This window comes from Corvus kubaryi, unplaced genomic scaffold (genome assembly GCF_017639235.1).
Source record: "Corvus kubaryi isolate FWS band 111438036 unplaced genomic scaffold, C.kubaryi_AGA036_p1.0 66, whole genome shotgun sequence".
Taxonomy (NCBI): Eukaryota; Metazoa; Chordata; class Aves; order Passeriformes; family Corvidae; genus Corvus; species Corvus kubaryi.
The window spans coordinates 21701138-21773226 of NW_024582054.1; the positions used below are offsets into that span (position 1 = coordinate 21701138).

Sequence of the window (72089 nt, forward strand, 5' to 3'; positions counted from 1 at the left end):
TGACAAAACTTTGTGAAAACTTTCATGTACATCATGTATGCGAGTCTCAGTCAGGTCATCAAAGCCCAGTCCTTCAAAAATCTGAGACAGAGTGGTTGACTTAGCACCAACAGCCAGCATGGCAAAGGCAGTGGAGATGCTCATGGGAGAAAAGAAAACATTTTTATCAGCTTCTTTTGATGTAGCCTGCCTGTAAAATCTAAATACAAAATCGGCATAGTTAGAGCTTTTCTTGTCACAGCTATATGCTAATAAATTTTCTCTTCCATCACGCAGATTAGTATTGTTGACTTCATGGCAAATATCTTCAGGGCAGCAATGGGTTACAGCACAAAGAACAGCAAGGAGTAAACACAGGCACAGGAGACACTTCATCTTCTTTTCAAATTATTCTGTCACAAAATAAACAGTCATTAAATGAGCAGATGGTAATGATGTGCTTGGTAGTAAGAAATAATTAATAGTTTTTTAGCATAAGTGTTACATAGTTCAACTATAAATATCTAATGTACTTAGGATGCTTAAAGTTCTCATGGGCACAATGTCAAATTTATTTAACAAATTCAACCAAATTATAGATTAAAATATCAGGCATAATAAGACCATAATATTTCATGGTAACTGCTCTGAAAAGACAATACTTTTTTCCATTGGCAATGAAAATATAAAGCTACAGTCCATAATAATCTTTATTAACAATGACATTATCTTCCCAAAACACTGTCTCTTATAGGGTACATCTAAACAAACAAATTATTGCAAGGCAAGACAGGGTGTGGGTTTCAAAGACAAATACTCCACAGCATCTGCCCAAACACAATTTGCTAAATGTAAGGAAATATGAGGCAGCTCATTATTCAGTGGAACTGGGGTAAATTCCCTCACTTTCCTCAGGGAAGCAGCTCATGGACAGACAGCTATCATGGATTATCCAGTTCTTGTTAAATTCACATCCCTGTCTGCTTTGTGGTTACTTACTCACATGGCCAGTTACTGGCCACAGCTGCTAAGTGATGGAAGAAGGTCATCTATATGAACTTCAAGGCAAAATTCAAGGCAAAAGCCTGGAGCGTCCTGTGTCATGACAGCAGTGCACACAAAGGTGGGCACAATGACATGTGGCAAGCAGCAGGTTTGCATCAGATAATGAGGTGCATGTTTGGAATGAAGGAATCCTCCTTTTGGGGGAGCTGCAACAAGTGCTTGTAACTTCTTAAATGGTGGTTTGCCCCTCACTGTGGGTTAACCTGCATGGGATGTGGGAAGGACCTGGGTCAAAGAGAAAGAGGAGCAGTGATCCCATTTGGAAATCAAAGGACACAGATTAATTCCCTTGGAGATGACAAGTTTCTTCATTATGCTTGTTCTCTTAAAGCTGACATGATATATTTCACACGAGCCCCCTGCTCTCCATAGGAGCTGGGACAAGTCTCTGGTTTACTGAATTCGGTTCCCTGCAGTTCTGGGGAGACATCTCATATAAACCCTCTTCAGAACTGTAACAAGCAATCAATGAAAATAAGCTTTTTGCTCTGGCAGCTTCTGTGTGAAAACATTTCTAGAACTTTTCTACTATCATGGCTCCTCTTCTGGTTTCCAGCCGATACAACCTGTTTGTATTCTTTTCTTTCAGGAATGTATTTTCCCTTGTCCTGCCACAGTAAAATTCTCTTGGTCCTATATTCATTCCTAGATGTGAAAGATGACTGTACATACTATCTAAAGATTTAGAGTTTCTGAGGGCAGCCCAAGTTCAAGGATTCTTAGTGATTAACCAGTTGTTTTGTTTTTGTGTTGATGGTCTTGTTTCCATAACAAACGTATAGATAGCTGTGTGTTCTCATATTTGCTAGGATCTGAGTATGCTGAGTCTGCCTGAGATCAGCCAGGGCCCACTGCAGTGACCCGCAGTAACAAGTGATAACACTAAATTTGAATTTCCTTAAACCAAAAGATGGAGTATGGCCCTAGATAGGCATAAGAGTCAACTATTTGCATCTCTTTTGAGCAGAACTCTGCCTCTTCTTCAGAGACAAAAAAAAAAAAAAAAAGGAAAACCCAAACAACACATATGTACTTTGGAAAAAGAGAAGAAATTATATAGTACAAAAGGTATCTCAAAAGTATTTGATGTTTAATATGTCATAGTCTGTTTTGTTTTAGTTGTTTGAGATATTGGAAACTTAAGTGAAAAACAAAAAAATAATTTTTTCTATCCATGATTACTTCCTATGTCCCTACAGAGCTTAGTGTAAATTTTAAAGAATTTCTGAAGTAAAGAGTATGGTTTGGAGTTTTTTTCTGCAGCAAGTTTATATTAGGCATGGCTCTGTTTTTAACTTCTGCTGTAACAGATCAGTTAAAAAATTTCTCCTGGTATCATAGCTCTCTACAGAAATCTAAATTAAGTACTTCCATCAAAAACACTGAATATTGTCATCAGGCTTTCCTCACATAATCTTCCCTTTAGAGATGAAAATCACAGTAATTTCCACATTTTGAGATTAGAAAATTTCTGACACCAATATTTTTATTAACATTTCAAAGCTGAAAAAATTGGAAGGGCTTTGTTAAATCTGGAAGTACTTTTTATGCAAAATGGAAGTTCAGAAAATAATTCTCTTCCAGACCACATATTAGTTTGTCTATGGGAATAAAAGGGGCGATTAAATTTAAATTGTGACCTTCCACCCACCCCCTACACTCACCCCAGTCCTAATTAGAGAACCTGGCCTTAGCAATTCAATTGTTGCTTTATAAATTAAGTCACCAGAAGAGTTTTTAAATTGGACCTGGTTGTTCAGTCACTAGTGGGATTATTGTAATTTTAAAATTTTAAGTCACTGTGAAGGCTGTTTCCAACCTGAAAGGTGGTTACATCAGTATTCTCTTTTAACAAGTACTTAATAAGTCCCCATGACTTCAAAGGGTTTTTTAGTTTGATTTCAGTCTAAGCATATTCCCCCAGAACAGCAGGTCCCACTGGTCCCTTGAACGTCTGCTTGGTTAATATTTCATTGCAACATCCAGAACCAAATCACAAGCAGACAAATGAAATTAACCTAATATTAAAATTCCACTGACTGCAGAAAGCATTATTTGCAAGTCTGTAAGAAAAATGCATGTGTAGTACTTACAAAACCAGAAGCCCTGTTGCATTCAGCTGACCATGGTGTTCCCCACGCTGTTACTTATACTGCTACATCATCTTCTGCTTAAGTAGAGATGTTAAACATTACACAGACCTGATAAAAATTAGAGCCAACCAGAAAAAAGGAGGAAACAAAGCAAATATTGATGAAACAGGGTTCACAAGCATCATCTCTGTTACTCAGCCAAAGAAGCTGATGATCTTCAGCCATTTTGATAGCAGCTGTGACATCCTCTCTGTTGCCTCTGCCCGTGCGGAGGAGCTTAAGTGCAAACGTTGTGTGATTAGGACCCTACTGGAAACCGGGAGGTTGTGCCTGGAATCACTGGAAACAGATGCTAACTCTCAATGCCAGAAGTCAGGCTTTCTGTGCCGTGAAGCACACATGGAGCTCACAGCCACGTATCACATCAGCTTGGTGCTCTTCCAAAATCTATCCAGAGACAAATCTGCATGATCCTCAGCCTGTATATGGATGACAAAGTAATTGCCTGTACCTTCTCACTCTGTAGCTTAATACCACTGAGAGGGTATATGATGGATACGTTTCCATGATGGGTTTTCCACCCTGGCTGATGTGGTCCCTTCATCTATCTCAGTTCTGTGTGCATCTCAGTTACTGCCTCGGGCAGGTGGCGGGAATACAAGTAGCAGGCTGTTTACTCCCACGTGTTTGCATACTGCATGTGTGCACCCACTTCTCATTCTCCTTGCCCTCTCACACACTTTTAAATTGTTCAAAGGAAAACAAGAGCTGCTTCTGTCTTAACTTTTCCCAATAGGAATGAAATGCTGATGGATCAAGATGACTGAATTTTTCCATTTAACAACAAAGACCGTGATTGAGTGGTGACATGAAAGACATTTCCCCATTAGTGATGACTCTTTTCTTTGTACTTGTTTACTCACATGTGTAATTTTGTTGTTATAAACATAGATAAACATGGAGACAGAACATAGATAAATGTTGTCTGGACACTCCCCTTCTTTGTTTTCCTCTATATTTCTCCCCCTTTCCCCCTTCCCCCCTTCCCTTTTTACTTGTTCCATCTAACTTCGGCTGTAAACGTCACAAACACAGAGATTATTTTACTAATCAAAGCCCAGGTGAATAACAGGTCATTGTGGTCAAGGGCAAACTGTGTTACAAAATGGTTATAAGCCTCTTGTTTTCTCTTTCATTTGTGTGCCTTGTAATTACTGTTTTGTTTTTAATAATGTTAAGCTAACCTTTAACAAGGCATTTCCTTATTATTTCACTATAGCAGCAGAAATAAGGTGCTACAGCAGCTTGAAACTAAACTGAGGAGCAGACAGACACACGCATGCCCGGTTTTTCCACACACTGCCATGAGCCATTACAGTCCCACCTCCCTACTGACCACAGTTTCAACTCTAAGTCATGAAACCATGTCAACCAGCTTCATACTAATCATTTATCTACAGAGCTAGATCTTTTCCTATCCTATTTATTTTTTATAGGAATAAAAGTACAGAATATGGAAATAACCAAACGAATGTGGTTTTTTCCTTCTGATAAAATCACTACGAAGTCTACATTGCCCGAGTCCATGTTACTGTTGTATAGTTCATGCAGATCAGTTTCTATACCACACCCCAGATCACATTTTGACATCTTTAGAAGAAATAGAGCCATATATATATTTCAATTTCATGTATTTGCTAACATCTTGCAAACATCTTATTGACAGTTTGTTTTGTTTTGAGTAGAACATTCCAAAGCAGGTTTAAAGAGTTCTTAATTAACCAGTAGCTGGTATATTCAATGACAAGAGAACCACTCAACTTTCTTGTTATCCTTCTTGTTCTTGTTATCCTTCTACACCTTAGGTAAGGAAATTAGAGTTTTTGTGTCAATTTAGCAACAATAAAAGCTCTTCTGGGATTATGGCTCATAGACACACAAGTTACTTCAAATATCAAAAAAATTTTATACCTATAAACCTATTATGTCATATCTTACACAAAGACTTTTTAGTGTAAAGAATATAGACCACAAGTATATTGACAGAGCAGCAATAAGAAGGAAATGGAGTATGGAATTAGGAAGGAAATGGACATTGCCTTCCCCTCCATTTCCTTGCTGATAGTCTTATGTAATAGTCATTGGGAAGGATCAGGCATTCAGAGTGCAGGGAAAATTGCTAAGATTGGGGATGTATGCATGTCTGGTGAACTATGTTTTTTCTAGTAGGATGAGCTATATAATGAAGAATAAAGGCACAATCTGCTCACGGGGTCATGCCATGCTTTCAATACTTCTTGAAGAATCTCCTCCACTGTCTTGTCAGAAAGACAAAATTCAGTAGTTTGGAAAGGGACTGTGAAATTAGGATGAAATACAGTGTATATATAGTGAGGAAAACATGCACAAGGAGGAGTAAGTTCTGCTCACAATATGTTTTTTCATTTGAATTAACATCATTCATATGAACTAAGTAGATAACAAGGACGAGAATTTTAAAAAAATTACCAACGGCAATGACCAATAGTGAACACTCATCATAATTCTTCAGCTGGAAAACCAATTCCAGTTGCAAATTATACACTAAATGTAGCAGGTGTGTTACATGTATGGTGCACCAATAACAACTGAACAACTGAACCCCCTATTGCTGCTTCAGTGTGTGCAGGTTGGTGGGTATGACACAGGAACCACAGCCTCCTATAAAAGGGGCAGGAGAGTAGGCAGGTTGCTCCTTAATAACATTAGAAACCTTTATTTAGGCTCCAGAATCTTTCAAAAGAAAGCCTATTTTTCATTATTTCTGCATGTAACAGCTTTACCATGGATTTTCTTTTCAGAATACTTATGTAAGACTAATATTAATAATGAAAGAGCTACCAAGGTTTTAATATCTGGATGATTTCTATCTGGGATATTGTGAAAAAATAGTATGCATTCTACTTTCTTTTCCTTCTAACCACCAAGATAGACGACAAAATAATCTTATTGACCATAAAGATCTCCAATAATATCTTTCACTGGCCAAGTACTGCTCAGGATACTGGACTGATTTCAGGTTGGGATGGACCGCCTAATGAGGGAACTGCTGGACTGAAAATTCGGGATAGATGGCTATTTCTGTTGAGCAGCTTAGTTTTAACCTTGGGAATATCACTAACACTAATAGGCTTCAGTTTTCTCATCTGTAAGATAAAAAAGGCACATCTAACTTCCTCACTGAGATTAGATGGTGTGAAAATAGAAAATTACTTTTAAAGGTCTTAAGCATTGTTTTAGTTCTTTATTGAGTTTAATGAAGACAGGATACCTGCCTTGGTAACAGTGATACACAATTTGAAAATCTGTGGTCTGTAGAATGCAGCTTTATACAACTTCAAAGTGAAGTTTGAAAGTTTCCTCAATTGCAAGCTTCCATAAAAAGTCCTCTGGACTTTACAGAAAGTGTCTTCTTTCCTGGTATGCTTAGCACTTGTATTCAAGGGGTGGTAGTTACTGAGGTGCATTAAAGCATGGGGACAGGTGATTAAGCACACCCAAGTATTGCAAGTATTACTAACCAGTACGCACCACATGACACTGCACATGCCAATCCTTATACCAGACATTTTTCTTTCATGTCTAGAAAATGCAAATATCTGTTGCCAGCACCTACAGCATAAGAATCTTATACAGGAAAATAGAGAAGGATAAGACCACTGTGCTCGCTGAAATTTTTTTCACCTTTCAGTTTGACCTAAGCATCATGCCAGCAGGGATTGTTTCACCTGAACCTCTTAATCTATTACCCATCCAGTATTGTGCTTTTAAAATCATATCGCTTACCTATGGTAAGGCACCTAACTCCTGCTCTGACTATGTGAGCTAAGAGAGGAAGGATGGTCAGTCCTAGTGGGTAGCTGTAAGCAGCCCAGAAGATAGGTTTCTGCAATGTGAACCTCTGACTGAGTTGGGAAGGGAAGCAGAAACTCCCAAGTCCCAACCCAATGCTTTGTAACTACTGGTCTGTCCTTCTTTCCTAATAATGTTCTTGCGTTAAAGAAAGAAAGGAATTAATCAATTAATTATGGGTTTCCAACAGCAATATAGTACTTAAAATTTTAATAAATGTGTGTCTATACAACATGAAAATATAGTTAACAAGAACCATCCCAATGAGTAATTCAAGACTTAAGCAACTAACATTATTCTGAAAGCCTTCATTAAAAAGTTCTTCTTCACCTTCCCATTTGGTCCATTGACCCTGCTATCTGGGACCATCTCATTTGAATTCTCTACCTCTTGTGTACTCCTGAGTGATACTGAATCAAATTTCTACCTTTAATAATGCAGCTGATCAAGTAAGGCTGATCAAAGTGGATTGAAGTAAACACTAATGACATTATTGTGTGACTCAGAAGCTCAGCTGTCCAAGCACACCGTATGGATTTTGGCTAACACTCAAAAAAAGGATGCAGAAAGTGGTCTTGCAAGCCACAGAGTCAATTTGTCTTGTTTATTACACCTTGTCAGTCTCCCTACTCATACAGAACAGCTCTGCTGAAAATGAGGGTACAAACACAGGAATTCACCAGGGAACAAGTGCAGAAGGGAGGCGGGTCTCAATTTTATTTTGAATTGATATCGAGTAGATTAAATTTTTCTGTGGCCACTGCTTTTAACCATGTTGGGAGAAGATTTACACCAACTCCAAGTAGCTTTTAAAAATCATACTCTAGATCAATATGCAGACAAATTGAACAAAGCCATTTTTCTATGTAATCAACCACAAGCATCTCAAATCTGTTACTTTTAACAGCAAAACTGATGGAAATGTGACAAAACTTCCCTAATCCAAACCTGACAATACCCTGTCTAGTGTTGTCTCCTACATACTAATATCTCCTCTGACATTCTTTTCCTGCCTTTCCTCATATCACCCACAGGGTCACCTGCAGAGCACTCTCATCTTGGCACACCATTCCTCTACCCCTGCTTCCTCCATTAGCTTGGAGAGAAATGGCAAATAGACCCTGTTGAAGAATTATAGAGAAAGGCATTCCCAAAGGAGACACAGCAAGACCCTTCATTGAAACTCGGCCTTTGGGGACCAGGGAAAGCCCAGACCGATTTTCACAGAATACCCAGGCGTCTTCTTGCATAGAGCAGCAGAGCATTATGACACTCCTAGGGATGGGGTCAGCAAGAATGGGGCTCAGCTGTAGAGAGCAAAAAGGTTAATCAGGTCACAAGAGCTTCTAGGTGATGATGTCCTGCTCTTAGGTTCATTGATCATCCAGTGAGAGTATTTTTTTTCCTTGATGTTGCAATGTTTTTAAATTAATGCCTTTGGTAGAACTTAGGTGGGTGGGGATTATGAAAACCAGTTTGAACCGGTCTCTGGCCTTTGTGACTGCTCCGACTCTCCAACTAATGATGATTGAATTAATCTCTTAACAAACACGTTTGTTTTTCTAATTCGCCTCCACACACATAATTAATATAGCTCCAAACCCAACACCCAAATATTACAGCAGAGATGGCACTTAGTCTTCCCTGATCTCCGGAAATCTCTGAACTATTGGGATCCTTCCTGAAGTAACTTCTGAAGCACAGTGAATAGGGTCTTCTCACCAGAAACAGAATCCTGGAAGCCAAGACTATGTCTAAGAGGATTCACTGTCTACAAAGGAGGAAATTATCTACCAGCATTCTCTAAACATTTCCGTTCACAGTTTAGTGTAAAAGTAATTATTTTTATTACTGCTCTGTAGGCATTCAGTGGCCAGCCAAAGCTAAGAAGTCCCTAAATCCTTTGGGCTGGAGGTCCCTATTTATCTTTGATGGTAGTAGGGTTATATACAAGCTATAATTTCAGTGTTCTGCTTGCTCGTTCTACTACTTACAACCTGCTTCACAAATGCACAATGCTTTCCACACCTGAGAAACTTTCCTAGATTGCACAAGTACCCAGATTCTTCCTGTAACTGTTAATGTTCCACTTAAAAATCCTTTCTCGGAAAAACTTCTTGGAAGTTTTCTGAGAGAGTAATTTCCATGTGAGAAAGCAAAGTCAGAGAAACCTTAACATTTTCATGGATATTTGACTTTGTCAATGTTTTGAAAGAGAAATGATGAAAATTTTCCGTGCTAATTTTTATTTTATAAGATAATATGAAGTGATCGTTTTTTCTGTTATTTAACAATAAAATGGAAAACAAAATTCAAAACAATTTTTAGTCAATTTACTGAGAATTTAAATTTTTATCACAACTTGTGGAAAATTCAATGTATTGAAATTTCTCTTGGGAGAGAAAGGCGATTTATTTTATGTGAAGATAATACAAATAAGGGACTATGGACATTATTTAAAGTCAACTGTAGAAAAGTTTGACTGGAAAGAAAACAATTGTTTACAAGAAAGTTTCGATCGTGCACTCAGTTCTTCAAGTCAGGATGGAAAATCCTCTGCATCAGTTGTAGAGGACCCGAGGAATGAGGATATTATTATTTTGCCACTCATAGTTTTATTCTTATTTGCCTTTTATTGTGAACTAAAAACAGATTTATCATATACTCTAAGGTAATAGATGTCAAGGAAAAACAGTTTAGAACCGGTATACTGAGAGCTAATTCACATTAAAAAGTAAATTTTATTCAAGTTTGCTATGAATCTTACGGGAAAAACCAACAACCAATGAGATTTCCTGTTTAAAAAAATATACATACATTTGATGGAGAAATAAAAGAACAAAACACAGAAACATTAAATAAGGGATATAATAGATCTGGTTAGAATCTTTGTGAAGGTTCACTGGTAAATAGCAAGACATTCATGTGGTTGTAAGAAGTATAATTAATGGTTGTAAAAAGACCAAAACTGCAAATATGAAGGCAAATGTAAATTCACCTACTTCAACCAATCAAAGTGATGAAAAGACCCTTTAAAACTCTCAAAAAAACCCACACTTCTTTTTTTTATATAATGAATGCTCCTAAACTACTGAATCATATAAGTTGACTTAGATTTTTAGTAATTTCCTACTGAACCGTTGAGCTGAGACAAGTGTTGCTGTTAACTGAGGAAATAAAAATGCCCTAAAAGGTCTTGGACTCGCTCGGGCAAAGTAAAAGGAAAAAAACCCACTTAGGCTTTGGCTGTAAGTAGAGCCTATAGATGCACAGCAGAATACATATATAGTGTATATATACACATAACCCATCCTATAAGCCACATAAAATGGGTACCTTCAGCTTAGACTAAAGATTCATGTAGTTCAGTATCCAGCATGCCTTGTGGGCATATCATGGAACAGGGGCACATGGAGGTTTCCTTTCTCTCTCTCACTTTCTCTGCATCTCCCACTGTTTGGTTTCCTTTTTCCTTGTCACTGAGCACAGGAAAGACATATTCAGGGGCCTATCCAGCATCACTGCAAAATCGCTGTCCTGAGTGGCATCATGCCAAGTATAAACCAAGGGCTTTTTTCCTTGTGTTCTTTGTCTCGTATTTAGTGACAGTGATTCTCCTCTGATCAGCCAGCCACTGCGTACTGTGGGAGCCTTCCCAATGAACAAGGTGAAACCATGAGCAAAATGTGTCATGTCACAATTTATTAAAGTCCCACATCATCTCTGACTTCTCTGAATAATGCACACCTGAACTCATTGCTTATAAAGGTTATTCCCTCCCTGCTAGTGTACGATTGTTTTTAGCTCCTGTCCTGAGGAACCTTATAAGTTTTCGGAAGTATGTAACATATACCAACCCAACCATTGTAATACGTGGACATATCAACTCTTTCAAAGAATTCTTTGGCAAAGGATTCTGGCTACTGCTGTAAAAGACAATAAAATGTTTCTATAAATACATTAGCAATAAGCAGCTAAAGAGAATCTCCATCCTTTATTGGATGCAAGAGGGAAGATTGTGACAATGGATGAAGAAAAGGCTGAGATTCTGAGTGCCTTCTTTGCCCCAGTTGTTAATATTCATACCAGTTGTTCGCAGGGTACCCAGACCCCTGAGCTGCAAGGCAGGCACAGGGGAAGAATGAAGCCCCTATAATCCAAGAGTCAGCAACCTCTTGCACCACTTAGACACACACAAGGGTACTGAGGGAGCTGGTGGAAGAGCTCACCAAACCACTTTCAATCATTTCAGCAGTTCTGGCTCTCAAGGGAGGTCCCAGACAAATGGAGGTTGGCAAATGTGCTGCCCATCTACAGAAAGGGCCAGAAGGAGGATCTGGGGCATTACAGGACAGTCAGCCTGACCTCATTGCCAGGGAAGGTTATGGAGCAGATCCTCCTGAGTGCCATGACATGGAGAGGACAACTGGGTGATCAGGCCTGGCCAGCACAGGTTTATGAAAGGCAGGTCCTGCTTGACTGACCTGACCTCCTTCTCTGACAAGGTGACCAGCTGAGTGAATGAGGAATGGCTACGGATGTTGTGTACCTGGAATTTAGTAAAGCCTTTGAAACTGTGTCCCAAAGCATCAAGTCAAAACAACCACCTGCAAAGCTACAGGCTGGGGGCAGAGTGGCTGGAAAGCTGCCTGGTGGAAAAGCAGCTGGGGATGCCATTTGATAGCAGTTGAACATGAGCCAGCTGTGCCCAGGTGGCCAAGAAGGCCAGTGGCATCCTGGCATTCTGTGTCAGCAATAGTATGGCCACCAGGCCCCGGGAAGTGATTGTCCCCCTGTGCTTGGCACTGGTGAGGCCGCACCTTGAATCTTGTGTTCAGTTCTGGGCCCCTCATGACAAGAAAGACATTGAGGGGCTGGAGCATGTCCAGAGAAGGGCAAAGGAGCCAGTGAAGGGTCTAGAGAGTCATATGGGGAGTGGCTGAGGGGGCTGGGGTGTTTAGCTTGGAGAAAAGAAGGCTGAGGGGGGACCTTATCACTCTCTGCAACTCTAAAAGGAGGAAGGAAGGTGTAGCCAGGTGGGGTCAGTTTCTTATCCTAAGTTACAAGCGATAGGACAAGAGAAATGGCCTCAAGTTGCTCTGGTGGGGGGGTTTAAATTGAGTATTAGGAAAAAATTCTTCATGGAAAGGGTTGTCAAACATGGGAAAAGGCTACCCAGGGAAGCGATTGAGTCACGACCCCTGGTAGTATTTTGAAGATGTGTGGATGTGTCACTTAGTGACAGAGTTGGACTTGACAGTCCTAGATTAAGGGCTAGAGTTGATCTTAAGGGTCTTTTCCAAACTAGAAGATTCTATGTTTCTATGACAGTCATGTTTGTTATTCAATATTTTGTCATACTTATTCATAGAACTACAAATTCAGCAGTTTCACAAAAACTGAATTTGAACTAACTGTTCTGCACTTCAGATGCTCACCTGCATACTTTTGAAAAAATTGAACATTGAACTTGTCGCTTCCTATTACTGTGGTATGGAGACAATTTAACTGTTGCATCAGTGTGGAAAGCTTAACATTTTCCTTGAGACAGATAAGTGCTCTTGCACACATACTAAACAATCAGAGTAATATGTTGTTACTTGTTCTTTGACTACATTTTTTTCCCCCTGAATACTCTTCTATTGTTAGTTCAACTTGGAATAGGGGTTTAAGCCCAACCACTGCAAAGGAAGGACACGTGCAACGGATTGAACTTTTCTGTTTTGCCAGTGGCCCCCTTGAACATTTCTTTTACACTTCGAACATCTACTGGCCCCTCAGGCTCTTTGAAATAATCTTTCTGAAAAAGAGTATATTATTTTGTGGCATGACTTCTTCAAGTTTCTTTCCCTCAAAGTTGTCCTTGTCCTTTCTAATTACAGTTTTAAATTTAATGCTCTGGGATTGTTCTTTTTGGCAAGGGGCATTCCCTGATCTGATAATGACTTCTATTTCTGAAATGTTTCTTTTTAATTCTAGTTTAGTTTTCTGTGTGAATGTGCTTTTTTTCCCCCCCTTTTCAAGTTAGGGTTTCTTGGATTTACTTCCAAATGCATTGCTGTACATTTTTACAGGAAAGCGAGCTGCAAGATCTGGTTATGTCAGAAAACTATCTGTGACCTAGGAAAATCTGCAGTGCCTTTAGATTGGTGTGGATTACAAATATCTGTAAGAAACTGTAGAAAAGTACCCTGTCTTGGTTTGCTGTGGATCCAGTGATATAGGCAAATTTAGTACATCTCATTTTCAGTTTGGAAAATACAAAATTTATTATTGCCTTATTTGAATGCCATAGAGATGAGTTTTTTTTCACTGGGATTTTAACTTGGAAGTGGGTTCCTCCTCAGAAAGCTGACAGCTTCTAAGCACTTTTCTTGTTTCCCTGCTGTAATCTATTAAAACCCAAAAAGGTACGATACAGATGGCCTGTAGTTTTTTATGGAATAACAGAAACTACAACTCAAAACACATGCCAAGACTGATAAAGTAGCTATTAGAGGGAGTCAAGAGAGAGCTTTTTAGAAGAGAGCTGAGAAGAAGCTACACACAAGCTACACACCTGATCAAGTAGAAGCAGCACACTTTCTAAAGGCTTTGAAATAAACATCTTTGCATGAAATGAATGCCCAGCCTTCCCAAAAGGTTCTCTGCCTAGCAGAGATAACTTACTGTTTATTGCTCAGGCTAAAGGCAGAGGACTTTCTGAAACTCCTTACTGGCATTACTGCGCCAATCTAATGTATATGAGCAGTAAATTAATCATTATTTGTTGACACACTAAAAAAAAAGGTGTTTGAACCATACTTAAGTCTTAACTCTGAATTATAGAAGTAACATAGCAAAATTAGAAACTTTTTAATGTCATGTTTATTCATTGTTGTTGTTCTACCATAGTATATTTGTCTGCATATTTCAAGGCTGTACAAAGACTGGTGTAAGTGCTTAATATCTATTAACAGACTAACCCACTTTAGTCAATAATTTACCCCTCCTGCAACCAGAGATCAGATATATACCAGGAACGTGAGCAAAGAAATAAAATAATGATAGATATTGTAAAAACCAGAAGAAAAAAAATAGATAAGAAAGTGAACAAAGAAATAAAATAAGCATGTTCATTATGAGTGTGACTGATTATAGTGTCTCTTAATAGTGAAAACAGCTCTTTATAATATTGTGGCTATACTAACCATGAAGCGGATGAGAAAAGGAGTACCAATGTTGTATTACTGGACAGTCTGGACACAGAAGGGGTTATATCAAGAGACATGGCAAGTGCCACTGATGGGATATGGGTGTTATTGGTAGGGTGCTTGATCCTACAAACAATACTGGAATGGCGCTTACTAACATGGGTAATCTCCCAGGTACAGAGAGTAATGGTGCAGACACTGGCACCAGGGGGAGATTGCTTGTGCTTCCTGCTGCCTGGGAACTTCTAGAAGCTACTTTAGGTGCAGGCATAAGCTAGAAGCAGTCTTCTAGCTTCTCTGAGCTATATTGATTCACAATGGTTGGCTCCAGGGTACCAAACTGCAGAGATCAGATCTACCTCTTCTTTTCTTAGATCAAATTCTTAGAACCTTTAAAGTTTGCCATGGAATGAGTCTACACTGTAGATTTCACAGAAATGGTAGGCAGGGGAGTATATATCTGCAGGGGAAAAACACACCTTCTTTGAGACCCCTTTGCAGCAGCCAAGTTGGGACAACAGCTGGCAGGCAAGGGTGTAAGAGACTCACGGGACAACAATGGTACTATGCAAGGTAATAAGCATTATGCATGTTAAGGTCTATGCTAGTTATGAACTTCATGTTGGTAGGAGAATGGACACAAATAGTAAAGTGACGTAACTTATACCTATTTGTCAGTCAACATGAAAAAAATAGGAGAGAAGGCAGCCATGAGGGAAGAAGCAGACATACACAACCCTCTCCACCCACATGCTCCTCATCTTCCCTGCTAGAGGATGTATCAATGCTGTCAGTATCACACAGGCCTATTTTGTCCCAGAGCGAATGACAGTTCTGCATGAATGCAACCTTCTTAAAAAAAAAAAAAAAAAAAAAAAAAAAAAAAAAAAAAGCAGCAAGGCCTAACCAAACATGCAACTATGACAACTTAAATTGGTGAAGAATCTCATCTACAAAAAACAGTGAATAACATCAGTTAAGAGGTGGAGAGCCTCTCTGTAGCCATGCCATACTCATCAGGTCTAATACTTGATTTAAGAGTGGTCATCACCACATAGCTAACTTGTACATTAACTTAATCTTTTTTCAGAGGATTCACAATTTTTCCCATGAAGAGCATAGTGTTTTCCATAGTTATGGCCATTAGGAAGGGCCTGTCGAATCTAACCATAACTGGAACGGACATAGGCACTATTTCCATGCCTGTTGCAGCTGCTGCTTCGGTGCCAGTCTCATCCACCTTTACCACAGCCTTATGAATAGCCTGTGAAGAAACAGACATTTTACAAATCAAGGGAGTACAAAACTAGTCATCTAAATAAGAATGAGAGTTAAAAGTGCCTGAAGAAGTTACTGGTAATGATACCATGATGATTTTTTGCCTTTTCTTTTATACCCCTTTTAGATACCTCTTTATAGCTTTTGTATTCTTAGTGTTTTTTGGCCTGCATTCTTAGACTTCTTTTGTGAAGCTAGGAGACTAAACACTTTAGAAGCTTCGTAGTTAGGGATCAGTGTGCCCCAGACCCCAAGGTCCTCTCCAGAACACATTCTGTAAACTGAGAGAGAACCATCCAGGGGAAGGTTCCTTGGGGAGGGGGGCTCATTCAAGCCTCTGAGTGGGGAATTTTTGATAGATATGCTAATTAGTAAGACCTATAATGTTATACCAGATCTTCTGGGGGTGGGCATTGTGGTGTGCATTTCAACGCATTCCACCTGGACGTGGTGCACCTAAGGATCCTTAAAATATATACACTGGTAAAATCCCTTTTTCCCTTCTAACCATGTTTGATTCTTGATTTTAAGACCAGGAAAAGGCATCAGTAAGAAATAAGCATCAGATGGACAGGTGTGAGTCCACTGCTTAAAGACAGCAAAGTTAGGGGGGAAAAAAAATTTAGCAAGCTACATGCAGCACAGTTTTCTATCCCCAGAGAGGAAACCTTGCACTCCAGTGGAGGGGCACGTCCCTGCCAGTGAAAATATTTGCTTTGTTTCTTTTCTTATTCCTTGCATCCAACTCATGGAGATCTGTACAACTAGACCAAATGTTAACAGAGTAAGATCATATTTAACTGTGTATTTGAAGTTCATATTAGTTGAAGAAATAGCATGCAGATTAGCCCATTGAATAGAAATTTGAAATTATGTTTCCTATGTTTCTTCATGTTTTGGGAAAAATGGGGGCAAAGATGAAGGGCCAGAAATGGAGGGTTAAAGCAGAGAAACACAAAAGTTTTACCTTTCAATATCAAGACACTGACAGATCCTGAATCACTAATGTCCACTTGAGGTCATGAGGGCAGTTGTTTTCTTCATTAGACAATTAAGTTTGCACTGATGGTCAGCTTTAAACTCTAGGTTTATTGAAGCATGACCTATCTGTAGCTTTTGCCTAGACCTGGCAGTTATTGTTCATATGCTTGAAGCCAAATGTTTGCAATAACTGCATTTTCCTTTCCCCCAAACAGTTTAAAAGCAAGCAGTGTTTTTCCTGTTCCCTTACCTCCATAAAATACAAGCAGTGATACACCCTACAGCTCTCTACTTGCACACAAGCAGGCTAAAGAAGTCAGACACAAACAGAGGCGGCCATGCAGTGACTGTAACAACACCCTGCAGGAGGGTACCAAGGTGTGGATAGATGATGATTTGGTCATATCTATTTTATAAGGTTGCCCCATGCAGGTCAAAATAACCTAGATTGAAAATTACAGACTTGTAAATTGCTCCAACCCGATTGCACACACAGGGCAAGTAACGTGGACAAAATACTCTGTATGCCAACAACTGCCTTTTCATGTGAAGCAAAGCCTCTTTATATGAGTTTTGCACCATGAATAGCTGTACAGAAGTGATGCAAGTATCTGTAACCATGACCCCATAAAACTAAAAGCAGTATGACTTACCTGGGAAATTCTGTGCTGGGGCTGCCCAGTGATCCCAGAGAGGTCAGCCTTATCAGTGAATAGATCCATAATGCCCATTTTATATAAGGTATCTTTTAGGTCATATGTCCCATAAAGCGTGAATTTCGGAAGATATAAATTTACTGAGCTGCCAGAAAAGAAGTGCAAGAATATGGTGAAACATTTGGCCAGTTATCACAGAATAACATAGACTCACAAGAGACAAATTGATTTTGCTTTCTCCCTGAAGACATTTTGCCTGCAGGCCCTCTCTTGCCTACATAGGAGATGTACATTTTCAGAAGTTAGTGATCTTTTGTGCAATCTGCTGGAAGCACCTTAGTCATGAGCCGTTACTGAGGATGCAGAGGATTCACCTTGTGAACAAGAGAGTCCTTTAGGTGTCTCAAGCTGAGCACAAAAAAACTGAACACATTCAAGTTAACTGGTTACTTTTGGGGAAGAATATTGGCCTTGTGTATTTATCATATAAAACAGGACAGAGAATACAAAACTATATCCACTGAAGAAGCAGGACAATTGTAAGCAGTGATAGAAGGCACGGCAAAATAAAATACAAAAGCACATTTACAGGATGTAGTTAGTCAATAGATAATTATTTTTCTGTGTCAAGCCCAGTGTCTGACTTACTCAATTTTAAGTGACTAGATTGCTGCTTTCCATAAATTAACCAAAGCTCTATGCTTCTGACTCATTTCTTCCTTGTTTTTCCCATAAGTGTCTAGCAATTACTTTTCAGAAGTAAAGCCCAAGATTTACAGCTAGAAGCAGCATAATGAGACACAGGTTAGTGATAGTGCTGACATTAGGTTCTATTTTCTGGTGAGAAACCAGGGCAACTCTCCAGGGCTCTAGGTCAGGGAGATGTGGAGCACTTAATGAAGCTAGCCAAAGTGAAAGTCATCCAGTGGGCAGGTGGGAAGGAAAAGGCCCATACCTCCAGCATTGCACCTGCATCTAATGCAACTGTGGCTGTATCCAGAAACAAGAGTGCTGGTGGATTGATAACAGGTTGCTGATCTCTTACTTCTCTCTGATTTCTGTCTGTGCTGATTGCTGTCCTGAATGAGGATGCAGCTATCACTGAATCATCTGCCTTCCTATTTCCTAAAGACACTCCTTCAGAAGCCCCCACTTGCTTCCAATGTAGCGGAAAGGGAAAGCCACAGACAGACAGTAGCAATGCAACCAGCTAAGGGAAGCAAGCAGCGGGATACACTTTCCAGAAGTGAAAGTGATGTTTTCCCTACAGTTCAGCCATTTAAAAGATCTCAGCTGTCTGTACTGGTGACACTTCAGCACTATCCTTTTTGTCAGCCAACAGTAATGAAAGATGTCCTTCACAATACTTCTGCCACTAATAACAACATCAGTTTGCAGGCAAAGAAGTGACAAACATAGGTAGTCCACAGCCTTTAAATTATTCCATAGAATACTTTCCTTTATTAAGACCTCCCAGAGACTCCAAATAATAGCAGATGCAATTAATTACTTTAAAAACTAGAGGGGAAAGGAGGAGTTTGTGTCATTATTTTGTAGGAGACTTATTATGGTGAAAAACAGGAAGGAGCATGAAACAAACTTGTCTTTGACAGTGATTCTTTTTCATATTGTAAGATGGAGAGAAGGAATACAAATCCCTCCAGTTGTATTTAGTATTCATCTTGATGATTGTAAAGGCAATTCTTTGGCAAAAATTATTCATAAGGATCTTGATTCATCATCTTATTTGTCCTGTAGTCACAAACCACATAGCTACTCCCAGAAGTTTCAAAACTGTAAAGGTGCACAGAGAATGACACAGTTCTTCCTGGTTTTGTTGTTGTTGTTTTTTACCCCCATATGAAAAAGAAGTTAGATTCCTTTAAAAATATTTAACAGTGAATCAGAGTTTTGGGTTCCTGCATTCAGACGTAATTTTTGTCTTGAGAAGGGACCATCTAAAACATGATTTTCAAATGTCTATGTGTGAAGGTCACTAATGTGACACATCAAATTCATGAATGAATACAAGGGCTTGATACTGTAAAGGTGTTGTACCTATGCTTGTACACATATTTTAAGAAAGACTATTGCCATACACAACACTGAATGTAAGGACTCAAATTTTTGAAAGCATATACACTTTCTGCCTTCTAGTCTCAAAGCTACCTTGAATTGAGTGTAGCTTACTGCAATTTTGCCTTCCTAAGTCCACAGAGAGCCTGGATAAATGGCTCTGCTCTATACCCTTATCATTGATCTTTGCCCTCACAACTGCAGAATGGAAGTTGTTATTTCAGCATTAACTGTACAATTACTGTTAATTTTAATAGGCAGAAATTAAGAAAGAGACAAGAAAAAAGGCTGGAGGGGTAGGCATTTACTTGTAAATAGGAGAAGGCAGAAGACCTCCCCACAAAAAAGTGAGATGAGGTCTAAGTCCAAAAACTTGGGCCTATTGAGGGTTGAAGATGGAAAAAAAATGCAGAAATAGCAAAAGTCTTAATCTGTGAAGGTTTTCAGTGTGTGCAGTACCGAATGTGAAAACACAGTAAAGAGCCAGATTCAACTTTGGTCAGGGGATTTCTTCTGTAGATTAAAGCAGAACTAAAAATGACATACTGACCCTGTGTTATACCCCAGCTCCTTTGTTTCCTTGCCTACCATCTGAACCAAGAACTGCAGAATTTTACCTTTTTGTGACTAATGTCCTCCACCTCAACATACGTTCGCAAGACAATCTTTTCTCCAGCTTACTCATTCTTCCTCTATCAGGCAGAATAAAAAATGCTGAAGCACCTCCTTTGTAATCCATTTGCACCACAGTGGAAGACAGCTGCTCATCATAGCCATGCTTGAACAGGCCCATTCCAAACATCATCGGGACTTCAACAGCCTTGTTTCCATCCACAAAAAATTTGCTCATTTTAGTGTATTTTGGATCAAAAGGTTTTTCCCATTCAGCTTGAAATATAAGAGAAAAAGTTACAGGATATTTTGAGGACATGAAATCATAGGACATACTAACACAGGACACATTCTTAGATGACAGAAACTGGTACAGTTGGATCAGCTTCAAAGACAAACCGATTTGCAATGATCACAATCTTACTAAATACTCAGAATAATTCAATAGCAACACACAGTAGGTAGAATGTGAAGTAAAAACACTCCCTCGGATCTTACAGCAGGCTGCAAAATCCTTCATTTAGATGAGTTATCAAGGGTTCTACCTTGCACTTTTCCTCCATGATAACAGGGTTTTTTTATATGTAAAGCCCTCATATAATGCAGCCTTTATCTAAGCTCAAAAGAAGATTCTCTCACTTTCTTAGGAACCAAAGACAGGCTTGTAAAGGGTGGCACGAGGGATGAATTCCCCAGAGAAATTAAGGGATTTGAGTTACTTGCAGAGAAGTGTTGATACCTCACATTAGCTGATGATGTATAGAGTCATAAAGAACTTAATTTTACCAGACTGCTGAGTTAAAAAACAAAACAGCAACAGCAGAAACCTTTTCCGCTGTCATCTTCACCATATTAAACTTTCAAAGGTTTCTCACTTAGTCATGGTCAAACAAACTGTCTACATTGAAACTCTGAAAGATTCTTGTCCCTAGTAGAGAGGAATTTCTAAGCCAAATTTCAGGTATTCACATCATACGTTTAAGAGGCTGAGCAAATTTTTTAAAAGGGGGAAAATTGTGGAGTTTTGGAAGGGTTTCTTTGTTTTTATTTTAATTTTTAAGAAATCTTGCTCTTCTGTAGTAAATTTTGCCTTCTAGAGCAAAACCAATGTATTATCAAATGTAGTGGGCAAAAGTAGAGCAGCAATGCTAAGTAAGATAAGTGGCATCAAGAAAACAATGGAACAAGATGCAACCCCTTTTGACTTCTGATTTCTATTTGAACATTGATTACTATGCAGCTTGTTACAAATGAAATAATTATCATCTGTTGTTTCCACCATCTGACATAGCCTGCACTATTAAATAGCTTTTGAAAAAGTGAAATGAGACTTTAGTGCATGTCTTGGTCTCTGAAAGCATACATTGACAACTGCAATACTCTGAACAGGGAAAAGTTGCTACTTTTATATACTTCATACACTTTTATATACTTCATTAATAGTGACTTCTATCATCAGATAGATAACACACAGGACTTTTACATTTTTATGCTTAAGGGGGAAAAAAAGCACAATAACAGGAGTGAAACCAGTCCTGAAATTTTAAACAACATTTATCTAGTGATCAACTCAGGGAAAACTAACTGATTTCAAAAAAACTTTGATTGAAAACTAAGTAGGATGTTAGGACCACTAGTCTGGGCTTTAGGAGAGCAAACTTTAGCCTCTTCAGAGATCTGCTTGGGATAAACCCATGGAGGGAAGAGGGCTCCAAGAAAGCTTGTTTGTCACAACCATCTCAAACAGCACTACAGGCTGGGGGCAGAGTGGCTGGAAAGTGGCCCTGTGGAAAAGCAGCTGGGGTGCTGGTTGACAGCAGCTGAACATGAGCCAGCTGTGCCCATGTGGCCAAGAAGGCCAAGAGTGGCACCTGGCATTCTGTGTCAGCAATAGTGTGGCCAGCAGGACCAAGGCAGTGGTTTTCCCCCTGTACTTGGCACTGGTGTTGCCACACCTCGAATCCTGTGTTCAGTTCTGGGCCCCTGATGACAAGAAAGACATTGAGGGGCTGGAGCATGTCCAGAGAAGGGCAATGGAGCTGGGGAAGGGTCTAGAGAGTCAGTCATATGAGGACCAGCTGAGGGAGATGGGGTTTTTTAAGCTGGAGAAATGGAGGCTGAGGGGGGAACCTCATTGCTCTCTACAGCTGCCTGAAAGGAGGCTGTAGCCAGGTCAGGGTCAGGCTCTTCTCCTGGGCAACAAGTGACCAGATAAGAGGAAATGGCCTCAGACTGTTCCAGGGGCAGTTCAGGTTGGACACCAGGAAGAATTTCTGCACTGAAAGCATTGTCAAACATTTTAACAGGCTGACCAGGGATATGGTAGATTCATGGTCACTGGACATGTTCAAGAAATGACTGGACTTGTCACTTAGTGCTATAGTTTATTTGACATGGTGGTGTTCAGTCAAAGGTTGGACTCAAATATATTGGAGGTCTTTTCCAACCTTCTATGATTCTATTAATATTCAAGGATGACCTCCACCAAGCACAGGAGTGATCCATCCTAACAAAGAAGAAGTCAGGTAAAAATGACGGGAGGCCTGTGTGGACGAGCAAGGAGCTCCTTGGTGAACTCAAACACAGACAGGTAGCCTACAGAGGGTGGAAGCAAGGACAGGTAACCTGGGAGGTATAAAAAGAGATTTTCTGAGCCTCCAGGGATTAGGTTAGAAAAATTAAAGGTGTGATAGAATTAAATCTGGCCAGGGACATCGAGGGCAACAAGAAAAGCTTCTATAGGTATGACAGTGATAAAAGGAAGACTAGGGAAAACATGAAACCCCTCCAGAAGAAAATGGGAAACCTGGTTACTCAGAATATGGAGAAGGTTGAGGTACCTGATGAAATTTTTTGCCTCAGTCTTTACTGGCAAGTGCAGGGACTGGGAGAATGAAAAACTGTCCACTGTAGAAGAAGATCAGGTTCAAGACCATAAAGAGAACCTGAAGATGAACATGTTAATGGACCTGATGAAATGCATCTGCAGATCCTGAGAGAAATAGATGAAACAGCTAAACCCCTATCCATCATATTTGAGAAGTTACGGCAGTCCGGTGAAATTCCCACTGACTGAAAAAGAGATATGAGAGCTCTTATTTTTAAAAAGTGAAGAAAAAGAAGAGCTAGGAAACTATCAGGCTTTCTCACCTCTTTAAGTGGCAAGCTCATGCAGCAGATCCTCCTGGGAACTATGCTAAGACACATGGAAAATTAGGAAGTGATTGGTGACAGACAACCTGACTTCCCTAAGGGTAAACTGTGCTAAAGGAAGAGTAATTGATGTCATCTACCTGGAGGTGTGCAAAGCATTTCACACTGTCCCGCGTGACATCCTTGACTCTAAACTGGAGAAATGGGTGTGACAGATGGTCTACTCGGTGGATAAGGAATTGTCTGGATGGTTGCATTTGAAGGGTTTAAGACAATGGCTTGTTGTCCAAGAGGAGATCAGAGATAACCGGTGCTCCTCGGGGGTTGATGTTAGGACTAGCGCTGTTCAATATCTTTATTGGTGACACGAACAGCGGAATTGAGTGCACCCTCAGCAAGTTTGCCATTGACACCAAGATGGCATCATTTTGTTGATATGCTGTAAGGAAAGGATGCCCTCCAGAGGGAAGGGATGCCATCCAGGGAGAGTGAGACAGTCTTGAGAGGTGGCCGCATTAGAACATCATGAAGTTCAACAAGGCCAAGTTCAAGGTCCTGCATGTGGGTTGGGGCAATACCACGCGCAAATGCAAGCTGGACAAATAGTGGACTGAGCTGAAAGCAGACCTGAGGAGAAGGACTTGGTGCTGGTGGTTGATGAGGATCTCAACATGGCCCAGCAATGTGTGCTCGCAGCCCAGAAAGCCAAACACATCCTGATCTGCATCAAAAAAAGTGATGCCAGCCGGTCAAGGGAGAGGATTCTCCACCTCTGCTTCACTCTGGCGAGATCCCATCTGGAGTACTGCATTCAGCTCTGGGGTGACCAATAAAAAAAGGACGTGCACCTGTTGGAATAACTCCAGATGAGGTCCATCAAAATGATCAGAGGGCTGGAGCACCTCTCCTGTGAAGGCAGGCTGAGAGAGTTGGGGTTGTTCAGCCTGGGAAGAGAAGGTTCCAGGGAGATCTTAGAGCCCCTTCCAGTACCTAAGGGAGGCCTATAGATGTGGAAAGACTTTTTATACAGGCAGAGAGTGATAGGACAAAGGGGAATGACGGTAAACAGAAAGGGGGCAAATTTAAATTTAGATTAGATTTAAGGAATAAATCCTTCACTATGAGGGTGGTGAGGCTGGAACAGAGAAATTGTAGATGTCCCATCCCTGGCAGTGATCAAGGCCAGGCTGGACAGTTCTTTGAGCACTCTGATGTAGTAGAAGGTATCCCTGCCCATCTCAGGGAGGTTGGAATTAGATGATTATTAAAGTCCCAAACCATGACTATCAGTTAACACCCATATTAGACAGATATGATATTCATTAATATTTTCCTCCTATTTCAAAGGGACTCTTATTCCTGTTTTCACCTCTATCATAGGTGGCTACCTTCTAGGCACCTTCCTTCAAGAGTTTCACAGTGCTCAAGTGGCAAAATGAAATTTGAAGTATTCTTTATTGTTGCCAGCTTGACTAAGGCATGAAAAGGGACTGGTGTATAATAGTGGAACAACATGTCCAGTAGCTCAGAGTCAGGAAAATATTGCCAGACTTTTGTCCTTGGAGAAGGACTTCTGTACTATGCTAGACCACAAAAAAAGTCACCAGTACTGTGCAAGAAGTTTGTAATGCACAAGAAGTGGACAAGCACCTAAAAGTATAGACCAGTTATACAGCTAACTGAGGTTTAAAAATCCTCTCCAGATTAATCCCAGCTCTAGATCGTTAACCTACTCTTGATTTCAAGATTAAAATTGTTATTATATTATTGCTATTAATGCTATTCTTTAATCCATTTGCTTTAAAATTGGAGATCTTAAACTGAAACTCCACCACCTTTGGAGGAATTAGGAAATCTTTGCAGTAGTAAACTGAACATCTAATAAAAAACCCCAACAACTCTTATTGTTAGAACATGTAAAAGTAACCTGTAATACAAAGTTATTTTAATACAAGGTTTCTCAGGTGTGTGTCCCCACTGTGCTACTAAATGTATTGCTCATTCTTCAAACACCTTTCAGTAAAAGAAAAATAAACAGGTTTTTTCCTGTTTTGAAAGATGAACCTGATGCTTAATAAAAGCCTAAATAAAAACACTGTTTGAAACAAAGAAGTGTGTTTTCAAGAGAACTAAGAAACATCAGTCATCTGTATTTCAGTTAGCTCCATTAAGCTGTGGCCAAATCATCAGGCATTAATGCAAGGAGCAGAGACACAGATGGAAAGCAAAACAAAACAGAAACATAGTTCTTAATTATTTTCAGGGGAAGCCTCATATTGGAAAGTACAAGCATCCAGGTTAACAGTTCTAAAAGGATAACATTTCTTTAAAAAATTATCTAATATGCCATCTCCCCTTCAATGAAAAGCTTGATGATATTTTTATCAGGTAAATTACAGAATATTATTTTCCTGACTACAAATACTTTGCTTTCAGCATGTAATCAGTAAGAAAGAGAAAGTTTGAAATAAGATGCAATATCTGTTAATAGACCACTGATTGAGCCTTACAGCCTTGATCATCCTCTTCTCATTAGATCAGAAGTCTGAAAAGCTCTGGGAAGATCTGTAGACTGTATCTAAGCAGACTGCACAAGTTAATTAAGAAAAACAAGCTTATTGTGAATAGGCTTGTATTTGATACTGGTGGGTCCATCTCTTCACTGGAAAATATTAGAATCTGCAAATCAAAAAAAAAAGGTTGAAACCTATGTCTCTAGGCACACCCGGACTACAGACATGCGATCGGTAAAGGCATAGTTAGTAAAAAAATAAGGAGAACATGAGCGTGAAACTAAAGCTATTGTTGCATGTTTAGTTTTGAATACATAAATATACACAGTAACAGCAAAGCTGTAGATGAAACATATTTTCTATTTGATAAGATGACAAGTTTCCTTTTATAAAATTCTTTGCATTTAACTCTGAACTAGTTGAACAAAAATAACAGCTGGATTGAAATCCACAGAAATGAATTTCAACCAAGCATTTAAGAAAGTGTTTGAATCCCACTAGATTGTATAGGATTAGATGCTTTACTGCCTAGAAATGCCTTCCTCAACATATAGCTCACTTAATCTTCTGAAGGAAAGAAGGTTATATATTAAAAGATATGGGAAAATTTGCCATACATTTTGCTACAAGTTATCAGTGTCAAGTAGAACCTAACCTCCAATAGCTTTGTTTCTAATTAAATATAAGTGAGGACCAAAAGGAAAACAAGATATGAGCCCATCTGCAAAGCCATATTGCAAAAACAGGTGAAGTCCAAGACTGACCTGAGGAAATAATTTATGGAATAGAAGAATATGATATGTATATCTTACCGTTAAAATAAATATAGCTAATAAGGAGAATTTCAGTAAGTGGATCAAGGTTATTTATAAGGTCCTTGATTTTCCCATTGGTTCTTCTTGCTACATATTCATTGATCTTTAGCTGGGCTTGATCAGACTTCTTGAAGTTCATAGGATAAGCTTCTCCTTCATAGAAGGTTCTGAGATTACTTAAAAATTTTTCTTGTGGCTTCAGTCGATCAAGCACAAACAGAACATTTCCCATATTCAACTGTAACCCCCCATTCCTTCTGTTTACCATTTGCATGAGTTGATGATAACCTTCATGTATGTCATTTTCAGAAATCTCACGAGGGTTAAAGCTAAGGACCCTAAGAATCTGTGTCAGGGTGTCTGATCTGGCACCCAGAGTCAGCATTGCAAAGGCAGTAGAGATGCTCAAAGGAGAGAAGAAAACATTCCCATTGTTTTCACGAGAAGAAATCTCTTTGTAGAAACAACATGCAAATCGACAAACACTGTTCTTTACACTCTGCAATGGCATGTTTCGGTTTCCTTGTCCTCTTTGATTCTGGTTTCTTACCCCTTGTTGATAGGGCTCATAGCAATAACTGTTGGAATGGATTCCAACAAGTAAAAGACACAGGAAAAGCAACTTCTTCATATTTTTGTGATTCTGTAAGAGAAGAAAAATTACATTTGGTTTACAAATCTTTTCACCTTGTGTTTAGCACTACGTCAATCCCTTCACTATACAGAGTTAGCTTGGCACTAGTGACTCTGAGATGTTTAAATTGAGGGAAACAAGCTTTCTATTTCAAGGAAGCAGACTCTGGAAAATTACTCAACGTGCTGAAGAGGTTATGAAATAATAAAAATTAAAGTCCAAGAGGGATGAGGTAATTCCAAAGACACCCTCATTAAAGTTAAGCTACAATTCATTTTAAACTGTTTTTTCTCCAATATTCTGTTTTCAATGTGGCTTTAAGTGATAAAAGAGTCAAAAATACAGGTCTATAGAGCAGAAAGTAAGGGAGCCAGTCAAGGATAATCAGTTAAATTTGGAAATTTAACAGATGAAAAATCAAAGCAGAAAAAAGGCACAATATTCCTCTTCTGTGAAAGTTAAAACATAACATTTTTGAATGGACTGCATGTAAACACATATGCAGGCACTTAAGAGAAAGCAAAAGCACTTGTTAATAAGGAAGTGATGAACATTTACGGTGATTTCATAAAGCTTGAGCAATTGAGCACAAATAAAGGAAAAAAAAACTTCCACAAAAATAACAAAAGAAAGAAATAGAAATTAGGATGTTACCAAGACCCTGGAAATACAGTGTTGCCTATTAAGAAAGGGAAAATGCACATATACATAGAGCAACAAAAGGAAATAAGTGTGCCTGCTGCCTGCAAAGGCATGTCCAGCCCAGTGACCGAATCAAATCGCCTAAAAATAAAATTTAAAAAAATTAAAAAAAAAAAAATTAGAGAAACTCTAGAGCAATCACAGTTTTTATCATCAGAAAGATAGAAAAGAGTGATTTGGCAGAGAAGCCTGCTTTGGTTGAAAGTGAAGATGAGTGAGTAAATTCTGGAGGACCAAAGATACTAAAAAATACAGATAGAACAGGAAAGCCTTTTCCAGAGCAGCATGGAAACCATTCATTCCACATCTATGGCAATACTTTTACCTCTAGAAATTAATACTGTATCACAATTGGTTCAATAACTTCTGTCAATAGAGAGAAGTAAAGATGTGGAATAGCTGGAAATCCAAAACATCCTCTTGTGGTATGTGACCATTTTACCTATAGAACCTTTTATAAAACAAAGTTTGCTCTAGAGGAAAAATATCTAAGGTTTTTTACTTGCGCTGAGAAATGCAGACTCTGCCTTGTAAAAGCTTTGAATCCTTATCAGCTCCCACCATGATCCCACATTTCTGTTCTCCACTATCCATCATCTTGCTTCTCCCAAACCCAGTGAACTCAGAATGCTGATCTCTGCTTTAATAATAGATGCTCTAAATATTCCTTAATTCACACTCTGAATATATGGTCATAGAAATACTGTTATGGCTAGGAAGGGCCTGAACCACATGACAAACCACTTTCAGATTGCACTTTCATATCTAGAACACATTTATATTTAAGCTCTGATTTTTTTATGACTTGTCCCACCATCACTCTAATTCTTTTAGCCACAGTTTCTTTTTTTTTTTCAAATTCTCTAGATGCTTTAGAGAGCAATCCTTAAGTCCCCACTTCCATTTCATTTCACGCCCTACATTTGTTATTATCATCAATTTACTTAATTTAAAACACTTAGAAATGAGTGTTTTTCCTAAGGAGAGTTATGCCTTATGGATATGGCAATATCACAGAGGAGTTACCTTTTATATTTTAAAAAAACCAGCATCATAATTAAACAATACAAGAAGCTTTAAACCAAAACTTGAATATGAACAAGATAATTTCTCAATTGATTATTTGAAAATTTTTGTCCTGAATATAGTTTTTGACAATTTTTCCACATTAAAAAAACCAAAAACATTACTTACAGTGAATTCAAAAGGGTTCTGTTGTATTCACCACGTCTGCACAGGTCCCTGCTCAGTTGTTTATGCTGCTGAACACAAAGCAGGGTATCCTCTAGTAAAGGTTAAGATCATCTAAGGGCTGTGACTCACACATTATAATTTTAGAGATTAGTATGATGTCAAAACTAGTTTTACTGGACACTTAACTTTACTGAATATGTTTCACACGTGACTTCTTATTATTCATGACTATCTGATCACTCTGGTTAGATTCAAACCCATTTTCCTCAAACTGAATCTACTGTTTCTTAATATCAGACGTTCATATACATCTCAAGTGCCTGAATCTACTATTTTATGAACAAGTCAAGTAGTACAAGAAGAAGTAACTACAGAGAAATATTTTGAATATAATTTGCATAATTTCCAGAATTTCCAATAGCATTGCTGCCACTAAGGCAGGAGGACAAGGCTTGATGTACCATGACAATCAGAATTTTTGTGATCTAGCCTGGTTTGTCTCCTGCTTATCCATGGCTGGGATTGATTGCCTCCAGGTGAAGCCAGTGATGATTCTAATGGGTGCAGGGCTTAAAAGGCTGTTGTGCTGCAGTAGTAAGTGCTGTCATATGTGTACCTGGCTGTCCACTCCCAGATGGGGCATCCACTGGCAGCAAGAGCTGTGATATTGACTCCTGGGTGACTTGTATGGCTCTGTGCCCAGAGAAGAAGAATGCAGCTGGGATGCCATTGAATGCAGGTGATCCCAGTTACAAGCATGGCCCGGGGACAGGGGGTGGAAACCTAGGAACACGGGTGTTAAATAGAGCAAGTCTTTAGATCAGCTTACTATCTTATGATCTGAGATGTGGGGAGCAATCCCCTCTGATCGTGTGCCAAGTTCAGCTGGGTCAGATCAGACAGCCTGCTATTCTGTACTAAGCTTTACTCCTGGGTACAGAATGACTGAAGCGTCGTAGAAGGGAACTCTGGGGACCACACAGTTCAAACCCTTGCTCAAACCAGGACATATACAGAGTTGCTCAGGATGGTCTCCTGCTGGGTTTTGACTACCTCAACAATGGAGACTCCACAAGCTCTCTGAGCAATCTCTCTATTGCAGTGTTTGACAGCACTGACACTAAAACAGGTTTTCTCTACATTTAAATAGAATTTCTTGTATTTTAATTTGTGCTCATTGCTTCTTGTCTTGTCACTAGATGCTACTGAGCAGAGGCTATCTCTCTCTTTACTCATCTCATCAAAAATTGGGTGGTTATACATACTCTTGAGACCCACGCAGGTCTTTTTTTTCTCTGGGCTAAACATTTCTAGCTCTCTTAGCCTCTCCTCATATGTAAGATGCTGCAATTCTTCAATGACAATTCTGGCACTTCAATGGAATCATTCCGGTATGTCCATGTCCTCCTTGCACTGTGGAGCCCAGCAGTGGTTGCAGCTCTCCAGATGTATATAGCAGGGATGAGTAGAGAGAAAGGATTACTTGTGGTGACCTGCTGGCAATGCTCTTCTTAATGCAGCTCAAGTACATACTCATAGAATAATGGAATGGTTTGAGTTGGAAGGGACCTCAAAGATCATCTAGTTCCAACCCCCTTGCCGTGGGCAAGGACACCTTCCAGTAGACCAGGTGGGTCAAAGCCCAGCCCAACCCCACCGGCAGCACTTCCAGGGATGGGGCTCCCACAGCTTCTGTGGGCAACCTTTTTCTGACCAGTCTCATAGTGAATAATTTCTTCCTTATGTCTGACCTAAATCTACTCTCCTTTGTTTAAAGCCTTGTCCTATCATGACAAATCTTTGTAAAAAGCCCCTCTGCAGCTCTCCTGTAGGATCCTTTTAGGTATTAGAAGGCCACAATACGGTCACCATGGAGCCATCTCAACCTCAACTCTTCCAGCTTGTCTTCACAGGAGAGTTGCCCCAGTCCTCTGACAATCTTTGTGGACAGGTTCTCTTCTGGACAGATCCACATCCTTCTTATCCTGGGGACCCCAGAGCTGGATGCAGCACTCCAGGTGGGATCTCAGAAGAGTAGAACAGAAGGACAGAATCCCCTCCCTTGCCCTACTGACCACGCTGCTTTGCATGCAACCCAGGGCACAGTTGGCTTTCTGGGCTCCTAGTGCACATTGCCAGGTCATGTTCAGGCTCTCATCCACCAGCACCCCAAAGTCTTTCTCAGGAGGGCTGCTCTTGATCTATTCATCCCCCAGCCTGTGTTGATACTGAGGGTTGCCCTGACATGGGTGCAGCACCTTGAACTTGGTCTTGTTAAACCTCATGAGGTTCCCATGGGCCCATTGCTTGAGCTTGCCCAGGTCCCTTTGGATGGCATCCATCCTTCAGGCGTGGCAACCGTGCCACTCAGCTTGGTGGTGTTGTCTGCATTCCCTGCAAGAGCTTACTGATGGCTCCTGGTCAACTTGGAGCCTCTGATCCCTGTGCACAGCATCTCACTTTCTAAAACTAGGGTAATATTTTCTCTCATTTTCCCTTCAAAATGCAACCATTTCCAGGGAGGGACCAACCTGACTATACACAAATAGAGTGCTGATCTGAATGCTGTTTCTAAGGACAATTGAAATACTAACCACAAAAATAATTCAGCAATATTTTCTGTGAGGCAAAGATACAACCAGTGAAAGCGTTGATGATTATGACCTATCAAGGAGCTCAACAGATTGCAAAAACCCCTCTTAAACAAGTTGCTTATGAGGTAAAACCTGAGAAATAGGCGGCTTTTAGGCAGGATACAAGACTCACACATAGTGTGTTCTTCACACACACCACTTACCTGAAGGAGTACTTGAGATACTATTTTCACTGCTTCTTGTATAAATGAGGGCCAAGAATCTTGCTTAGAGCTGGCTTTTAATAATGGGCTGCAGTTTTCATGGTATATAAAAACTGAATTCTGATGAAGAAGGAAGCCCAATTAAATACAGACGCCATGCTAATGACAAGGTGACGGATGAATGACTAAGATAGATTTGAACACACCTAGGCCACACCTCAGGACACTTGCAGGAGAAAGCCTGCTGCTGAACATGGGAAAGCTACCCTATGATTGGAAAGAAAGCAGAGAAAATCAACACAGTTTCAATTTCCATGAATAATGTGAATGTCTGGACACTGAGAAGAAAGTCCAAATTTTTCTTTCATATGTTTCCAGTTTCAAGCCATGACAGGAAGGAAGGTAAACGAAAGGGTAACAGGTCTAGACCCAGCTGTATAGTATCTGTATTTGATGAAAAATCTTCAACAACCATAAACAAGGACTTATATTGTAATTATAAGCAGAATATTGATTTACAAATAGTTTAGCCTTTTTTTGAGTTTTGAAGATTGGACTATTTCTATGTTGCATGTGTTGAAGATATGATATGGATAGTGAACAGGGAATTTTCTCACTTACATTGGGGACTTTTCTAAAGTTTCCACAGCTCTTACACTACTAACGCTGAACTGTTCATAGGTATTTAAGCCCCAGCTGGCAAAATTTAATGTAAATACATCTGCTTTGGGCCAAGAAGTTGCAAGAAGTTTATTTGTGTAAGGTTCCTCTCTCTGCTATAGTAACCACTGATGGTACAAGCAGGGTGTTCTACTGCATGAACACCTCAGAGACTCTCCTTAGCCTGTGCTAAACCCCAGATGCCAGGTGTGTATATACCTTCAAAGAGACGGAGGAATTTCTTAATTTGTTGTCTCATTGAAACTAAAGTACTTCCTCATAACCATAATTAAAAGGGAGGCAACAGAGACTGGAAAACAAATTTATATTAAGTTGTTCTTTTCTGAACCTAGCAATACTTTCTCCTGAAACCGTAATAGGGGAGAGTGTGCAGCCTATGTAAACTGTAGGGTGTGATCAATGTGATTTAGGGCATCTGTTTCCTTATAATACTGTAAATATGATCTTTTATAAACAGTTCAGGTCTTGAGGAATCTCAAAAATTATTGTCTATTAAGAAGAGCACTGTTAGAGATGACCTACAGAGATAGTAAGCACTGCAAGACCTCTCCATTTAGTTACGGAACTTTTCACAGCTCTTTTAGTCCCAGGATTTCCTACCTACTATTACACTGCACAACAAGCAGGTTGAAGAATTCACCAAACTATTAAAGTTTGGGATAGCTTGGAGCTGGCTGGCATGCCCACAATTTCTGTTCCCACAACTATCTGAAGCATTCCTCCACCTGAGAGCCTCACCCTGACAGCATTTGTTTGGACAAGATTCTCACAGGCCCACAGTGTTTGAGTTAAATAGAATAGATTTGCTTATTTTAAGCTCCCTTAAAAAGACATTATAGGGGAACATAAACTCAAATAATTGTCAATCACCATCCCCAACACTCCAAAGGCTGAAGTGTTCTCTTCCTTCAATGTCTTTTTTTTTTCCCCAAGATCTTTCTCAATCTCTCAATCCTCTCTTTCATCACTCAACAAAACAGAGAATATGTTGTCCCCAGAATTCTGGTCAATGGTTCCATAACTTCCAGTCTTTCCCTTCTCCTTAGGCAGCAGATTAAAAGTCACATTTTGTCTACATTCGCTCTTCAAGGACCTGTGCTATATAAATGAATAAACACACTTTACTCTTCAGCATTTCCTGGATACACTTAGTGATACCTCACCTACTATGGGAAATCCATGGCTGTATGTAAATACATGCAACACTCTTGTAACTCCACAGCAAGCTTTTCTTGAATTAGGTCACTATTTGCAAACCCAGCAGTCGTTTGTCAGAAAATAAAATACTTTATTTAAGGAACAAGGCCAAAGTCGCTGTGACTTGGCAGCTCTTCTCTCTCCTGCCCAGATCCCCACCTTTCTTTCCATGAAGAGGATATAGGGAAGGATCCCACCCAACTTCTGTTTCTTCTTCTGCAGAGGATTCAACAGAGCCATACAGTATGGAAACATAGAATCATAGAGTCATAGAATGGTTTGGGTTGGAAGAAATCTCAAAGATCATCTAGTTGCAGCCCTCCTGCCATGGACAGGGGCACCTTTCACTACACCAGATTGCTCAGAGCCCCATCCAACCTGGCCTTGAATACTTTCAGGGATGGGGCATCTGCAACTTCTCTGAGCAACAGGTTTCAGTGCTTCACCACCCTCACAGTAAAGAATTTCTTCCTAGTACCTAATCCAAATCCACTCTCTTTTAGTTTGAATTGGTTTACTTATTGCTTCTCCTCAAAGCCCAGGGATTTATTTCTCCCATGAAATTAGCTGCTTTTCTCCTCAGCAAATCCTTTGGTTAAATACAACTGTCCTGCTCCAAAAAAAAACCTCCGAAAAATCCCTTCATTTTCCTCTTCCCAAGAGGTCTGTGAAACGCTGTCCCACAATTAATATCTTTGGCAATTTCAATGGCTTGCTCTTGCAAATTTTCTTTGATTTACATTTGGTGACATTTTACAGCTTTTAAGTTTATGTCTGCTAAGAAAAATTGCGTGTTATTTTTTCTTCCTAGTTTAAACAATCTGATTGTCCTGTAGACAGACACTAAGGCTGTTGGCTTTCTAGTGTCAGTCCTTACTCCAGCTCTTGACATTTTAAGTAAATGTGGAGGCAAAAATACTGCAGAGAAAATCCCCTATACTCAAAGTGAGATGGCCACCAAGAGAAAAGTCCCTATATTAAATTAATAAACCATACATAGACAATCATTTCAAGAATACCTTAATTCCTTTTTCTTACTTCCTCTCTCCAGCTTTGACTTCCCTTTTGAATGGCTTTCTCAAAATAAACAAAACTAAAGAGTTTTTTTGTCCTCCACAGATACTCAGACTGGTGGAAATTCCAAAGTTTTCAATTACATTAGAAACATGCACCTGAAAAAAGTGCTTACTCAGGCACCAGACACTAGCAATAAATCTCAAGGCATCTCATGTCAAAGAAACATCAACAGCTGTTTTTTAAAGAACGTGCAGACAACATGTTCTTTACAGCATTACTCTGTCAGCACAAAAAAACCAGAAACCAAGGAAGAGGATGACAGTCATCATAAGAGGTCCTTTTTTTTTTTTTTTTTTTGTGAGGGGCACGATCAAGTGCTGAAGGGCTTGGTTAAATGTTATCTGAATACCATTAAGTATCAATTATCTAATTACTTTGGAATCAGGTGTAAGAATTTAGTTACCAACTGTTTCTCTTGCAGTGTACTTGAAGTTGTTTGATCCATTAGCACTTGCCATGGGGGCAGGTGGGAAACATAAGAGATTAATCTGGACTTCAGCATCATACTTCCTGGAACTACTTCTACTAGACATGCAGTGACACCTCAGAGATTACCAGCTGATGAGGGCAATTAAGAAGCTGTGCCTCACAAAGCAAGTACTGCTTTCCATGTAGGACTGAAACATGAAAAGGAGACTTTTTACTGTGGGATCAAAGGGAAAATAAAACTAAGAAAACATCTGTGAGAAAGAAGGGCTGAATCTTCCCACTTGGGAATTAACCCTAGATAGCCATGTTGTGCAACAGATCACTTCTTGATGCCAGAACTGAAAGCAAGACAACTGAGGCAGTGAAATGCTGAGAGGTGCAGGCCTCTAGACTTCAGGCTAATTATCATGGTGTGGCTGTGCTACTGCTCAAACGTGATGATTGAGCTCTACACAGCATGCTGGTTGCTCCCTTAGAAATCCCTGCAAACAGCTATTTTGCAGAGTAAACATACTCTGGGAAGTAAGCAAATCTAACTCATGATGCCTTGTGTGACAGCCAGCCCAGGGCAATGCAGACCTTACAATTTGAAGAAAGAAGCAGAAATGTAATTGATTATATGACTTTGGAAGAATTTACAAACCACAGCAGCTGTATTAGCATAGTAAGGTCCTCGTCCTTTCTGACTTCTAATGCAAAAGATTTTTTTGTAGAAGCACTACACAGTGTTGCACCAGGAGATGAATTACTGATAATTAGAAAACAGAGAGGTCTTTGCTTGTTGTAAATTGGATCCTGGTGCATAGACCCATTTGATGATTAAAACTCTAAAATTGCAACTAAAAAACTTTGGGGAGTGGAAATCACACAATGAAATTCAATAAACTGATGCACAGGGAAGAAATATGTGAATTACATGTATAGATAAATAAATTGAGGAGAAAAAGTGTATTCCTTCCTGAAAGCAGGGTCTGTAAAAATACGTTATACCCTTGATCTTCAGTCTCAGGGCAATGAACTCATTGGAAAGGGAAATGAAACAAAACAACTGAGCAAAAGCTTGAGCATGTGTCCTTGAGCGAAACACTCCATGGAATGCAGATTATATCTGAGAGTTGACCTCTCGATAGGACATACTTTGGACTTAAGTGAACATACGTCTTAGCAAGGCACACTTTACACTTCACAAGAAGCAGCTTCTTCCCTTTGAAAGGATCCATTTGAACATTTAATCACACCTGTTGAAAAAATAATGTGGGTTTTTTTCCCAAAGTATTATTGTCACTCCTGTGAAATAGCCTTAGGATGAAATATTAAAGCTACAAGTGGTTGTGGTACTGGTCCATTACACCAACTGTATCAGGAGTTACGCTATTTCCAGCTGTGCTTTTTCAACTATTTGCCATTGTAGTCAGAAGACTGAACTCCATTATATCAGCTCAGACAGACTGAAAAGTTTAATTCTCATCTGGACTTTGCACTGTTTAGCAATCAGCAAGCAAACGAGCAAAATGGGATTTGTCAGGTGCAGATATTTAATTTAGCAGAAAACAAACAATCTGAATACTTTTAATGTCTTTAAGCTGTAGCCAAGGAAACATTAGTCCTCTAAAGAAATAAAATTGTTTATTTGGGATGTTGAGTGCATCCCTCACTTCAAGATCATGATGAAAATCACACTTAGAAATTAATGATCATAATGAGCACATGTTCAGTGGTACACGGAGATCATAATTGAAGGACACACATATATGCTGAGGTTTAAACAACAACCCCAAATTCTGAAAGAAAAAGAAAAACTATATAGGATTTGCTGCTCTGCCTAAAAATGTTTCTGTTAGGCAATGTTGACAGTAGCAAAGAAAATGAGCTCTAGGACAATAAACAATAGGAATAAATAGTAATGATATTGGAAGAGGGAGCTACATGTCCAGAAGACAAAGGACCTCAAAGGTGCACTGAACTTGGCTAGTCAGGTAACTAGTAAACTCTTTCTGGGTGACTGGATCTGTTTGCAGCATGGCTAATATGTCTGAGGGGGGAAGAATAGGTCTAATGATGAAAATTGTACTTATAATAGTCCAACTCAGTGGACACAGAAAATGTGGGGTAACACCAAACAAGTAATGTGAGTTATAACTGTGGTACTAAATGAAAAGGGAATTACCTTCATCATAATTGCCATGTAACAAACACTAGATGATGTATGTCCCAAATGATTCAGCTCAATTATTTTAAAAATGCTTTTTTTTTTACAGTTATCTGTGAATATCTTCATAGATTAAATATGCCTTTAAACCTGTTTGGAAGCAGAGAGATTATAACTGCATTGACACTGGGCATGGGAAAGCTGAGTGAGTGACTTAGGATGCTCAGTAGAGACATGATCAGCAGCACAGCATGGCTGCTGTGCTTCCCACCACACTGCTGGGAGGAGGACTCAGTATCCTTACTCTGGACATATCCATTGCTCCACAAACAGTATTTCAGATCTATGCATAGGCACCACTTTTTCTTGCTGGGCACTTTCCTCTGTCACCTCCCCTACGTGCCAAGTGTGTTCCTGAGCACATGGGAATATGTGGAATTACCAGAAAGGTGAAAGGGCTAGGAAAATTCTGAAATATCAGAAGGGGAGAGACATACCTTCTAGAGAAAGAGAACAGTAAGAAAATCTAGTAAATTTGTTTTCCTCAGGCCACAGTGAGACTGAAACCTCCCACAGACACGTGCCCCTTCTTCCCCTTCAATCAGTGTATAAGCCAGTCATTGAAGAATGTATATATTTTAGATCTATGTATAAATGTATTTTAAAAGTTGCTTAATAATGGGCTGTGGCCCATTGAAAGGAAAGGAAAAATGCAACAGTTGCTCAAGAGCTGTTAAGTGAAGAGACACTTCAACAGCTACTAAAGCAGGAGGAGCTTTGGCAAATGCAGAACAGAAAAAGAAATAAAGAAAATTGCATTTTGGACTCATCTGGTGGTGGCTGCTTCTTCCTGGAGACGTTCTCATTCAAGCAACCTGCTGACAGTAAGTGCCCTCCCTCATCCCAGATTTCAGCAGGCTCTGGACTGGGTCCCTGCCGCAGCTCCTCCTGCACTCCCCCTGGCTGCCTGGCTGTCTGCAGGGCAAACTGCGGGATCCCAAACGCTTTGCAGGATACCAAAATGATGTTGAGATTTTACAATTTGCCTCAGCTGTTCACAGCCTGAAAGCCTGCAAGGCTGCATCACCTCTACTTTTGCTGCTGAAGGACAAAATCAAAGGCAAGTTCGTTGAAGTCAGCAGTGAAAACACCTATTGTTACTGTTCTCGAGCCTTTTCAAGGGAATCAAGTTGCAGTCTCAGGAGTTTCCATCATGTAACACAAGTTTTATTTACAGTTTTGCCCATTGCAATAGTTTCCGGAGCCTATGGGATTTAGAACAGGTTACTGCAAGATAAGCAAGGCAGGAAGTTTGTAGGCACCAGCTACTCTCCGATAAGCTCTGATAAGTATACATGCTCAAGTCCTGCAGTAAAAATGCACTAGTCTCCTTTTCTTTCATTTTGGTGCAGGTTACCTTTCATTTATTGCAGGATAACAGTGGTCACTCATACAAATATAAATATGACAGATTCCAATGAAGCAGATCCCATACTCCAGTGCAAACAGTGCAACACAGAAAAAAAGCAGACGGCAGATCCTGTTTTTGTGGTGAGATCAGTTCCAAGATTACTGTATTAGTTTTTACAGGCTCCTTGAGGAAATGGGCTGTATATTACATATAAAAAGGTATGGCTGTGCTATTCTTCACATCATGTCATTATTAATATGTATTTCTAAATAACTCCAAATACTAAAAGACACATTTTGTTCTTGTCCTCTGCCAGTTTTAAGGTACTTATCCAATGGTTTTGGAAGCTTAAATGGATTCCCTTCATACTTCCTCTAAAAATACCCTTCCATTTTTTGCGCTTTTTAAAAAGAAAACCTGAGCTTGCCAAAAAACACATTCTCCAGATAGAGCAGCCATTGTCAGCAGTCTCTGCAGTTTGGCTCAACATGATAAATGTTGGTGGTAAGGTATAATGCAAGAATGTAATAATGTTTTCAGAGCCTATGTCCCATTTTCAAATGTGAATGAAGTTTTAAATGTCAGATTTTCAAAGGTATTTAGCATACAAAGAAATTTAAGTTTTCATCAGCATATATGCAGGCTTGTAACCAATTTGAGCCATTAGAAGCAAAGAACTGCTATTTTTATATGCATAAACATTTTCAATACCCCATTCCCTGAAAACTACAGTTCTAATGCTTTCAAAAAATGGATTCACAAACATGAAAATATTTTAATTGAGATTTTTCTTTCTATTTTTCAGAAGTAAAGGAGAAAAAAATAAAAGAGAAAGGAAATCTGAAGTTACAAGTACAGTTCAGTAATTAGGTACCCACAGATGATAGGGTTTAAGGATTAAGCCATAGTTACAGATATTTCAGCACTAACAATGGGTTTGATTGGATTTCTTTTACTATATTATATAATTTCTGCTGTCCTGTTTCACAAACCAAATAATATTGGGCAAGTGTAATAAATATATGCTAAGGGGAAACAAAGTGAAACCACTGAAAAGCTGAGTGGCAACAAGTTAGAGTGAACAACAGAAAAATAAAGTAAAAGAAGGAGGGGAGAAATAGAGAAAACAAGGGTCTTTTGAAAAATAGAGTTAAATATGTTAGCTAATTCACACAGTCCATTTTATATCTCTACAAAAGAACTTAAAACCATTCATAGTCCTGTTATTTTCTTTCTTAAAATCTAATGCAGAACTTTGAAGAAGGAGATAAAAAAATCAACCTCTGTTTTAGATGAAGTTTCTCCAAATCTCTCATTAATTCATGAAGTATAATAATAACTGCATTCCTTGTCTTCTTGCAATAACTGAATAACTCAATGTCTCTAAAACATGTAGAAAAATATTTTAGTAAAATGTGAACATAAAATACTATTTGTCTAAAATCTCTTCCTAAAATTCTTGTGGACATTTCACCCCACGAGGGAGTTTCACAATAACAAATATGCTACACTACACGCAAATGCAAATAGACTTTGCCTCTTACTAAGACGATACTGAGTTCTGGGTTGCCAGTAATACCCTTCTAAGCTCCCTTTCTCTTTGTTGCAACCTATGGCAAGAGTGTACCACACAAACAAGTTGCTAAGAGATAACACTGATTGTGAAATTACAGTACATAGCAGCAACTTCTCTTGGATGCCCATGTGATTCCAGCCCCACTGAGGATAATGCAGTTTGCACCTCAACAGATGGGTGGCAAAGACCTTACATACACCATAAAGAGAAGCCATTGGGTGGAGTAAGTAACATGCTGTAAATCCACACCCTCACTTGCTTTGTGGTAATTTGTCCATGAAGGTATCCTTTGGGTTGCCTGGAGATGGATGTTCTTTTCCTGTTCAAAGAAAACAAGGAAACTATGCCTGATGAATGACAAAATGAAATGTTTATAGAAAGTGCAAGACACATCACTTGCTAATAAGTGAAAAGTTAGAAGCTATAAGTGAAAATTTAGCTCTAGGCAGGCAGCTACTTATAACTAACTTATATCAGTATATTCCCTTCCATTCTTGTAAAATTGAAAACCTATTTTAATATCTTCTACTAGAAAGCCACATTCTGATTTTCAAAAATAGTTGTTAGATTACAAAACAGTTGTGGACTCAGAAGTCCCTAGCACGAAAGAGAACATATGAGGCCCATGATGCTCTCCCCCCCAAAAAATGAAACAAAGTATACCCTGAACAACCAAGCACTACCCTCTGTATAAACCAAGTTTATGATACTGGAACTCTGTTAACTAGACAGGCTATATTTTATTTTTCTTATGATTTATACATATATTTATCATATAAATGAGTCAGCACAAATAAATGAGAGAGTACTTTTTATTTGCTTGGGATTTGAGAGCTATGTTTTTATACTAAATCTCACAGTTCTAAAAAAGGCTTTGTTTTCCAAACATAGTTGTATTTGTAAGTGAAAGATTACCAAATTAATATTGCCATGCACAAAATTAGTATGTTTATCAGCATAGATGTTCATGCATCTGTGGACTAAACTCACTTTGCACTGAACTTACCTGCAGCCATGTTTTGCTGATACACACAGTTCAAGTTACATTTAGTTGATATTTATTTATAAAAACAGACCAGATTTAAAGATCAAAATCCAGTGGCCAGGCTTTTGACAGCATGATTCTTTAGATACCTTTTACCCTTGAAATAGCAATTACCTCATCTCAGTAAGTGTTGCAGGAATCATCTTAAATTTTAAAGGATATTTTTATGTAGAAAATAGAGTAGAATCATAGAAAGAAACCTCTCCACATGGTTTTGGAGCGATGCCTTACTTTGCTTTAGCTACTCTTCTTACTTAAGATGTCTCAGATCAAAGATATACCCTGTAGAGTATTACATCAATTAGTAGCTCAAAGGAAGAGGAAGTCAGGGGAAAAAAGTAAGAGGGAGCAGAGAGGGATTAGCAGAAAAGTAAAAGAGTATTTATTTGAATACCTGAATCTTCCAGCCCACACAGTCTTAAACTGGCTGACTAACTACATCAGTACCTTCACCTGCTACCTTGAATTTTTTCATGAAGATTAGCTTTTTATGCTCCAAGAACGCTCTCATTTTGTGACTTGAAAAGCAAACAGATGTCTGGTCATTCAGGAAAAATCATTATGCAACAATGCAGTGCAAAATAACCACTTTGAACTACACAGAGATCCTTAGTATGGAAGGCCAAAGAGGACAACACCTTCTGTGACCTCAACAAAGCTACAGTCATCTACTCTGTGTCAATACAAGGGCATAAAGCAACCAGCACAGAGCCAAATTAGTCTACAGTTAGACAGGCAATCCCTACATATAAGGCTTGGCTCTATCTGCCTCCCAGTGCCGGAGTGACAGACACACCCACATCAATGACTGGAGAGAGATTTACTTAAGTGAGGCACGTAGGGCCAGTAAGGCAGGATAGGATACAAGAGCACAGTGTACATCCCTCCATACAAAACTCTGTAACTATTTGAAGAAGTTCCTATTAACCTCTTGCTTCATCCTCAGTACCACCCTGAAGGAATGTGTTTATGGCAGAAGTTAACAGGCCTGCCCACACCCTTGTCATGGGAGAAGGCACAGCCCAAGGAGCATGAAAAGAGGTCAAGCCGCAAGATAAAGCCCACAACAGAAACAAATGGCTAAAATATGTGCCAATGCCGACTTCAAAGGAGTTAAAGCAATGTAAGGCACAAACAACATGAGGCCCAAAGATACCATCTGATGTAGCAAATGTCCCTAACTTGCCTGTTGGCATTATGGTAACAGCAGAAGTATGTCATATGCCTCCTAACACAAAGGAACACAAGACTGCATGATTCTCACTGATAACTCCAGTGATAACTCCAGACCTATAGGACTCAGGTGGAGATCGATGTGTACCTGGACAGCTTGGAAAACAGTGCTTCCTCTCTTTGTGTGCTCCAGTCTCCATCTGCTTTTATCATCCAATCTGTCCTGATCTCCATCACACTTCCTCATCTCTTGCCTTCTACCATGCGTAACTTCTCACTGTCCCTCAGATTATCCCCTCACTTGAGCTTGCTTTGACCACTCCTATTATGAAAACATCCCACTTCAGCCAGCTTGTTCCATCAGTATCACTCCATCTTCTTTCCGTTCTTAAGCTCTTTGAACACAACCTTCATAGTTTCTACCTGGGGCTTCTCTTTGCAGCTGAAGATGTTTTTACCAGAATATTTAATAATTCTTCTATAGCCAAGAAGTGCATCAGTAACTTGTGATTTATGGGAAAGGAGAGAGGGAATCTGTGTACAACATATAGATTCTAGTTGATGTTACACAGGTGTTAAAAACTCTTGAATCATGGAAGACCTCATTATATGGGGAATTCACCATTTGTTTACAAAGGCTGCATCAAATCTCTCCCAGACAAAGCACAATAATGAGTTGTTATAACTTTAATGATAACCTGTTCAAAGACCTCTGACACAATTAGTTGGATGAAGTCTAAAGAAAACACCTGAATAACTACTCTGCATGAAATGCAGAGCAGAACAAAGGAAACCAGGCCTTCAAGGAAGGAAATTGTATTCAGAAGCTGGATAGAGTGACATTAGTAATGAACAGGAAGCTTGGGCAGGAGTGATGTTCTGTATGGCTGCAGGAATTTAGCCTTAAATAATTACAAACTAAGTAAAATATAAGGGACACAGCATCTCAAGACTTGAGGAAAAAGACAGTTTTGTTCTCCTTGAATTTCTAGGACTTGCTGTTTCTTTTCTGACCTTAAATTTTCCTTCTATACATGCCTCAAAGACATCCTGTAACTAAGCCCAGTTGAAGCTTTTGGGCTACTCGCCAAACTGATAGCTGAGGTCACAACCACTTGGGCTTTCATGAAACAAATCTTTGAGGAATCTAGTCAATTCATCACCCTTCAGTTTTATGCCTTCAATCAAACTTGTTCAATGCAGGACATCTCCACAGTTCATTAGCCTGTTGAACTGCAGCTCTTTATCTTCTCTTCAGAACCTGTCTAGTTTTTCTACTCCCTAAGTCTCTCATTTGGTGTCAAAGGACAGCTCTTGCCCCATTATTCCCATGTTATGCTTTCAAACAAGAACTTTCATGTATTCTCCCATCTTAGCATCAATGTTTTGAGGGAGTTACCTCTAATTATTGACACAGCCATTTAGCCATAAAGAAAATAAAAAATTATTCTATAAATACCTTGGCAACAAAAGGCTAAGGAGAATCTCTGTCCTTTATTGGATGTGGGGGAAAACATGGGATTAAGAAAACATGGGAATGAGGAAAAAGCTGAGGTACTCAGTGCCTTCTTTGCCTCAGTTGTTAATATTCAAGCCAGCTGGTCTCAATGTACCCTTTATCCCTCTCTACAACTGCCTGAAAGTAGGCTGTAGCCAGCTGAAGGTCGGCCTCTTCTCCCATATATGAAGTGATAAGTCAGGAGAAAATGGTCTCAAGTTGCTCCAGAGGACATTTGTATTGGATATTAGAAAAGATTTCTTCACTGAGAGGGTTGTCAAGCATTGGAAAAGGCTGCCCATGAAAGTGGTTGAGTCACCATCCCTGGAGGTATTTAAAAGATGTGTGGATGTGGCACTTAGGGACATGGTTTAGTGGTAGACTTGACAATGTCAGTTTAGTGGTGGACCTTGATCATAAGGATCTTTTTCAACCTAAATAATTCTATTACTTAACTATTCTTTGTTAAATATTCCTTTTATTTTCCTTTGTTATGATGCTTCCATGGTGGAGAAGAGAGATTACTCTGCTCATAAGGTTGTGATGTTCACTCTGTGAGAACAGTGCCACTCACACTAGTCAGAAGAGTCTCATTGCTGCCTCTGCTGCTCATCAACCTGCCTACGTTCATCTTTCTTCTTTTCTCTGATAAACTAAAAGCTCCTAGGCACAGGTTTTTGTTTGTATTGGTGATTAGTGATGTCAAAACCAATTAGTGATGAGATACCACTATACAGTAAAAGATGCAAGGCCCAAGGAGCAACTATTTTGAGCTGGTATGTTAAATACATACAGCACAAGAACCATGCCTGATTTCAATGAAGATAGAAAGGGAAATTGCTGATACCAATATTACAAGATGGCATCCTTAAGCACTCGAAAGCAGTAACAACATCCAGATGAGCAAGTGTCTTTGTGATTCATTCCTACCTGCTTGTTGATAAAGAATATTACAGGCCACTATTTTGTTTCTCACCTTCTCTGCAAAACATCAGTAAGGATTCCATCCTCACTAAGGCTTGACAGTGAGTGAAGGACAGCCAAAGAAAACATGTATGTGAGTTCTTACACTGCTGCAATGGACCTCCAAAAGGACCCTGACTTCTGTGCACTTTCTCCTCTGTGGTTTGAAAAATATTTTTTATTTCATGTATTACACTTCTACTGTTTTCCATGTGCATGTAGATGGGATGTCATAATATCCTTGTCCTACACAGCACTATTTTCTCAGATCTTTCCTACATTTTCCATCTACTTAAGACAAAGCTTGTTTAATGCGTGGTCTTATTATAATGAGCTTCACGTTTGCATTCCTTTCATTTCTTGTTTTTCTAATTTGAGAACCTGCCTAAAATTAGGTTACAAATTCACTGGGTCAGATATTTTACACCTCTTTTGACAAGTGCTTTGTGCAAATTCTAGGCAAATGGTAAACAGCAATCACCACCTTAATACTAATAAATGCAAATTAAATTCTGCTCCAGGAGCTCTTCCCTCAGAATAGTAACTGTTAAAATTTATGTAGTACTACTCCCCCACCCCAAGACTGCAAATACATTTGTTAATTAATTGAGGCCAAATGACAATGCCATAATTAGCCAAGCCCAGGTTGTTCTTAATGGTGATGGGGCTACCAACAAAATGAAGGCATCTATGATTCCAAGAAAGCATCCATTTCTGTTTCACTGGATGGAATGAAAATATTATTTATGCACAAAATGACTGGTCTTATGACAGCACTAAGTCTATCCAGAGCTGGACAGAACACAGGAAATTAACAGAAAGAGCTGGCATCTTCACTCAGCAACTGGCAACCACTACATGTGATCTATAGAAACAATGTCTAAAGAACAGGGCAAGGTTCAGTTATTTTAGCCTTTCATAAACAGAGGCACGACACACAGGGATCTACAGCCTGACTATTGTGTGTTGTACATATTGTATAGATATTGAGTTACAGCTGTTAAGGAACCCTACATCATTCAGGATGAACACTAATCCTATCACGTGCTTGGAATCTTGCAGAGAACAGATTCATCATTCCTGCTTTGTTAACCATAGCCTACCAGTGACCATCTATGCCAGGGAAGTCCTTTATTTTTCATGTACATTTTCTCTTAGGCAGTTAAGAGACCAAATAACCAACAAGCTAATGAGTCTTATCACTTTTAAGAAAGCAGGCTCTTTACTTACAAAGCTGATTGCATCAAATCAGCTATATATAGCTAATTGCTCTATAGCAAATACTAATCAAATTAATCATCTGCTTAGGGCACCACAGTCTCTGTAAGTGCTATACTCCATGGCAACAGTGTTGTATTGTCACTGTGCTGCCTCCTGAAGTGAGTCTATGCCAATCTTACCTAGGATGTAACAACTACTACAAATAAGGAATACTGCAAAAGTTTGGAGACAATGGGAGTGATTCAGTTCTGAATTTCTCACCAATACAAAAGATACAGTCTGCATTAGGGAGTAATACTGCCAGTTGTGCTGTCATCACTTTATACACTATCCTCGTGTTTGGTGTATGCATGATTACACAGGTGACAAGGAAGGTCATGTTACTATGCTACTGCAAAAAAAAAGTTTCCTCTGCAGGGACCTTTTCTCAGTGTCACAAACAAACTAACCCAGGACTGCCCATTCACTGTCAGCTATGTGCAAGCCTCCCATTTAGAATGACTTTGCTCAAAAACCTTGATGTGACACACACAGGAGCTGTACATCTGCCCAGGGAAGGCACAGGTGCACACAAGTGGCTGACATTTCCTGTTTCCTAGCTCATCCATCCATCCATGCAAACCTGTCAAATCCCAGGAGTATCATTATGGCTATAACAAAAGGATAAAATTTGTCTTATGCCTTAGACTGTTGAAGTTCAAGGAAAAAAAATTACCTAAAGCCATTAAACAACTTCTGATTAACTCTTGTGGCTAGAGTGATCCTCTAGGATGATTAGGAGGATCTTCTCATCTGCCACAATGTCAGAAAAGACATCCACCACATGTCTTACCTGCCTCTGCTCTACCAGAGAACAGCAAACTGGAAGCTGCAAGCAAGCCATGTGTGCCTTGTCCAGGCTGCTCCTAATAATAAGAATTATCCCCAGGGGTGCCATTTTTAACAATCCTTACATATTACCTGTAGCTCTGTAATTTGATCTTTCTTTCTGGTCTTTCAAATAGCAAAATCATTCAGAGATTTAAGAAAAAAATCAAAGTCTTGCTGTCATTGGCTTACAGAGGTTCAACCTTTTCTGTTCAGTGCTGTAACGATTGACTGCAGAATGTGTCATGATATGGGGGGAAAAGACAATAAATGTTGTTAAAGAGTCTTATTTTCATGTAGGTTGAAATCATGCATCAAATGCATCTGGCATTTTAAAAGCTTGCAATTCTCAGCATCTCCACTGCTGATATTATCATCAAAAGCCATGAAACAAGTCAGGTCTGGTGATAAGAGCTATGCCTGTCACAAGTGAAGCACAATACAGTTATCAAAGCACCAAATCACTGCCACCACCAGCTGATGTTTATCTTGGACACACCAAAATTATTTAAGCAAACAGACCTTCTGAGCTAACCACCATGCCCAAAATTAAGCGAAATATTTTGCATGCACCTACTGAAAAATAATCTACTGAATACCCTCTGTCTACCAAGGAAAATGAACTGACTGAATATAAACTATATGCACCAGAGGTTCATTTGTGCATGAGAACAGTTAAAGATTAATCTATTTGCAGTTTGTAAAGTATTCTTTGTATACTACTTTGCCCTATTTGTCATAATGTTTCACATCTTCTCTAGCTGTAAGGATAGCAGAAACAGCATATCTTGCTGCCTATGTGGAGAGCTGCACTGGGAAACTGCAAGAAGAAAGATGATCTGTAAAGCAGTTTCAATGGAAGCATTTCCCTTTTGCCCTGTTCTCAGTTCTTTCCTTCAGTAGAAGAAGGTATTTGGCCATTTTCCCAACGTCTTAGCATGTTCTGAATGCCCCTTTTGCTTCCCAGAGGGTGAAAGGAGATGCATCTACATCCTGCCACTACCAGGTGAAAGGATGATACTTGCCTCCAGCACAGAGCTACAACAACAGTCTTCATTAGTGAAAAAGAGGTTTTCTATAGTGATTTGCTGCAAGAACATGAAACTACAGGTGATAAAGAAGTACAGTAGAGGCTTAGTGAATGACCTGGCCTGAACAAACAGAAAATCAGCAAACATTCCCAGGAGAAAGTAGACTTTTAAAGATATGCTGGAGGATAAGAAGTTCACTTGTCTCTCACCACTCATTCTATGTGTGATACAGAGCCTTTTTGTGAAGCCAGTATCTGATCTGGCAAGACAGATTAGACCGCAACACAAATGCAGAGACAATAGTGAAGATGCTGATCACACACATGTGGTTTGACTGCCATTTGGATAACCACATTGTCACAGAATGAATGAATAATAGAAGCTGGACTGTACATGAGGAATCCTGTTGTCACCAACAGGTCTCTCAGTTTGCTCCCAACAGCCTACTGGTAACTAGTGTAACTAATATGTGGCACCACTGTCAGCTTGCTGCGCTTCTACTGTTTTTGAAGTCCAGGAGAGAGGGGATACACAGGATCAATGCAATATCTGCCTTATGATGCTCACAGTTAAAATTATGTTCTGGATACCCTGCTCTCCTGCATCTTAAAACAAATGCTTGTACCTATACCCCCCCATATTGCCCACTGTTGCTCAGTTTTGCTTAAGATCTCTTGGTATTTGCTGTACAGGATGTAGTATATGTGCATTCCTGTATACACACACACACACATGTATATACTTCCTACTGCACTTCCTATGAGTTCTGCTGAGTATTTTTGCAATGTTCCCCTTCTTACTCCCTTTTGCAAGCACTTTTGTTGCATACAGCACAGATGGGACTCGGGGATTTCCTGTTCAACAGGAACCTCCGGGTGGAGCAACACTGTCGGCAGCGGTACCTCCTGTTTTCTCTCCTCCTTTAGGCGTAGTCCCATCACTGATTATCTACAAGACTTTATCACTGTGATTCCTAAACTCTAGCATTGCTCATCTGCAGGTGACTTACATACCTGCAGCTGCTGGCTCTTTGGTGTCCCGCTGCACAACTGTTCTAACCAGAAAGTCAAGCACTGTTTGACCTTACTTCACCACTTCAGGAGCACTTGGAACCAATGCAATTCTCCCTTGCTCCCTGGATATATTCACGGAGGGAAGGACATTCCTAGGGAGGGTCCAGTTCCTGAGATAGAGAAACTGTCCACCTCATAGGAGCCATCACAGGCATGGAGGTTGGTGGTACTAAGGGGCTGAGACAATAAAAAAATTGTGGGAGCACTTTCTGCACTTCTGACTTGGTATGTCCTTTCCCTCCAGGACTGCCTGTTAGCTTGCTCCATGTATAATGCTCTCCATGTCTCAGACCTGCTCAACAAGCCCCTCTTCCACCCTCATGCACTTTTCCTCTATGCTGAATCACAGAATGGTTGAGGTTGGAAAGGACCTTTGGAAGTAACTACGTCCAACCTCCCTGCTCAAGTAGGATCATCTAGAGAAGCTTAATAGGGACTGTGTCCAAATGGCTTTTGAGTATCTCCAAATTATCTCCAATATCTTCTTTACAACTACCCTTTAGTTATTTACATACATTGATGAGATCCCTCTCTGAGCCATGTCTTCTGCAGGCTGAACAATGCCATCTCCCTTGGCCTTTCCTTACAGGAGAGATGGTCTGCTCCCTCAGTCATCTTCCTGGTCCTTTGTTGGACACTGTTCAACAGCTCTAGGTCTCCCTTGTGCTAGGGAACCCAGAACTGTTCTCTAGTGTGATCTCACCAGAGACGAGTAGAGGGGAAGGATAACCTCCCTTGACCTGCTCTCTCTCTGTCCTTCCTTGTTCCATACACTCCCTCTTATGTGATCCGGCTTTTTCTCATTATCTTTGTGTCTATCTAAATCCTCCTTAAAGACATTTGTAGAACTAGTGTGCTGTCAAACTTTCACCTTGCTTTTTGAAGGACAGTGAATTCTTCACAAACCATGAGAATATCATATGCAAATAGAGATCGGATCTCAAATAACCAACTTTTCTTGATGCTAGGCAGTAAAAAGGTAACACAGTGTTTACTATGAACCTCCATCAAAGCCATTAATAAAACCAACCAGAAAAAAATCAACGGATTTATTTCTCGTGAAAAACTCTTTTCCCTTTTTCAATGTCAGAAGTTCTTGACTGGTTTTACCAAACAAAAAAATAGATAAAAATAATGATGCAATCTACCCCCTCTAGCAAACACAAACAATTCTTTTTTCTCAAAGATACAGAGTTCAGCACGAGAACAGCTATGTCTTTACTAATGCCCTCTCCAGAGCATTGACTTACATGGATGCATTACAGGCATCTACTTCCACAAAAGATAACTAGAATTAACAGCATCTAGCTGATTTCTAATTAGTATTGGGAGGTAATACAGATATTAGCTCCAAACTATTGTACACTTTAGTTATTACTGTACCACCACTGCAATAAACCTAGGAGGGTCCTTGTGACAAATACAGGCAATGAAAAAGCAGTAACCTGTACCAAAAATTGGTATTGGGGTACCTTGGTATGGGGGTTGCACTAGATGATCTCCAGAGGTCCTTTCCAATCCTAACTACTCTATGATTATGTGAAAAAGCTTAGAAACAAGACTATGGCAGACAAGCTGGCAGGAAGACAAATAAACAAGCAGTAAGACAACATGTCAGCAGTGCAGCTGTTAGTGCCAGGCAGAGTATATCGATTTGTCTTAGCATGTATTTCTGGACTAGCAGTCTACCTTAAAAAGCATCATGAACTACTTTTGTTATGCCAAAAATATCTGCATTAATGCTTGAAGTACCTGTATTAACTAAAATGTATTGCACGTTGAAAGAGTTATATTATTAATCTCAGTTGCTTAAGTATAGTGACATTCAAGCATAAGCACATAGTATTTATAGCCACAGTCACTACAATATGCATGGCAGTTTTCTACCCTAATTAATTCACTAAGAAGCCTGTGATATAAGAAACAGAGCTTTAAAATAATATATAGAAAAAGAGGTTTAAAGGAAATCAAATATAATTTAAGATTAGATAGGTTAAGATTAGATCATAATTAGGCAGAATTGTTTATGGAGATTAGACATCAATAACAGACCAGGCGTGTACTTAAGAGCTAAGCTATGCAGAAGCATTTTGTGTGCTCACACCATGGGAACATTCAGAGCATGTCTAACACAAGATTTGTTTCACAACATAAACTTGTGTAGTTTTAAACACACCAGTAGAGCCTTAGATCAGGCACAGTTGTGTAAGAGGCTGTCAGATGAAGTACATTTTTGTGCTGCTGTAAGCAACTTCTGACTTGGAATCTACCATTACAAATTTTAACATTTCATATTAATTTTAAATTAGACCTGTAACTAGCATAGCCAAAATAATACTATATATAGATTAAACCTTAGAGCAATAGATATATAAATAAAAAAATATAAATGTTTAAAACAAAAAATTCAATAAAATACTGTATACATGAAGCTATTTCACTTTCACCAAAGTAATCAAATTTCTTTCAGAAAGGCTGTTGACTTTTAATTTTTTTCTCTATCCCCTTTATTTCTTTTTGCTGACTGAATGCAGCAAATGAGTTTTCAGGATTCATCCTTCCTTTTTCTCTTTTTAGGCCAATTAAAGGTTTTGAATATTTTCTCAGCATTAGAATTCCCACCAAATATAAGATATTAGGGAAAATAAAGAAAATAAAAAATAATTTTAAAAGGTATAAGAATTGAGTGTTATAAAATTACTACTCCCCCTTACTACCCTACACCCTTTCCCAAAACAGAAAAGCTTTAAAATAAATCTCAAATATTTTAGAAAGTTCCAGAAGAAGAAAACTAAAATAAAGAGAAGAACTAAGAAAAAGAAACACAAAAGGGAAAAAGGGAAAGAATGGAAAATAAGCTCACATACTTTTGATAATACTTGCCCTACTATAGTAAGTGACAAAAAGAATATGAAGGAAACAAGATACAAAAATGTAGAGAATTCAAAATAACTAGAAAAATATTTTGCGAAATAAGCTTACAAACTCTCTATTATCTACCATTTTGAATGAGAAGCACCTTCCAAATATATATTTTCTTTCCATCTTCAACATTTTGATCACATGTTTAAAAAAATAACTCCTGCCAGCACCTCAGAACTTTGGTTCCAGTGTTCCCTCTCTCTCCTTAGCAGGTAAATGGAGATGACTTTTTGCTTACTGCCAGTTCCATATAAACATCTCGTTTTGTTGTCAGATGAAGGAGAGAAAACATTGAAAACAGGATTTGCATTTAACAGGCCTTGGTAGAGCTTGGGTTTGAAACAAGTCAGAGAATCATCAAGATTGGAAGAGACCCTCAGAGCCATCCAGTCCAACTGTTAGCCCAGCACCTCCATGGTCACCCCAAACCATATCCCCAAGTGCCACACCCAGACCTCCTGAACACTTCCAGAGATGGTGGCTCCACCGCCTCCTTGTGTAACTTATCCCAATGCCTAACCACTCTTTCAGGGGAATATACTTTTCTAATATCTAACCTGAATCTCTGTTGGAGCCATTTCTTAGGGCCATTTCCTCTCGTGCTTTCACTTGAGACATTATGATCATGAGCAAACAGGTGTAGAGTGACTGCTACCAGGAAGTTCTGGAAAGTCATTTAGCAAGGTTCATCCCTCTGTACCTAGGAAGACAGTTTTGTTGGTATTAGCTGGCTGGCTACTCAGATATAGAGGATTTCAGACCAGATATTCCATCTTGGATGTTTACTCTTCAATGTATATTCAGACAATAGCAGCAACAAAATAGTTTCACTGAAAAATCCCAGGCCAGTCCTTTGTTAAAAGCACCCAGAAATCCAGGGCAGAAATCCACTCTATCATGATCAGATAACTGGCACCTTGATGCCTAAAGTACCTTTACTAAGGCTGTCATTTACAACTACTGTAAACCTGACCCAAAACCATGCAGACAGCCTCAAGTTACAAATCCAGCCGTGCTATAAGATATCCTGTTTCCCCAGATTTGCCCTGTGGCAGAAGCCTGGACAGCAGGTACACAGAGGCATTAAAGAACAGCTGAGACAGTGTTACCTGAAGGGGCAAACTCCTTAGTTACTCCTAAGAGTTTTCTAAATGGTGTTTGGATTCTCATGAGATTCCTCTTTTCAGTCCTTTCTTTTGAGTGAAGTGTCAAAGGCAACACCTTCCCAAAAGGTATCTTTGTATCAATCTCACACCACCCTCCGAATCTTATTGACTTATCAGTTTCTGGGAAAGACCAGAGCTCAGTTCATGGTCACTATAACTCCACACACTCCTTTACATATATGCCCTTGTAATACTTCAGCTGCTCGTATCTGGATTAACCCCATGAATATACTGCACAAATGGTGCTGTGAGCATTACACTTGAGCCAAGTGTGCCATGAGTACCAGCAGTTCCCCTTTCATGTGTAAGGTGTGTGGGTATGCATGACTAATGTATAAAAACAATGCAAGTGCTCTGCAGCAGATTTAAAATGAAATTACTGTCTAGTCTGGATAGCCCAGTTTACATCTATGGCCACATGGAAAGAGAAGGAAGGTGGTACTTTTAGATAGTCAGAAATTTTAAGAGCAATATTCACACTCCTTAGCAAAGATGGAATGAGTACGCCTTTGCCTGGAAATCAGCAGAAGCAAGAGGGGGGGAATCTTCCAGACCCTGCACAAATCCCTCCCTGCCCTACACCCCCATTTTAATTACTCTTAATTTCCATTTTAATGCCAATGCCTCTGGCACCGCTGCTTCCTCGGGAACTCCCTCTGCCTCCACTTCCCGCCAGCTCCTTGTATACGAAACTCCTTCCACCTCATGGACAGGGAAAGGCAGACACCCTCTTTTCATCTTAATCCCCTGTAGAGCACACACTGCCTTTTACTGAGCTTGCCAATGCAATCAGAAATGGTGCTGCACAACTAATAAAAATAATTATCAAGCTTTGATGATCATCCAGGATAGTTTTTATGTGTTTTCTCTCTCCATTTGCACAGTGAGTCTTGTAAGACTGAATTTAATTTTCCCTGCTTACTGTGAACATTTAAAAAATAGTCTCATCCATAAAAATATCCAAAGCCTTGCACTGAAAGGCTGTTCTCATGTTTAAGCCCAGTTTCGCCCATGCAGGATTTCGTGCAGTGCAGACTCTCTACAGTGTCACAATAGTAATTAAATTTGCACAAAATCCTTCATCCTCAAAGAATCACAAAGTGCCTTTAGACTTTAACAGCACTGAAATACACTGGAATGGAAAGTTGTTTTCCCATCCTTAAAACCCCATCACAAAATTAGGGATAAGGTTGGAGGTCAGTCTCAAGAGATGTGCAGACACTGTCCATCACACTGTGCTGTCAGAGCTCTGGCAGGAATCCCAGGAGAAACCTGCCTACCCAGACACACATCACCTCTCCAGCATAATGTGTCCTTGTGCCTTCTACCAGCCACCCGAGACATCCACATCACCAAAGAGAAGTGATTTTTTTGCCTTCTTGCTTTTGCAGCTCCTGAAACAAATCGATTTTTTAATTCAAATTCTAATCTTCCACACCTGAGCCAAGTCAGAGTCACCTTCCAAGAGCTGTGAAGCAATGACACATCAGCTGAAGGATGTTGGTGTTAGTAGCATCCTCACCTCTGTGTTGTCTTTTTTTGGGGATTTTTGAGCTTCTCTGGAATGAACATCACTCCTAAGCACCTCCCCATTAAAGCCTAATCTCCTCCAGGACTGTGTTCCCAGTGACACACACTGGCAGAGGTCCTAACACAGCCCCCTCTAGCACTTGAGAATAAAAGAGCATTCAAGCTAGAATATGACTCAAACCCAACTTTGACATGTTTTTGGCTAAATCCTGCTTTCTCCACTGACTTCCATGGCCAGAGTGCAATATATTCACTACATAGAAAGAAATTAAAGGAATGGATGAAAGGTGATTATTTTGTGGGGTTTTTTTATTATATGACATGATGTACTGTTTTCCCTGGTAAGAAATGTCCTCATTTAGCAGCTCATAACTGGATAAATGTCTGCCCAAGTAATATTGACTCACTACAGTTCAAAGGAGACTTTAAAAAATTTTGTTTATGAGAGAAGAAATTGGCTGAGAGGGTTTTTTTAACCCAAAAATAAGCAACTATTGATCAGCCCTTCAGTTAATAAAACATAAAATTGTTTCGAGACCTTGTGTTATTGTTCCAAGCCCTCCTACCAAAACAACTTTTTTTATCCAATTACTGATGGCCTTTTACAGAATAACTAGGTTGAACTGTAGTTCCCTTTGTGTTGAATACCAGAATCAAACTAATCTTGTCACACTGACAAAATCAGATCTCAAACAAGGCCACTTATCATATCCAATTTTTATCTTCTTAGAATCTGCTCCTGTTGCAGGGCATGTCTTCAACCAGGTCATACAAAGGCTTCAGTCTTGTATTCGAAAGCAAATGTGCTGTGATGTTGTCTGGAAGGAACCCACAGTGACAAGACCTGGACGAAGCAAAGAGAGGGACAGAGACAGAGAGAAGATGGGCCATGATGGGTGATCAGCAGGGTGGAGGCAACACCTGAGAGGACAGGGAGGCAGCTGGCTGATCTGGGACTGTCCCCTTGCTCTGTAATACAGCCCTGTTTTGCAAAATAAGGAGCCAATCTGTCCAGTCACCAGGGCTGGGATTCCCCATGAAAAACTTGGCCACATGGTTGGCAAGGGAGGGGTGGAGGATGAGGCAAGAGTTCTGTCAGAATCACTCCTCCACATCTCAGTGTGGGATGAGCCTTCCAAGATACAGAGCCATTCTCCAAAGTACCAAATGCCCTGAGCTAAAATCAGCCCAATTAAAAGGACCTGGCAATTTAATGGATGAAACTCTTCGCCAACTGGTATTTAAACAGCTGAAATGAAAGATTTAGTGTGAGAGTGTGTTCTCTCTCACAAGACAAAACAAACCACCCTACCAACGAAATAAACAAACACAAATCTGCTCTCTGTGCAAGGCTAAGTATCTAGAGAGAACAAGAAGATTTGTGCTTATGAAACCAGGACCAGATCCAAACCCACTGATTGCCTTGGCATTTCTGCTTAGGTCTGAATAGGCCAAAATCCAGTCAAAATCCCTTAAGACACATTGGCAGATAAATTATTTTAACTGAAAATCCCACCAGCAAAATATAATACAATACATAAATGCTACTCTCCTGTTCATAATTTTTGCTCTTCTCTAGATACCATAAATAGAAGAATTTTATTATTATTTCAATTCATCAATTATTCAATGTACTCTTTATACATGATCTGAAACCAAACCAAGCTGATTTGTGCCATCTACTGGTAAAGCAAGGATTTCCAACTCCTAAGTACTTTGAATCTACCAAACTTACTTTAAATCTGTTTCAGCTTGTTATTAACTGTATACAAATGTGTTACTTCTTTGCAAGCAATCTCATATATGCCCTATCTGATAAAGAAGACTGCTCACATTATGGGAAGGTGGTTGCTAAAACCATCTTGGACAAATTAATTCGTGGGCAGCTTCAATTAGAGTGACATTATTATGATTTTGTTGAAAAGTTTGACAGGCACATTTTTAAACTAAAATTTTCACCCAGTAAGCCTGGATACTGGGTAAGACCTGTTTCTTAGCTTAATGTGTCTTTCTGCTAATGAATTGCAGCGTTCATGTTGTGACAACTGCCAGTATGCTCTTACACATCTGAGTTACAAGTGTGAACCACTGTTCTGAGCTGAGGTGTTCACAGCAGAGTTGAGGCTGGGCTGCCCCTCCTGTACAAGGCACTGACAAGATCTCACACTGGCACAGTGTAGTTAAAGCTCACTATTCATAGTCAAAAAGGCTGAACTCAAACTGTGACCTGCTTGCTCAGAAAAGTGCATCCCTGGAGAATGGAGATGCCCTTATAGGAGAAAAATCAAAATGACCTAACTTGAATAGTGCAGCAGAATGAATAAATGAGACATGCTACCTTTGCATCATGGGATGGAAGTGAAGAAGAGAGAAGAGGTTTTTTCAGCTTCAGGACAGTGTTGGCGAAAGAAGAAATGGGCGTCAGCTGGCCATGAGTATATTTAGGTTGGAAATTAGAAGGCTCCTAACCATCAGAAGAAAGAGGTTCTGTGACAGCCAGCCAAGGGGAGCGGTGGGGGCACACAATCTAACTAGTTTTAAGATAGATCTTGGTAACTTAATGAAAGGGATTATGAAACATGGATGTCTACAACAGTAGAAAACTGGACCTGATGACCCGGACAAACCCTGCTAGCCCTCTGCTCCCATGTTTCCCAGAATGTTCTTCTGCTTTGACTTCAACATGGTGTCCAGCTTCTGACAGCAGTCGATTTAGTTGCCTGTCAGAAGGCTCCAAATTATGGAATAGTTCTGTTGATCCCAAACCCTCTCATTAGTTGGGATATGATTTGGTAGGAGTGGCCAATTGCCTTCTGTCTCTAAATCCTATGGTGCACTTGTCAGATCTGCCTTCTAAAGCTTTTAAACATAGTTTGTATTCATTTTTATAGTAGGCTGCAGGCAACCGGTGAATCAAAAGTGAATTAAGCAAAACTAGACATTTTAAAGTACAATAGCTAAGGGATCAACTAAGATATAATTATCCATCATGTTTAGCAGAAATCACCATATCAGAAAGAAAAGGAGGTGGGAAAGTCACTGTAAGTATGATTTGCAGTGTAAGTAACTTGGTAAAAGATGAGCATGTATTTCTAAGTGACCTCATGTTGTTTTTAATTTTGAGTATGCTTCCATATAAATAAGACACTAAAAACTCTAGTGGGTCAGAGACAGGGCCCAGTATCTGCACACATTGGATATTTGCTTTAAACTATGTTCTGTTTATAAAGGAGGGGACTTGGCTGAGCCCCCAAACTTCCACTTGTTATGTGCAGAAACAGGGAACACTGGTTGAACTCTGAATAAAAGAAAAATACCTGAGATCTCTCAAACTGAGCACTCAAACTTATATGTCGCTTTTGAAAATTAAGTTCTAAAGTAAACATATAATTAAATCTATCAGCTGATAGTGTTAAGAAGAGCACTCTGCCTTTCTCTCGGTTTCCATTTCACCGTCCTCAGCTGCTACAGAGACAATTTGAATATAACAAAGTAGCAGTGCTGTGCTCAGGAAGTGATGTGGAAGTGTGAGTGCCTGTGAGCCTGTGCACAAAGAGCAGGGGAAATGCAATACGTGCAGTTCCCCTGGTACCTGATGGAATTCTGTACCTCCTGCTGTCTGTGACTAAGCACACAGCAAAAGGTTTTTATGAGGATCCTCTGAGAATAGTTTCATTTTCATTTCCTGATGTAAGAAAATGTCAGCATTCTTGAGCTACTTCATTCAGGTGTCCAAGAGAATCATATTTAAATCAGAAAAAGTGAAAATACAAGAAAGCCAGCCTAATACACTTTCAAATTATATTTAGCTGATCTTCCCCTTTTTGGAAAGATTTGCTGTTTGGAAACACTTAGCCTGGCTGGACTCTGTTCAACAGCCAGAACATTTAGAAAGAACATCTATCAGGCATCTCACGAAAATATTCCTCTCATGTCTCCAGCTTACACATGCAGGGTGGAATAATTTGGGATAGAAGAAAACTGGCTCTGGGTGAGGTCCTCTGGTCCTTTCTATCACGCGGGTATGTAAACTTACTGTTTACCTGAGTAAAGTGAGTGGCATCAGGAAAGTCCATCTGAGCTTAGTGGGAAAATTAGTACAAGCAGGACTTGGATCGTAGCATTACCTTTTCCCCCAAAGATCAATGCCCTTACCACAGCTGCCCCAGGCAATAAAAGAAATAAAGACATTAATGCCAGCCTGGTCTTAAACTCTGGGGAACAATGCAGATATCTTTCTCTTTTATGACACAAACTGCAAAAGCTTCAAACATGCAGCATTTCTTCCTGCTGGGTTTCTACTTCCATGCCTTCAGACTCAACGAAAGAAGTGCTGCTGGGAAATATAATGCAGGCAACAAGCAGGTTATAGGAGTGCTCCCAAGTGAGTTTTCAAGAAGGTTCTGTAACTCTGTTTTCCTCCATCAGCGAAGATGCAGAGTTTGCTATTGCCATATAGCCATCAATTATCTATGGCATGTCCTGAAGCAATTTTCATTTTAACGTCCTTTTAATTTTCTAAATGACAGGTAAACATTTCTACTGGTGTTCTGTTTCTTCAGATGGCCTCCCCAGAAAAATCAGAGTATACTACTGTTTGGATTCGTCACTGATATTTTAGATGACATAATCTGCTGCTGGGTTGGTGTTTACATGCCGCCATCTATCAGCTTCTGTAAAGGGTCAGTAGAACCTTTAAAAATGCCTAAACGCCCTTATGCAGGAATTAATAAAGTCTTCACTCTGTCTTGCTCCTACTTCTCACCCTTAAAAATAAACAAAAACCAGCCAGCTGGGGAAATGAGACCACACTGCAGCAGGTTCAAACATAAATATGAACATGCATTAAACTATTTCAAGACTGAGACTACTAAGTCACATCATTAATGTTCTTGTCTTCCTGATGGCAGCAGGAGTTATATCACTTCCTTTATTTTAAGCATAAGATTTCATCATTTCAGCATAAGATGTCTGATTCCCATCAGTGCACCCTGAACCTTCTCTCACTTGAGTGATCACTTATTCTCCTCTTTTTTCTCTTTCAGGAATTGTTTCTTTCAGGAGTACTTTCTCTAATAAACATCCTGTAGCATGACTTTTTAATTGAAAATACCTTTACCAATGAGATTCTGGAAAATACTACTCCCATTTAATGGTACTTTTCATATTGGATTTTGTGACATTAGTACCCAAAAACTTTTTTATGTCATTCTCAGCTTCTTTTGATGTTTCTTCCACAGCTTAGATGTTGCTGATACTATGGTTGTCTTGGTCTTTAGTACCACAGTAACCTAGAAGATTGCGCTTGCCTCTTACAAAATGGGTTGTGCCAAAAATGCTTGCATGTGTGCAGATCTTATGATTTGCAAAATCAACAAAAGAAACATACAGCTGTGATCTCCCTCTATTTTGAATGTAATAATTTTAACTTGAGCCAGGATAATTGCTACTTAATACAGATTTAAACCATTAGTTTCACTCCCATGCTATGACCACAGTAACAGTAGCTTCCCACTTCATAGCTTGCTTGGTTTTTTTTAATTCCATGCAATTGCAAAAACTGGCAAATATATGTGCCGGTATTTTTTTCTTTATTGCTTCTGAAGGAAACTCAAGATTTGCATTTTACAGATAGTTTTCTGAGGTCTCAGATGTTAACTTCAAATTTCTTTATTCCACTACTAAATAAAGTTTTATCACTAATTCAACAATGTTGCTTTTCACTTCAGATGTTAAGACCCTGTAATCTTGGAGTGCAGGCAAAAGATCAAAAGCAATTGGATTATCCCAGTTGAACACTCACTGCCTTACCTGATCTTTTGCTTCTAACCCTTTGCCTATGAGAGGGAAGAACATGGCTTAAATCTCACCAACAGCAATTCTGGTGCTTGCTTTTGCAGCTTTATATCTTAAAAGCAAAAACATAGATTCTGTAAAAATACAAATGAGAAGATAGACTAGAAAGAGAATGCTGCAATGATAAAAACAGGGCAAACTCTTAAGCAGCATAAATAGAGTGGATACGCCTACAGAGAGCAGTCACCTCTTTCCAGGAGACACAAAGTTCCTAATGCAAAGGAAGCACCCTTCCACATGATACATATTCTGCCTCTTTGCCAGCATAGTTGTTGAGTGGATTCACAGTTTTGTTCCAGGAAAAAAACACCCACATTTTGGTGTCCCAACTCTGAGCACAATGTAGATGCTAATGTACATACAAACAGTATGAAATAGTCACTGCATAATGCCAGTACTCCTGGTGGGACCAGGGTGTTTTGGAGATGGCTCCATGGGTAAGCCTCTCTTTCAGCACTTACTTAATTTAGAGCCCATCAGAACATTTCTGCATGCAGAGAGGAAAAATACTCTAAATAACAGCTCCACAGATACCACTTAAACATTTCCTTGAATATATTCCATCTAACAGCGACTGTCTGTACTTTTAACTAAATGAAGCAGCTGGTTTATGTCTACATGAAGAAACAGTAATGTGAGTGAGTGGCAGTCAGTGGATTCTTGTCAATGGAGGTTTGCTTGATGGCACCTTCTCTCCCTTTAATATGGACATGAAAGTTAATGAAATTCATTAGCCTTACATATTCTCTAGCCATGATTTAAGCCATGGACACACACCCAGTTGGAGTGTGAGGGTGTGATGCAGCTGTTCACCACACAGGGTGGTGGAGCTTGACAAAGCAAAAGCCCAACTTCCAAATCCGGGTTTATTAAAAAAAGTGCATTGGATTGAATGGACCTACTGAACTGAGTCAAAACTTCCAGATCAGGCTCCAGATAATTAATTTCCAGTAATTTGGCTTGGCAGGTACTGCTGATCTCCAGCCAAATACATGAATAGCAGCAATTTGTTGGTGGGGGAGGGAGAGGGAGAATATGTTAGGATTCCTAGTTATCTGGAGAAAGTGCTTCTTATGCTGTGATTGCAGATTTACACGTTGCTCAGCCAGCACCAAAGCAGAAAGCACTGGTTCTGTAGTGCACTGTTAGAGGCGTGAGCTGAACTGAAGCCACCTCCCCTGCAGCCACTGTAACCGCAGTGTTTGCCACCACCAGTTCAAAGCACTCCCATCTAGACAGCCTGCAAAACCAGATACAGACGGGAACTTGATGGCTGGGCTCTCTTCAGTGTGTTTTGCCACAGGAAAAATCTTGGTGCTTCACACTTCTGTTGCATCTTAAGGAGCAAAAATCTGCACCTCACAAAAACATACTCAATTTGAGACCAAATACTTCAGTGATAATACTGGTATATTCACCCAGGCCAGTAATGAGGAAGAGAATTCAATGAGTGAGAATTCAAAGCTTACCATGGAGGCTAACTGCTCCAAATGGAGGAATTTTATTGACACATCACTTTAAACAACATCACATTACACAATGACTTTCTTGAACTTATACACACATGAATGGAAAATATGACTGATCTGCTTTCTGCCTGCAACACATCTAAAGCTCACGAAAAGTCAATGTATAACTGTCTTTGTTTCTGCATGAGAAAAGTCAGCAGGAATATATGAACTGTAAAAATGCTGGTATGGCATTATTTGATTTCACTCACCTTGAAATCTGTGTTTGAAAGATACTGAGTTTCCCATCCAAAACCCCAATTTTAAAGGAAGCTGAGGGTTTTTCCTCCTTTTATTTTCCATTTTCTCCCATATGTACATGAATTTTGAGATCAGTCATAGTTCCTTTTTCCAGCACATGGAAAAAATGAAAAGAAGGTAGAAATGCTTGCATGTATTGTTATTGATATGATAAACAGACAATACCTGATGGAAGTTTGAGGCAAAATTCCATTCACAGTTTCACCCAAGAAGCTATTTTTACCTTTGGAGAAGTTATGACAATGTAACTCAAACTTTGGGCACAGGTTAACAGAGAAATTCTATTAAGAGGAATCCTTTTCTCAGCTTTCATGACCTCCTTATGGTTTCAGGAAGAACATGTATGGTACGGTAATTATACAAATGACACAGAAACTACCTGCAATGGTGGAAGACATGGCAGGGTTTTTATGAGGGTGTTTGTCAATACGCTGTGCTTAACAGAAACTATGCAAGATTTGTAACTTACCATCCTCCTTTTCTTCATTCTTAAAAATCCAGTGCCAGAAAATGCAAGGAACTCTGCTCTGTCCAGAGAGAAATTTATTCTGGAACTCCTGTTTTACATAGATTTTTTGCCTCCACAATATTTCCACCTTCCCTTACATATAACTTATTTCCATTAAGTCACATGTTTTGAGGTCTAATTCACATGCGTTTCTAAGGAGCAGACAGCCATGGAGTGACTGCTTTGTGTAATGACAAGTAACAGCACAGAGCAGAGCAGTGGTTGCCAGCAGGAAACGCAAGTTGACAGGCTTGTACAAATGGCAGCACTTAAAAGAGATGGGCAGTTAGCTTTGCATTTGCATTCCCTGTGCCAAGGAGGGGGAGGCAAAGTGTTTCCTGAGAAAGGGTATGAAATGCAACTTCTTTCCTTTTGCTAAACAGGTGTAGTGCCATCAGGGTCAATTCTGTCAGCACCGGCCAGACAGGAAGAATCTCTCTTGGCATGTCTTGTGCACCTCCTGTAGTCATGGTTAGCTGTGCTAATAGTCACGGGCAGCATCTGGCTTGCCACTGTAGAAGTGCAAGAAAAGGTGAATGTCTCAAGCCAGTACCCAAAGGCAGCCAGCATCTATCCCATCAATCTCATATATCCTAACCAAGCAAGTAAGGGCAAGGACATGAGTTCTGGAGAACACAGAGCTTTAACAGATGCCCAATGAAAATATGGTGTACAAGTGAAAAATGGAAGGGCAAAGGACAGCATGGATTTCTGGCATGTAAAATTTTTCTTTCAACTGTAAATGGATCTATATGCTTTGAGAGGCTTATGTGGGGTTTGGAAGCAAATAGATAAACATAAAGCAAATGAGCATTTGCAGAACTGAAAGGTATGTCAAAAGAAATTGCTTTCCGAGAAATACGTAGATCAGAAGCCCATCAGCAGCCTTCCTGCATTAGAGATCCAGAGGCCACTTAGTAGCTGCCAACAAAATGGTTGGTGGGAGCTTGCCAAAGAGAGCCACAGGCTGTTGCTGGAAAAAATCTTTCACAACTGTGCCTGGCATGTATGTCTGGGACTGCCAGGGAGCAGGAGAGACAGGCTAAACTGCACACTTTCCGTTGACCACAATTAGTGTGAAAATAGCTAAAATCAGGAATGTAAGTGCAAGCTACCAGCAGTCCTGCACCTCATCTGTATGCACCTCTGTCTGCAGTTTAAGTGCTGTCCAGGTAACACCCAAGGAAATGAACTGATAGATGGACAGCAAATGAGAACTCGGGCCAACAAGCTGGGTGACTCAACAGTGCCAGACCCCCATACTCCCTCTTTTGAGAAACATAAGGTCTGTGTTTCAGCTAGGAATTGGTACATAGTAATAAGAACATGCGAGTGTTGCTGTGTGAGAGCAGAACATTTTTGCTGCCGGTACTAAAAGGGGATGCTGACTGATAACTCAGAGCCTTTGGTCATCTCGGGTTTCGGAGATGGGCACGTGTCAGCCACCATCCAGCCTCATTCTTAGAGAAGGGGCAACCAGGGTACAGATGTCAACAGTTCCAGCAATGGGCTATGCATCAACTATGCAATAGTTTGAAATTTGCCATTTTTAAATGTCTGAAATACCAAGAATGCTTTACATTCCTCATATATACTCTTTTGGTACTATGTGAAAGAACTGTCTCCACAACTGACACAGGTGATATTCCTGTAGAAGCTGCTCTATTCAAATTCCATAACATTGGTGAAAATGAACATATCCAAAATAATTTTCAAATAAACAACACAGCAGCTTCAGTTATTATGAAGACTTGTAGCATATTCCCATAATACACAGATTTATTGAGAATCACTTGATACAGATACTGCTCTAGACTTAAGATCTTTGAAATACACATTGTGAATGTGAATCAGTGAATCATAGGTCCTTTACACAGAACAGAAGATTGTAGATTAGATCATTAGGGGGAAAAAGCCAGGACAAAGACCACATACATGGGGTGTATACACAGTATTTTCAAATTAACGTAATAGGGAAAATCTTACTGTCTCTGTCTCACAAGAAATGAAAACTGAAAATAAAACAGGATGTTCCATTTCTTACACTTGTCATGATAATTTACACACTGACAGAGTAGAATACGGTCATTTCTCTGCATGGACAGAACAACTTCCACGACTTCTAACAGGAAACAATCATTTCAGGTTACCAGGTCCATATCAATCTCCAAAACCTTTCTCCAAAGCAATTATTCATGCATGACATTCAATCAGCAGTATCCATTTTTTCTTGCAGAATGTTCCAGACATGACTTTCAGGTCCCAGTTCTTCCTGTTTGAAAAAGCTGAAGTCTCTTTTACCTTTTGAAAAGAAATTGCTTCAGCATAGATTAATAGGTTCTGGAAATCATCTCAAAAGAGCCTTGAATGTACTTTACTGGTTCTTTTGACTGTACTAACAAGGAGTGCCAAGTCCTCACTCAGAAAGCTAAAGAACGCACTCAAAGAGGGCTATAACAACCATTCCAGGAATCATACAGATCCAAGTACATTATAATACTTCCAAATAACAGAATTATTGTCATTCAGCTTTACTCATGTTCTTACTTAAAGACTGGCGTAACAATCAAGATTCAGGGGATTCCTGGCTTTATGATTGGATGTCTTTAAAAACTCGTTTCATTTCATCTGATTTCTATTACCAGTTATTTTAAATGATTGCCATGAAACGAGGTGCCACATGGATACCAGAGGATGCTTTAGCATAATTACTTACCTAATAATCCACGTTTTACTAAGCTTGCTGAAAGCTGGAAAGTAGATTTGAAAATGAGTCCATATTTTTCCTTTCAAAGTTTCCAGTGCCTTTCTTCTTCTAAGTGAGCAGATATTACCACTAAAATATTTCTGCTATAGTATTTGACAAAAAGGAGGACAGATATAAAAATATATATGGAATTTGGTTAAAACCACAAGTGGTAAAGACCAGGTGCAGTTCAACAGGCAATGACTTGTAGTTATCAGTGTGCTGAAGGAAACACTCACACTGATGGCCTTGCTCTGAATTAAAATAACCAGGTCTGTGAAATGCAATTTGCATTCTGTTAACCACGCTGTTCCTGTTCTCGTCTGGAGCTTTCTAGGCTGGCTTAATTGCCTGGCTGAGGAATTCAGTGTGATGTTTCCCAGACCCTTGCAAAGGGACTTTCTACCCCGTAAGCACTTCTATGGCTGAATTGCAAAAATTGAGGCAAGACCCTTCTCAGCCAAGCACTTATATACCTGCTCTGGTGTTACTGATACTACTAGGACTTAACTTTTTATTTATACTGCACCTTTGGTCTTAGATAGAAAAAAGGCTTGGATGTAAGGGCTTACACGGAAAAGAAAATTTTTACATCAATGATTACAGATTTTTAAACCTCAAAAAGCAAAAAAATAAAGAGCGTCAATAACTGCATTTCTCATCTTCAAAGCACCTCATAGTGTCAACATTCTGAGCTGCTGAAAAAGCAGATATAGCAGAAAAATAAATAATATCATTGATGTTTAACACTTAACATAGAAGAGGGAGCTGAAAGCAATTTCAGTCACTAGGCTACTTACATACTACACCACGACTAAAAATCAGAAGTTTCCAAGACCTTACATAGCACCTGTTGTTTACTCTCCTCTGTTTTGGTGCTTCTCTGCAGCACAGCTAATTGGAACAGTAGGAAATCATAATAGACATAAGCTGTGTTACATTTTCTTTCTAAACCAAGCAATGAATCCTACTTGTCACAACCAAAAAGAGAAGAAACGGTGGTGTGTTAAGCACCAACTTATTAGGTGACGATTAGGAGCAATTTCTAATATAACCTCTTAAGTTTCATTGATACCTGATAAAACAACATTAATCCAGACAATAAACTTTATTAAACAGAGGTAATAGGAATAAAAGGGAGGGAAGTGAGATTCAAAACAAGATAAACTTAAGTATGGTAAGAGATGTACCTACCTGATGAAAGCAAACCAACAACATTGTTTACAAATTGCAAGATTAATATTATGAAAGTATGCTAAACCCTTCAGAGGAATCTACAATTAAATCACCCACATGCAAGGGAAATTCAAACAGAATTTTTGTCATTTACTAACTGTATTACGCAAATTGCTAAGCGCACCATAGGCATAATAAAATGACAACTGTTAAATTGATCTGCCTGCAGGCTACAGCAAACTGGTCAGTCCCACCCTTTTCTGCAGGTCCTATTGCAGTCCTGGCCCATACTTTGTCTCAGCCCTAGCAATTATTCGATTTCAGTGCACATCAGATCATATCGGTAATCTAATTTAAATCACTTCTTAATTTTCAGTTAAATTTCAGCTGGATGAGCAGCTTTTCCCACGGCCTCCTGAGTGCTGGAACTGGTGTAAAGGAAGAGGCAGGAGCACATGGTGAGGGCAAAGCTGAGCACGGATGTTGTTGGCGGCGTGGCTTTGCATCAGCCCAAGCTCTTTATGAAACTCTGTGTGAGCGTGTGAAAGCAAAGTGGCTACCATAAAAGGCCAGATAGATGTGAAGTCAGGAAGATCAATTAAAAATCAGTTTTAATTGTCCTTAATGACTTCTGAGTAAATATATTTTGTGCCACTGAAATACTGATGAGTGTTTACCTATTACCATGTTACAGTAGTTTTGAAACTGAGTAGGGTTCCAACATTTGGTTGCTTTACACAAGAGCAGGGTCCTTGGAGTCTTGCTGATGTCCTTATATAGCCACCTCCCCACTCTACCTGCCCTGCTTTTCATTTCTACACACAACCTTGCAAAATTGTTAATAAAGTACTACACATTTACAGTGAAGCAGGAATTAGTTCCTAATGAGACATTCACAACAAAAAGCAGCCATCTTCTGCTGAAAACAGCTCTCATGTTGGAGACAAAGCTATTGCAATGTGGCACAGCTGATTTTGAGAAGATTGGATTTTCATAAGTTTCATAAGTTATTTAATACCTATTAGTTACCTGAACCACTAGAAGATAACATAATTTTATGTATGTCAGCAGTAAAGAAATAACATAGAAAGGCATAAGCACCTTCTTACTGCTTATGGGAAGGTTTTGGTAAATAGCTAGATTAAAAGTCCAGAAAATTAAGATTGACTTCAGTACAACTCTGAACAAAAAGGGAAGTAAATCCAAAAGAGAACCAGATATGAAGAAAAAAAATGATGAATGGAAGACCTGTCGACAACAAACAATATCTGAGTCATTAGCAACAAATCATCCACTGCAGCTTGCATCACTGAGATCCAGCTAGATGACATTGCAAGCCTTGTACTAACCAATGATTCTCCACCCCACACAAGCAGCACAAACCATCTCCCAACACTATCTATCTTCTCCACAAACATCACGTTTGAAAAGATAGGTCCCTTATGTAAGACTAATTCCGCTGGATTCATTTACTGAGCAGTAAAAACAAATTGAATGTAAAGTCACATAACATAAATAATTTAAAGGTGAGTCCAGTGGTACTTCAATATGGATACTCAGGAAAGATCTGTCATTCTGGGCCAGCTCAACACACACATTATCAAAGATGGATGTCTAAGCTGAAAATTGTTTTCTTTCTCTCTGATGTCCAGAAGCCTCTACTAGTCCTGCTGACAGGGCCTATCGCATCTGTGTCTTTTGTCAGCGCTGCATTTCAAGCACAGTTTTTATACACCTTTAAAACTTTAAATCATAGAAACCAAACCAAAGAAATTTTGGATGACAAGGGACCCCAAGAGATCTATTTTAACTCCTACCTATGAAAAAGAAGTGTATCAATGTATATATACATACATGTGCCAATGTGTGTAAGTATCTGAAGGGAAGGTGCCAAGAGGATGGATCCAGGCCCTGCTCAGTGGTCCCAAGCAGTAGAAAAGAGGCAATGGGCAGAAACTGATACACAGAAAGTTCCACCTGAACATGGGAAAGAACTTCTTTACTGTGCAGGTGACCACACACTGGAATGGATTGCCCAGAGAGGTTGTGGAGTCTCCCTCACCGGAGACTTTCCAGAACCATCTGGACACAATACAGTGCCATGAGCTTTGGATTACCCTGCTTGAGCAGGAAGCTTGGACCAGATGACCCACTGTGGTGCCTTTCAACCTGACCCATTCTCTGATTTTGTGAGTAAACTCAGACTGTCCCTGACACTCACGTGTTCTTAAAAATTCTAATGATGGACATTCTACAACCAAAAAAACCTCACCTGTCCAACTGCTAAAGTATCCTACAAAAAGACTTTTATAGAATTTAATACAGTTATCTTTTATTCATGTCAGCTGATTATCTCTGCCCTTACCTCAGCCAACAGTGGTAACAGTTTACTGTTGGCCTTCTTGTCAAAAAGAAATTTATAAACTATGACATCTTTTATCATGCTTCTCTTTCTTAGACAAGCATAGGGTAAGATTTTAGATTAGGTCTTTCATTTCCTTTATTTTCACCTCTGGACAACTCAAAATTTTCCTAGTCATTTTCAAAGAATAATGTTCCACACTGGACGGTAATCCAGATGAGGTCTCATGAATGCCAAATTAGGAAAATAACTATTTCTTATTCCTACATACACATTTCTGCTAAATTTATTCCAGAGATGGCTTTGGTGGTTTTGCAAAGACATTACACACTTGATTTAAAAATAAGTTGCGAACCAATAATTCCAAGGTTCCTCTCAGTGTCCCTCCTGTGGCCTTTCCTGTTATATTTCCCATTATATCTCTGTGTAGCATTTTCACTGTCCTAAATGCAAGATTTCACACCATTCTCACTCAATTTCAGCATATCTCTTTCGAAATGTTCTTTATAAGATGAGAATTATTTGTCATTACAATATTGCTTGCTCCTGGTTTCTTGACTGTGCACCAGTTTCATTATAGTGAAATCCAAACCCATAAACTCTGATTTTTCTCGCCATTCTTGAGAGAGTTTCATTAATAGATGGCACCAAGGAATAAACACATGTTGAGCAAGAAACATTCAAGAACCTAATTCAAACAAAGACTTATGGACTCCACCACTTTGTAAAACTCATTTCAAGGAAAGCAACATACTACAGAAACAACAAAGAGTGCAGGACACTCATTTTTAACTCAGATTAAAGGACAGAAATATAGAATCCACATAGCAAATATAGAATCCACATAGCAAAGATCTGATAATTTGGCAAAGAATTATTATTACTATTATTATTATTATTGTGTGTTAGCTACACCTCCTCATCACCCACGAAGGTGCCTGCCAGCTGAAGACAAATGCATATGTCTGAGTGCTAATGGGAGAGAGCTGAAACAGACACAATAAAATACCATTAATTCCTCAAAACATGTAATATAGTTTGCAGCACAAGCCAAGAACAATATCCCAGCAGACTCCAATGAAGCTGTTAGGCACTCTGTCTGTGGCTCTCCTAAGAAGATATGTATCTAATGGATTGCAATGTTTTATGCAGTTGAATGTAGCAGTGTGCAGAAGTCATGATGCCAGCACTGTGAATCCAGCCTCTTTCCTCACCTGTATTACCAAAGTAAAAAATCTAGTGGTAGTCAGGCCTTGAAACAGCCAACAAGCCTGTCAGAGAAGACTTTGCTTCATCCTTCAAATGTACAAGAGCCAAAGATAGCCAGAAGAAAACATTCCTTGAAGTGATGGTCCAGACCTCCAAGCCTTTCATTCATGAGCAAGCTTTTAGGAAAGGCAGCTCTAGACTGTACTCTCTCTTAAGTGAGATTGTATGTCACATAGAGCACAACCTGAATGCAAGACCAGGAGCTGTAAATGACATTTTAATGAAAAGGTGATTTTATTTCTTTCTATAAAGGTACACAGGATTCAGTACATACAGTTCAGTGTAAAATACTGCTCAGACTCCTGAGAAAGACTAGCAGTTTAGGTAGTAGTCTAGAGTGAGTGGACTTCTTCAGTCTGACAGCATCTGAAGACAAATGTCAATGAGCAGCTCCTACTTCCAAGATCACGAACTCCTTGTCTTTCTAGCTCTCTATATGAAATTATAGGTTTATTTAGAAACTCCAGCTGCACAAAATGCCACAGGACATCCTATTAACAGCACAATCTACATAAAAACATCTGACCTATCCTCCCTTCTCTTCACTAGCCACATTAGCTTGCTGCACCAAAGTCTTCATCTTTTACCTTGAAAATACTCAACTTTCTGACAACATGCAATAAAAATTATTTCAGTTTTAATATGCACTTTTAATATGCACTGAAACAAAAATATGGATTCTTATATATTAATTTTTTGTACTTACATGTTTATAAACTCAAAGGGAAATGAGCTTTGACTCACTGTACACAGTTCAACTACATTGCACACAAGAAGTAATACAGATGTCATTTTGCACAAGGAGTGGGACAAAGTAGAAAATTTTTATAAGAAAGTACAGCAAGAACACATCCTAGATAGGCTGAACATTTGACTCAAAGGATCCTGCAGAGCAGACAGGTGAAAAGGAAAAGGACGCAGAGACACAGGTCTGAAAATATAAAAGAGGAGGGCAAAGAATATGAGCAATAAGCTTGGGCCTGGAAAACCTAGGAGAGGAACTAGAGAATGTTTGGATTTCTTTATCTTCAAATGGAAACGAACTAGCAAAACTTAATAAAGTATCAGATACCCAAGATATTTGTGTCATGTTTTGTAACACAAGAAAAAGGATTAAAATAACGTAAACAAACACTTTAAAAATATTTAAAACAATATTATGAAAACATTTTTAATGAGACATTGAAGTGCAGTAAAAAGAAATGCCTGTGTGTAGAATTACTGATTTGGGAACTTTATCCTACAAAAAGATAATGAGACTGAGAAGTTAAATGAAAAAGCAACTACATATTTATGTAGATAGCAACAGTTCCATAACACAACAATAAAAACTGTGTGAAGAGCATAATAGACAATGAGTATCAGGCCTTAATCTCTTAAGCACTAACAGATAAAATAATGATGGGGAAGACAGTGTCATGTCTGCCCACTGCAGGATGCGCCTCTTGTTCTCTGAAACATCTGGAATTCGGTGCTCTCAGATCCATCCCCCTGCACTTAAAATCTGAGTCAGCATGGCAGCTCCTAATATCATGGACAGATTCATAAAAATGTAACACCAAGTTACAATCAAATTTAATTGAGCTTTACAAACAAGGAAAATCTCAAGAAGATTTACTTATGAAGAGTAGCTGCGCTTCCTTCTGACCATGCTCAGAGAGATCCTCCTACATACTTCTTTCCAATATTGCAACTCTTGAGAGGCTCCCTTCCACCCAGCTCCAGGTGATTTTCTGATGTTGTAGACAGTCATCCAAACACT

General features: G+C 39.4%; 2 protein-coding genes across 2 annotated transcripts in view; both read right to left on the reverse strand.

The window, feature by feature from the left end:
* The window catches only part of LOC121673963 (serine protease inhibitor 2.1-like), a 6843-nt gene extending 3602 nt beyond the window's left edge, over positions 1–3241 (reverse strand). Inside the window, exons 1-2 of the mRNA XM_042047850.1 lie at positions 3138–3241; positions 1–392 (exon numbers count right to left, since the gene is read on the reverse strand). The exon at positions 1–392 is cut by the window's left edge and continues 271 nt beyond it. Of these exons, the coding sequence (XP_041903784.1) occupies positions 1–375 (375 nt within the window). The 5' untranslated portion in view covers positions 376–392; positions 3138–3241. The remainder of the gene's footprint in view (positions 393–3137) is intronic.
* A 10636-nt stretch (positions 3242–13877) lies between these two features.
* Positions 13878–28955, reverse strand: LOC121673953 (serpin A3-4-like). Its single transcript, XM_042047839.1, has 5 exons — positions 28836–28955; positions 26303–26948; positions 19830–20100; positions 17134–17281; positions 13878–15485 (listed from the first exon to the last, which is right to left on the reverse strand). The coding sequence occupies exons 2-5, from the start codon at positions 26934–26936 to the stop codon at positions 15297–15299; spliced, it is 1242 nt and encodes a 413-aa protein (XP_041903773.1). The 5' UTR covers positions 26937–26948; positions 28836–28955; the 3' UTR covers positions 13878–15296.
* Between the last annotated feature and the right edge of the window lie 43134 nt (positions 28956–72089).

Bases quoted from the DNA above. Each gene is read 5' to 3' on its own strand.
- LOC121673953 (XM_042047839.1), bottom strand. From the start codon at position 26,936: ATGAAGAAGTTGCTTTTCCTGTGTCTTTTACTTGTTGGAATCCATTCC. The intron at 20,101-26,302 runs GTAAGATATACA...TTATATTTCAAG, and splicing joins TAGCTATATTTATTTTAACG to CTGAATGGGAAAAACCTTTT. The intron at 15,486-17,133 runs GTAAGTCATACT...GTTTCTTCACAG, and splicing joins CCCAGCACAGAATTTCCCAG to GCTATTCATAAGGCTGTGGT.